This window comes from Hyaloscypha bicolor (assembly GCF_002865645.1).
Source record: "Hyaloscypha bicolor E unplaced genomic scaffold K444scaffold_183, whole genome shotgun sequence".
In the NCBI taxonomy this organism is placed as follows: domain Eukaryota; kingdom Fungi; phylum Ascomycota; class Leotiomycetes; order Helotiales; family Hyaloscyphaceae; genus Hyaloscypha; species Hyaloscypha bicolor.
The window spans coordinates 3,290,629-3,362,717 of record NW_020194685.1 but is presented as its reverse complement, the minus strand read 5'-3'; the positions used below and the strand labels follow the sequence as shown (position 1 = coordinate 3,362,717).

Here is a 72,089-nt window from a genome sequence, read left to right as displayed (position 1 = left end):
CATCAATCTCATCATCCCGACCACTCTTCTTCATAATGCCAGCCAACCTCACAGCATCAACTTGTCCTTGCTCAACATCCACTATCCAAATCAGCGGAGCAGGAACTGCAATCAACACCGCCAGAAAGAAGAACGCGGGCCGGATCGTCCCCGTCGCATCAACAATGGCACCCACAATCGCCGGTCCCACGGCCGAGCTACCCTTGTCAGTGATGGCAAACAAGGCGTAAAATGCTGCTTCACTTCCAGGCGGAATTAGACGCCCGAAGAATGAGCGTGCGTACGAGGAGATTCCGCCCATGACGAAACCGTGGATAAAGCCAAGGGGATAGATTTCCCAAGCTTGTTGTAGGCCACCCCAACCTAAGGATTGGAAGAATGGGAGGTAGCCGAGGAGGCCGTACAATGGAACAATTTCCATGAAGCAGAGACAAGCGACGAGCGTGTGATTTGTTTTCCAGCCGAAGCGGCGGGAGAGGATGGGCCAGATTGAAGCGCCTGCTATTCCTGACGCGGTGGCGGTGATGGAGAGGATAGCAATGGCGACAGTTCCCATTCGCAATTCTGTTCGGGCGAAGAGGATTGCGGTTCCAGATACGGTGGCAATGGCGTCGGAGAGGAGGAACCAAGCGATGAGGAAGATGACTGCTTGGCGGAGTTTAGCGGCCACTTTTATTGTCTTCCAGAGTGAAGACCAGGCAAAGGATGTGTATGCTAGACAGCAACTTATTCTTCCTCCTGAGATCCCGGTTTTGAGGGGTGGACCGGGGCGGTCTTTGAGCCAGAGTGAGGCAGGAATTGTGAAGACGAACCACCAGATCCCGACGAAGAGGAGAGCGATTCTGAGAGCGAGGGTTGAGGAGACAGTCAACTTCGACATAGCAAATAGGATCAGTATGCAAATAATTTGGACTGAGACGGCTGCCATGTAGCCGATACCGACTCCTTTCGAAGAGATTTGCGTCGAAAGCATGAGCGCGGGTGAGTCCCTCTTCTGAGGTCCAGACGAGTGAGTGGTGGTGTGAAAATCTCGACGCTCTGATGATTCTCGGCGCCGCAGGCCCGGAGAAAGGGGTTCTAGGGGTACGGATGATGCTTCGTTCATGTCATGGTCCCCATCCCCGTAAGTCTGCGGGTGGTTTGCCACCAGTAGTGGGATGTACGAGTTGAGGATGACAAAAGAGGAGCCAAGACACGTCACTCCAACAATGGTCAGAAGTGATCCAAGAACGAAAATCTGTGGTACAATGAAGATGAACATCATTGAGGATATGGCACCCGTGAACCCGAATGCCACGAGGAGCTTCTTCCTGTACGTTGCTGAAGCAGATGAGACTTTGCCATCATTGGAGGATTTAGTTACTCACCATGGTCTGCAATTGAACTGAAAGATACCAGTGCAAGAGCCTGAGTGAAAACGGCCAGGGAAAATGTGTACATTGCAAAGCTCGAGGTGGTAAGCTCAGCTCCCAGCACATGAACAACACATTGGTTATTATCGGTGGAAGTGGCTCTCGTGAGCAATCGCGCAGCTAGAGCAGCGGCTCCTTTCCCAGTAGTCTTTGCAATGCACGGCGTCTTCTTATCTGACCATAGCACTCCTCCTTCTCTTGCCAGCTGCTCCAAAGTCACGGGAACAAATGAACCTAGGAAGACTGTAAGCTCTCCGAACTTTCAAAACAGGAGAGAGCTTCCGTACCAATACCGCATACTGCGTAGACCTCAGCAGCCAGGCCATACGCATAAAATCCTCTCAGCTCAAGGTTCGTCGTCGGGGACAGATCTTCGCCTTCGTATCGGGGTCCGCGCCGGCCACGCTGCGAGCGCACAGCCACTCCATCTTCCATCAGTCCAGGCAGATTTCACAGATCATAAATGTACTGTACAATGTCGTTGATGTCCCCGAGCAACACGTGCATGAAACAGGAGTGAAGCCTTTTGTTTGGAACCAAATTAGTGTCATTTTCGGAATGTCGGCATTTGGCTGATATCACGTGCTGAGATCCCGTAATGAGCTGCTTACGGAAGCATGGAATCCAGCAATTGGTAACGGAGATACTCACGGTTGGATAAATCATGAAAGCGCCATTTTTGGTGGAAATTGTTGCTGAGACATGAATGTTCCAGATGAAATGAGACATTGGAGGAGCAGAAGGGCGGTCTGAGGCAGCAGAATCGCCCAAAGAGGGGAGGTGCGCTTTTACCTCTGGCTCGCATAAACTAAATCAAGCCTCATTCGAAATTCCACTTCATTCATCGACACAACTCAGCAACTTCTCCCACGACATCGAATTCCATCTCACGGATACCATCGGACGTATCTACAGACTTGCTATACTCTAGAAACCAAGGACTAGAGTCGTAGACGACAGCCTGGAAGCGCGCGACGGTGTGCGGGAAAGCCATTGCTCGATATTTAATCCTTGACGCGGGGTATTCGAAGAAGAGGGAGGAAGGAATCCAGTCCAAATGGCGGACAAGACGGCGAAGTACCGGCAGGAGATCCAACAGGTGAGGTACCTTTGATTGCCTTCAAGGCCCTGTAGAGGAGCTGTATCCGCTCACCGCGGCCACTGAGCCAGCGCTTCCCTTCCTGCCCGGTCTCCCGAAGCCACAGCTGGTGCATTATTGTCTTACAAATCTCCTTCGGACCTCAACTACAATTCTCAAGAGCTTGGAGTGTCTGGTCCCATCTCGTTCATCGAAGTGACGATAGGCCAGTCACGTGGAGTGGCACTCCTCAACTTGATCCTCGCAATTTCATATTCATCATTATTTCCCTTCAACAGGAAAATTCGAGACCGATACTAATTTAAAGTCTCTAGATGATGTACGTCTCTGGTGAGACCGCCGAAGCCTCTTCAGAAACCACGGGTATGATTGAAGAAATCGTTCGGCAACAGGTCATCGAAATGGTATGCGACTCTAACCTCGATTTGTTGATCAAATGTGGACTGCATCCGGATTCGGATTCCAACCTTTCGTGAGCTCGCTCTAATTGTCTACAGCTTCGGCAATGTACCGAGCAGGCCTCACGTCGAGGTAGCAGATCCATCTCAACCGACGACCTCATCTTCCTCATCCGCCACGATCAAGCCAAGGTCTCCCGCCTGCGTACATTCCTCTCCTGGAAGGACGTGCGGAAAAATGTCAAGGACTCCGACGACAAAGGTGGCGACGCAGATCTCGGAACTGGTGACGAACCGGTCGGAGCAGTAGCAGGAGGGCCAGTCGTCGACACCGCCAAAAAGAACAAAAAAGCCAAAGTGGGTCTTCCTTGGGAAGTCCCTTCATTCTACAACCAAGAGGTCCCCGAGCGCGAAGATGAAGAGGACGAGGACGAGGAAGAAATGAATTATGCCACATTGCAACGACTCAAGAAAGCGGATGAGCGGACAAAGGCCATGACGAAGGAGGAGTACGTCACGTGGTCTGAATACCGCCAAGCTTCGTTCACATTCCGCAAGGGCAAGAGATTCAAGGAATGGGCTGGCTTTGGCGTTGTCACGGATTCAAAACCTAACGATGATATCGTAGACATCCTCGGTTTCTTGACATTCGAGATCGTGCAGACGCTTACGGAGGAGGCACTGAAGATCAAGGAGCAGGAAGACTTGGTGAAGGATAAGTCTGGTGGTGAACAAAGGGGCAAAAAGCGGAAGATTCAAGGACTTTTTGATCCACCGTCTGAGGGCCGAACGCCAGTTGAGCCGAGACATATCCAGGAAGCATTCAGGAGGTTGCAGCAGAGGCCGAACAAGCAGCGGGCGATGTGCAACTTTACGAGAGGTCTGAACAGGACTCCGCTGAAATTGGTAAGTGGTAATTATGTGCCAAGGCAGGGTTTTTTTTGCTGACTAGCCTCAGTTCTGATCGGCCGATGGCCTCGAATTCTGATTTAGTTGGGGCGTTACATGGTTGGTTGGTTTGGCGGCACGGGAGCATCTCATGGTTGGAAATTGGGCGGTGTTGGTCATGATACCAGGGCATGAAGGCATCGCAGGAATGCCTTGTTTCCCCTCTCTTCAGAATCCGTCGAGTGAAGTTTCATGAACACTCTTCCATTTCCCTCTACCCAAAAATCGCTCCTTCATCACTGCCGAAGTCACCTGCAATGTCCACATTGCTCTACGACAGCCCACCCTGTCCCGCTCCGCACATGGCTTCTGAACGTCGCCCCTTTCTCCACCCATATCACCATATCACCATATCACCATATCACCCAATGATTTCCGATTCCTCGTAAAAGCTTTCTCCGTGCCTGGGTGCCCGCGTGGAATCACGGCCCGCAGACCAGATCAGGAGAAGGGGTGTCTGGACTCCAGCAAGCCCTCCGGGGGATGATGGGAGAACAATTTGGCGCAACGTCTGAAGCTACATCTTTAGCACCTGGATTATGTATACACCTTGCTGGTGCGTCTTCCGCAGCTACCCAATACTTTCCAGCCTCCAACCAAACTCTGCTACTGGTAGTCCGTAGCGCCGAAGGGCCACTCCACCTACTCCACTTTCATCCGAACTTCACTTACTATCCCCCTATCCCCCCCCCAGTCCAAAGCGCGATTTGCCACTGTCTGCCCACACTCTCATGCCTCACTCACGCCACACCTCACTCCATTTTCAGCCAATCAGAGCACGTAGAAGCTTCTAGCTCGCCTGCGTAGCTATACCATAAGTATGGCAGAAAACACAGCTTTTACTGGCTATTACTTTTACTTCCTTATATCCTCAATTTTCAATGGACTCTCAAGACTCACGCTTCACTACCCCCCCGCCTTATTACAGCGAGTACGGTAACCTCTATGACGCAGATACTCCGCCTTCTGCGCAGCCTCGTTCTCCTCCTCCCTCTCTCCCTGACTCTCAAAAGACTACGCAGTCATGGGACTCCCAGAATAGGCCACGTCCTCCTCAAATTAACGAATTACAGCCTATAAAGTCCTGGGATTCACGTGACCTTCTCCCAGATTCTCTCACTCAGCCTTCTCCTCTCTTCGTTCCCGACTCTCAAGCAGACTCCTCTCAAGAGCTCTCTCAAGGGACTAATTATCGCCACTATACCTGTGCCCCTGAGACTTTACGTGATTTACGGCTCCAGATTCAAACAGCCCTCCTCTTCCGTATACCTTATGCAGAAATTAAGCAAGTACTTGACGTAACAGATCACCAGATCTGGTACACTAAGAATCATCATACTATACCACAAAAAGGGGCCAGTAAGCCTCACAATATCGCGCTTTATACTCCAGAAAAGGAGAGGCTTAAGAAGTGGCTCCTTGAATCGCCTTCTCATCGTTACGTGGCTTATTACAAGATGCCCTGTTATTTACCATAGCTTTATACTAAGGAGAAGGCCTTCCGGATAGCTATTCAAGATATTAGCTACTGCCGGCGAGTCTCGCGAAAAAAGGGCTATTCAGATAATCCTAAAGTTATTCAAGAGAGGCTAGACTTGGCAGAGCAAGGGAGTACGTGGCCAAGGCCTTACGTACAAAGGATCTGCTTTACTAACGAAGTCTGGGCCTTTGGCGGAGTACATACCTCGTCATATATTACTTGTTTACAAGATGGCAGTAACCGCTTGCTCCCGGAGTGCGTATGATACAAGTACTCTAAGCTACCGTCATGGATATTCTGGGGCTGTATAGTTAACGGGAAGAAGGGGCCTTCGCTCTTCTGGGAAAAGGAGTGGGGGTCAATTAACTCTGCGCGATATGACGAGAGGATTCTCTCTCTAATAGAGTAATTCTTCCGGAATCACCTCCTTAGCCGGTACCGCTTCTGGCAAGATAATGCCTCTTCTCATCGCTCGTACAAGACAAAGACTAATCTACTTACTCGTCATATTCCCACGATTCAAGCTCCCCGTTACTCACCAGACTTGAATCTCATTGAGTATGTATGGAATTGGATAAAGAATTGGATTAAAGAGCATTACTGGCAGGCGCGATACGATCCCGCTAAGATCCACTTAGATCAGTTACGGCGGATCGTGCAAGATGCGTGAGAAGCTATACCAGACGAGTATATACAAGGCTTATATAATAGCTGGTGGAGACGGTATAAGGCTGTAAAGGAAGCAAAGGGGGGGCCAACAAAGTACTGAAGATTGTAAATAGAGAAGAAAATGAAGACAGCTTCATCCTTCTTAATTGGGAAGCGGTGAATACTCAATTGCGTGCCTTTAGTGGGGTGAGACGTGGAAGGAGATGATGGCAAATCGCGCTTTGGACTGGGGGGGGGATAGTAATATCATCAACTAACTCGACCTAAACCTTCGTTTCTTGTCGCTCGAGCGACCAATAAGTTCTATTTCCCCATCCTCATACCTTCTGTCCTCCACAACCTGTCTTTTCGTATCACAATCTCCTGATACCGCATACGCTCTATCGCTACCATTCCACCGTATCCCCAAAACCACCCGTTCCAAACACCGGTAACCAATCACAAACCACCACACGCTCTCCTCCAAGCCCTTCCCCTTAGATTCCCTCCTCGTTTGTCTGCCCTAACCAACCGCCCAGCCTCCATCATGCCCGCCCTTCGCTCTCCGTTCTCCCAAATCTGTGGGTCGTAGTCGGCGATTCAAAACGGCGTCCTCTATACGCAAGGCGGAACAGCCACGCATTGCGTGATGGACGATGGAGACGAGAGATGCCTGCACACATGCAAACCAACAAAATCAAAAGCTCCACCCGAATTCGGTTTCCAAACGTGGGACCGTCCACATAGAAGGGATGTTTGCTGACCTTATCAGATGCCCCTCTCCTCCTCCCTGCATCAGAGTGCAACACATGTACCTCCGTACTGTGTGAATTTAGACCTATCCTGCATACATGGGTGTACTGCATGGTTACACCGATACCGGAATCCCCCCTCTCATGTGCAGCCGGGAACTTACGTGGAGATGCATTGGGTGGGGGACAGGAGTCAGATTTTGGATCAGCAGACGCTCCACTAAGATATTGCCAGGAAGCAGATTTGGTGGAAATGGAGAGGACAAGACACTTGCGATGTTGGCTTGAGGCACTTTGATGAGATTCACATTTGAGGCGAAGGTTTGGGCGTTGTTCTTCACTTGAAGAAGTGTTGGATTGCTCCAGTCCACTTAAATCGAGGAACCGTTGGCTTGCCAGAAGACCTTTGAGGTCGTGCCATCGGTGACGAAGTTGACGAAGAGGTTATCTTGAAGGGCATCGAAAGCACTGAGGGGAGCTGTGCGCTTGACAATAGGTACCAAGTTCATATTGTCTGCGCAGAGAGAGTCGGGCGGGGTGGCGCCTGGATTGGTTGGAAGAGAGTTGTTTGCACCAATGTAGCTGAAGATAGCTGCCGGAGTAGGATTGTTGGAGGTTCCACAGCCGAAGGTGTTTGAGAAGGACACGTTCATCCAGTAATTGCCGATTGCTTGGCTAGCATCGATGGTCACAGTGACTCTTTGGTCCCAAATACACCGAGCCAATCGTGAATGCATTGACTGGAACAAAATCGGTTTCGATGATCGTCATTTGATGGCCGACAAGGGAAACCGAATATGTGTTCTCAACTAAAGGGTTGATTAGGCGCAAGAGATGGCGTTTCCCGGGCGTCAGCACTGAGGCTCACAGCTAGTTTGTGGATAGCAGTTAGTGGTGGCGGAGGAAGGGCGAAGTGAGTGGAAAGAAACAGACACACGAACTGCCTCTTCACGGGTAGAAGTTCCAATCCTGATTGTATCGGGAGGTAAATGGGGTGTACTCGAATGAGTGACATCTAACCTCATTGTCGTTCCCCTCGCCGCAATTGTCTCACTCTGATCTGGACTGCGCATTGTCCAATCACATGCCATTTGGACCTTATATTTGAGTTTGAGAACAATTTTGTTTCCTACCTGATTGCCAAGCGTTCATCTGGCTTGAATTATCTGTTAGAACTTGTGAGTACTTTAATTATTTAGAATAAGATATTCTCGGAAGTATATCTATGTACTCTTTGCTTTGTAGGTCGGCTTGGCATGGTCGGAGTTGGTGGCGTCCGGCGCACAGTTTACTGAGTCCTACAGCTAGCTAGCGGACAAATCCGAGAAGCGAAAAGTGATTTTCTGATTTTTTGATTTTCGTACTGGCACCCTGTATACCCCCCCTCTCCCCAAGGCAGAATTCCTAATTAGAAGATATAGTACCTATATATAACTTTTAGCTTAGATAATACAATAATAGTAAGGCTATTTAATTATCTAATTAATAAAATAAGAATCTATATTTTTATATAAAATTATATTAAAACTAGGCCGGCTAATATAATATAAAATTAAGTATTTATTATAAATTACTATAATTAGATAATTATAGGCTTAAAGCTTTTCTAGAATAATATAATTAATAGGGTTTAATAACTTTCTTAATATTTCCAAGATTAGAAATAAAAAAATTAAACTATTAAACTAATTAAAAAACTAGTTAATTACTTTTTTTTTTTAGTAATTAATTAGTAAAATTATATGGAAATATTATTACTCGAGTAATTTAGTATTTATATTATTAAAAAGTATATTATAATAATAAAATATATCTTAAATTTAATTTCTATTAAATAATTTAATAAATTTCATTAAAATAATATTATAACTTTTTATAAAATTATTATTATATTATAAAGCTATTATTAAATAAGCTTATACAAATATTAATTAAAAAGAAATTATAAAGAAATTAAAAAATATATCTAGAATTTTAATTTATATATAATTTAATAATAATTATAAAAATAAAATATTTAAATATATATTTAAATAAAAAATATATCTTTTTTTTTATATAAATTATAATTCTATATTATCTAAAAAAATATAAATAAGGAAATATTTAAGAATCTTAAGAATTATAGCTATATAGCTTTAATTATTAGAGTTATTTATATATATAAGAAACTTGGTTTTATTTATTATATAACTATAATAATATAATATATATAAAATTATATATAATTTAAAAATATATAATAAATCTCAAATATTATAAGTATTAATTAAAAAGAATTAATAGCCTTTTAATATTATAATTATATACTATTTATATTATAAGCTTTAGATTATAAATTACTAAATATATATATTATTAGAAATTCTTATTTAAAAAAGACTTTTTTAAATCTTATAAAAGATATAAAGATTAGTTTTATAATTTATTTTATTATTTTATTATTTTATTATTTATTAATAAATATTTTATAAGCTAATTTTTATATTTTTAGAGAAAATAGTTTAATAAATAATTATATTTCGAAATCTATAAAATATATAACTTTTTACTAAAACTATTTTTATAAAAAAAATTAAATTAATTAATTTTAATATAAGTTATAATAAAGGCTTATTTAATATTTTTAATAGGATTTCTTAAAAGTCTTTAAAATCTAGTAATAATAACGAAAATGATTTTAGTAATAATTAAAATATTAAAATTAATATCTAAATTACTATTATTTAAATTATAAAATAAAGCTTATATATTAAAATTAAAATACTTTAATAAAAGCAAGAATTAGTAAATATAATTAATTAATATAAAGATATTCTTTAAAATATTTTATAAAAATTCTATTTATAAATTTTTTTAATTTTCTTTTAAAGAATTTCCTAAATAAAATTAGAATTTATTTTATTTTCTAATATAATAAGTTTTAAAAGTAATCTTAATACTATTTATTAGAAGCTATTATATAATATTCTAAAAATGTATTTAAATTAAAAAAAACTTTTTAAGATTTAAATATTTAATTTATATTATAGAAAATATTTATATTTTTCTAGAAAATAGTTTTTAGAATCTAATTTTAAATTTATAATAAATATTTGTCTAAAATTAATTCTTTTATAAATACTTTTAAAAACGAATCTTATAATATTTAAAAAGCTATAATAAAATAAAGTTTATTATTAAATAAGATTTATTAGAAGTAATTTAAGGCTTATTTAATTAAAATATTTCAAGTATTTTAAATCTATTAATAAGATATCTTTAAAGAACTTTAAGATTTTTATTAAAAAAATTAAAAAATAATTATTAAATTATATATTTAAATAATTAATCTCGAAATTAATTAGAATCTATATTCTAAAAAAAAAAAATCTAATTCGGACTTTTAATACTATTTTGTTTAATTATAAGATTTATTAGATATTTATATTTTTTATTTTAAAAAGATAAGGTAATATTTATTTTTAAATAGTTTAAAAAAGCTTAAAAAGTAAAATATATTATTTATTTTAAATTAAGAAAAATAAAAATAAAGAAGTTTAATAAAAGTAATTCTATTTCTAAAAACTTTAATTTAGTAAATTCTAATTTATAAAACTATTAATAACGAAAAAAAAGGTTCGAAAATTATATAAATTTTTTTTAAATATTATTTTGGCTTTTTTTAGGCCTTACTAAAATACTAGTTTTATTTTAAATATAATTTATTAGATTTATAATTAGAAAAAATACTTTTTAGAAAATATAAATATTAGTTTACTAATAATATATAATACTATTATATAATATATATAAAATATAAATATATTAAAATTAGTAAAGTTATTATTATTTAGAAATAAAAATTATAATATTATAGTATTAATATATAATTCCTAAATCTATTAAGCCTAATAAAGTTTAATTTACTAATTATATTACTTATAAAATATAAGGTTATATAACTATATTTTATATTTTATATTTTATATCTCGTATTCCGAATCCTGTAATTATATATATAACTCTCGGGAAAATAGCTATATTAATATTAGAATCTTTTTAAAATACGCAAAAAATAGTATTTTTTTCTAATTATATATTAATTCTTTAATTTGGCCTCATACTAGATTTCCTAAATATTTTATATATTTATATTATATTTAAGGTTTTAATTATATATTAAAGGCTATAGCCTTTTATATATAACTTCTCTTTTTATAATATTTTCTTATCTTATATATTTATTTTCTATTTTATTTATATTTTATTTATTTCTCTATATCTAATTATATTATATTTATATTAATTAGATATTTAAGAATATTTATTAGCTTTAATTTTATTATAGAATTAATAGAATTCGATTTTCTCTTAATTTATTTAATTTCTATAATCTTTTATTATTTATATATTTAATAAAAATATATTATATGAATTATTAAATATTAGTTTTAAATAATTTCTAATTTAATAAAGCATTTATATAATAATTTTAAATTTATATAAACTATTAATAATAATTCTATTTCTAGTATTCTATTAATTATAGATTTAACTAAAGTACCTATATTAAAGCTATAAGCTATATTATAGAGTTTCGAAACTAGAATACTTCTAGTAACTTTCTTATATTTAATAAAAAACTAGTAAATAATATTAGTATATTTAGTTCTATTTATTAAACTAGAATATATTTAATTTAGAAAAAGAAATCTCTATTATTTATAAATAAAGTATTTATAAAAATAATTAAATATAAGAATTTCTTTCCTAGCTTTATAAATTTTAATTCTCTAATAATATTTTTAATTTATTATTAAATATATTTATTAAATGCCTTTATATTAGTTTCCGAAAATTTAATAGCTTAAATAATAATTAATAGGTTATATAAAGCTTCTAATTAATAGATTAATATAATATATATTTCTTTAATATATTAAATAATACATTAGTTTTTAATAAAAAGATTTTAATAAATAATATTCTTATTATTTATAGAAATAATTTAGAGATTTTTATATTAGTATTTCTATATAAGAATAATTCTAGTAATATTTATATAAATAATACTTTTATTAAACTTAAGATTATAATTAAAAATAAAGTATTTATATTTTTTAATTAAGAATTTAGTTTTTTAAAGCTTTAATTACTTTATTTTTATAAAATTATTAGTTCTAATAAATAGAATATTATTAATTTAAAGGCTAATAATTCCGAAAGATTATTTGCTATAAAGGAAATAAAGATTATAAGTTAACTATTTTACAAAAAACTTATTAATATAATAGAAATAATAAATCTTAAATTAGTAATTTCTAGTTTTTAGTATATTATATAATAGTTTTATAATCTTTAAAATAGAATTATTTTTTAGATTTAGCTCTTTAATAAGCTTATAAAATAAATTAATATAAAATAAATTAATATAAAATAAATTAATATAAAATAAATTAATATAAAATAAATTAATATAAAATTATAATTAAATAAAATTATTAATTAGATATAAGTTTATATAATATTATAAGTTTAAATAACTAGTTTTACTTTTTTAAGCTCTCTTTTTATATTCTTATTTTTAATTTTATTAATAAACCGAGAATTAAAAATATATATTTTCTTTAATATTTAAAATCTAGAAATAACTTTAAATATTTATTTTTTTAAAAAGCTAGTAATTTTAATTTAATAAGAGTTCTTATATAAATTATTATTCTATAAAAATACTATAATATCCGGGTTTTATAAGAATATTCTTTATTATACTTTAATAAAAAAACGGGAATAATAAAAGAAATTATATTTATATTATTTTTAGCTTTATTATAAAGTTTAAAAATTAATTCAGGTTTAAAGCTATTAATAATAACCTTAATATCTTTTATATAAAAGAGTTTTATAGAAGTTAAATAAAAAGTAATATTATTATATAATAGAACTAGTATATAATTCTTTTTATTAATAGCTATTAGCTTATATAATCTATTCTAATTATTAAATTAACTAGTATTTCTTTTATATTATATAAAAATATTCGAATTTAGAAATAATTTAGAAATATTAGTAATATAAGAACTATTTCGGGTATTTAGAATATTTATAATTTAATATCTAATTTAAAGCTTTTAAATTTCTATTATTCTTATTTTTAAATACTATTAATTATTATAATATAATTAGTAATAAGATATTATATTTAGTTATTTAAAATAAAATATTATAAATTAAAATAATTAAAATAATATTATTAGATTTTATAAAATTATTAATAGCCTTAAAAGCTATTTTAAATATAATATCCTTATTAATTCTATTAATTTTAGCTATAATAATAAAATAAATATATTAAATTAGGCTATAATAGTATTTTATAATTCTAACGGAATTATAAGCTTTTATAAAAACGATTTTAATCTTAGTTACTATAATATTTATAAGTTAAATAAACTTTTTACTAATAAAATACTTTCTAGTATTTATTATAATCTAATTAAAAAGACTTAAATAGATATTAATTTAATATTATTTTAGGGTATTTTAAGTATATAAGATATTAATATTTTAAAGCTATTAGCTAGCTTAATATCGAGGACCTTTATTAATAATATAAAATATAGATTTATTAGAAATATAGAAAATATTAATAATAATAAAGTAATTAAAGCTAATATTATTTCTTAGATTAAACTTGAATTATTCTAGTAATTATTCGAATTTCTAGTATTATTTATAATATTTTATAAGATATTTAAAAGCTTTTATATTAATATTATAGCCTGTTTATTTTAGTATATTTTAGAGTTTACTAATAAATAAATAACTAAAATAATAATATAAATATTATAATTTAATTCTTATAAGAAAACAGTAATTATAAATAAAGAATTCAGAAATAAAGCTTTATAATATAATATTCTAAAATAGAAGAAAGTATCTAAAATATTATATTATAAATATATAATATCTAATAAAAATAGTAAAATAATTAATAAAATTATTAAAATAAATCTTTAGCTTATTTATATAATTTAAACTAAATAAGAATAAAGTCTTTATAAATATAATATAGAATTATACTTATCTAATTAGTATTTTTATTATTATAAATCTAAAAAATATATAAATCTAATATTAATTTAAATATTAATTTAATTTTTAATAATTTTATTAAGTTTAATTCTATTATTAGTTTACTATAGAGCTTGAAATTAGTTAAAACTAGTAATTAAAAATCTAGAAGCCCTAATATTAATTATAATTTTATAAAAGTAATAAATATTATATTTTAATATATTATTAATTATAAATATCTGAATATTTTTTATTTATTTAATAAGTTTTAAGATATAATTTTTGCTTATTATCTAATATATAAAAAAAAGGAAAATAGAATTATTTATAAGAATACTAGTTATAGAAATAATAAAAATAGAAGTATTAGTATAGCTATTTCTTTGGGAGTTATATATATAGTTACAAAATATAGAATATAGGTAATAAAATATAGAATACAGGATATAGTTATATAACCTTATATTCTATAAGTAACTTAACTAGTAGACTAGACCCTATTAGACTTAGTAGATTTAGGGATTATATATTAATATTATAATACTATACTTCCTACTTCTAAATAATAACTTTACTAACTTTAATATAATAGTATTTCTATAACTATATAATAGTACTATATATTACTAGTAAACTAATACTAATTAGTTTATATTTAGATTAGAATAAGGTCTATTTATATATATAGATTAGAGAATAGAATCTTTTGAGCTAAAGAAGCATCCGGTAGCCTATAGTAAAATTGAACTAGTTTATATTAAAGTAGGGAATTACCTATTAACTCTATAAAAAAGCATCCGGTAGCCTAAGTAAGAAAACAGCTAGCTCTTACCAAGAACTAATAACTACTCTATTAAAGAGAGGAATTACTTATTAACTTTACGAAAAAGCATCCGGTAGCCTAAAGGAAAAAGACTCTAGTTCTTACTAATTAATAAGCAGTTAGCTATTTAATTATCTATCTATTTAACTATCTACTATTCTTTAAAACCAACTTTATTCGGCCCTAAGACTACTTTCTTGGAAACTATCTTTTCTACTTATATAATACCTGTATCTATAGAATCCTCTTTCCGGAATATATACTATATATATACCCTTAAAGCTCTTTAAAGCTTCAGACTCTCCCGGAATTGTAATATTTCACTTCCTAAATTTCTTATTATAGACGAAATATTTAAGAACGAAATATTTACTTTAATATCCTTAATACCTCTAGATATCTGAATATCTAGTATCTAAATTAGATATCTGAACTAGATATCTAATATCTAAACCAGATATTTAAACTAGATATCTGGTATTTTTACTAGATATCTAGATATCTGAATATCTTTATTACTAAATTCTTTCTATAAACTTATTATAAACTACCTTACCTTTAAACCTCTTTTACTATAAACTATATATATATTAGAAAGGGCTTGGCCCTAAAGGTTTAATATAGTAGAACTATAGAATAAATATATATAGATAAAGAAATAGAAAGGTAGTATTAATCTTATTACCTATAGTAATAAGAAAGTTCTAGACTATCTTAATACTAGACTATTCTAGTATAAGATAGAGAAGTTAACTAATAATAATCTCTAGAAATTATTCAAGAATAATTTTAGTAATTTTAATCTTAAAGTATTTAATTAACTAGATTAATATATACTATATTAATTATAAGCTACTTTATAATATAGTAGTATTTATATTAAATAAAATAATAAGAGACTTACTATTATATAGTTCTTAGCTAATACTATTTAGGAAAAAGAATAATATATCTGAACTATAGCTAATATTATTACTACTAGACTAGACCTTAATATAGGCTCTATTATTTTATTATATATATTTCTTAATAATAGTATTATAAGAAATTAATATACTAAATTAATTATTATTTATATTCTTTTACTATCTATAATTGCTTCTATTAGTACTAAACTATAGAGAGCTAGTAGTAACAGATTTCCATTATTTCTATTATCTTTAAATAGCCTTTTAACTAGCCCTTTTACTATAAAGCTAATTAGAGAAATAGTAAAGATATATATTAAGATATAGAAATATAATAGAATTAATAGTAGTTTTAATAGTAGTTTTAATTAAAAACTTGCTATTTTTCTCGATATCTACTAATATATAAAGCTTTTATAAGAAGTATTAGCAAGAGCTTTCTTTACTATATTAAAGGAACTAATATAAGATTACTTTTATAATAACTAGCTCTTTTAATATATATATAAAGAAGCCTATATAAATATTTATAGCTTCTTTAAAGGCCCTGGTTTCTAATATTAAAACTTAGATAAATAAAATATTACTATAATAGTAACTATAATAGTTTAATATCCTAAAAAGACAATATTTAAGCTTATCTAATTACTAATTAATAACTTATATAAATTATAATATAGACTAGTATCTGTCTTATAAAATACCGAATTTCTATATAATAAGATTATTACTTTCTATTAAGATATACTAGTATACTAATATATAGTCTCGAATTCTTTTTCTAATTTCGGCTAACTTATTAATAAGCTCTAATTATTTATTACTACTTATAAAAAGAAATAGTAGATTAATGTCGAGATTCTCTTTACTAATTAATAATATTATTTTCAAAATCCTTTAAACTACTATCTGTTCGGAAATTATTAATATAGATCTAGCTATAACTTCAGAACCCGTAATAACTATTTTAAGTCTTATAATTATAATAATTATATTCCGAAGTTATGTTTTATATATAAGAGATTTAAATACTATTTATAGAAATATATATTAAAGAAATAAGAGACTAAAAAGGCTTGATTTAAGAATAGAAATATTTACTAATTTAGATCCCGAAACTTATATAACTTTAATAAATACTTTAGTAGTACCTATATATAATATATTACTGAAATTAAAAGAAAAGAGAATAATAAAAATAGTAAAGATAAACTAGAAAATAATGCTTTTAAAGCTTTACTAGTAGAAACGAATAAAAGAGAGAAATATTATTTAGATTTCTATTTTACTTTTATTAAGAGCTTTCTAGCTACTTTTACTATTTCTACTTCTACTATTTCTATAACTAATACTTTTATAGATAACCTCACTTCTCTTTCTTTTATATATTAGATAATAAGCGAAAACTATACTTTAGAGTCTACTAAATAGATAGAAGATATCTAGATATTTATAATTAATAGTATATTAAAATATAATACTTATTACTTTTATAAAGTTATAATTAATATTAAAGTCTCTAGATTCTCAACTACTAGTTCTAACTAATTCCAAGCTTTATAGTAGACTAATAATAGTATTAAACTTAATAAAACTATTAAAGGTTAAGTTAATATCTAGTTTAATATTAGATCTATATTCTCTATTAAATCTATAATAGTAAAAATACTAATTAGGTAAATATAATTCTATATTATACTTATAAAGACTCTATTTCCATTTAGCTTAGCTAATATAGATAAGCTAGAAATCTACTTTAATAATCTTACTAATTATCTTATTACTTTTACTAGATACTTTATATCTATAATATAATATTTTAGATATTCTTTTCTACTTTAAAATACTATATTATAAAGCTTTATTTCCGAATTCTTTACTTATAACCCTTACTTTCTTATAGAAATCGAATTATAATACCTATATTACTATTTTAGTTATCTATCTATTAGTAAGCTCCGAAATATACTAGAATAAGCAGGCTATAATATTAATATAGAAGCTCTTAAATACCTTATAAAGTATTATAAGTAATACTAGAAATTCAGATAATTACCGGAATAATTTAAGTTTAATCTAAAAAATAATATTAGTTTTAACTACTTTATTATTATTAATATTTTCTATATTTCCGGTAAGCCTATATTCTATATTATTAATAAAGGCACTTAATATTAAGCCGGCTAATAGCTTTAAAATATTAGTATATTATATATTTAAAATACCCTAAAATAGTATTAAATTAATATCTATTTAGGCTCTTTTAATTAAATTATAATAGATACCGGAAAGCAGTTTACTAGTAAAAAGTTTACTTAACTTGCAAATACTATAGAAACTAAAGTTAAAATTATTTCTATAGAAGCTTATAATTCTATCGGAATTATAGAATACTACTATAGCTTAATTTAATATATCTACCTTATTATTATAGCCGAAATTAATAGAATTAATAGAGATATTATACTTTAAATAGCTTTTAAGGCTATTAATAATTTTATAGAACCCGATAGTATTATTTTAACTCTTTTAGTTTATAGTATTTTACCTTAAATAACTAAATATAATACTCTATTACTAATTATATTATAGTAATTAGTAGTACTTAAAAAGGTAATAGTGGAAATTCAGAAGCTTTAAGCTAGATACCAGATTATAAATATCCTAAATACCCGAAATAGTTCTAGTACTACTAATATTTATAAACTTCTCTTAAATTCAGATATTTTTATATAATATAAAGGAAATACTAGTTAATCTAGTAATTAGGATAAACTATATAAGCTAGTAGCTATTAATGAAAAGAACTATATACTAGCTCTACTATATAGTAATACTACCTTCTGTTTAATCTCTATAAAACCCTTTTATATAGGAAATATTAAGGTTATTACTAATAGCCCTAAATCTGAACCTATTTCCGAACTCTATAATAAAACTAAAAATAATACAGGTATAATTCCTTCTACTATTTCTGTTATTTCACTAAAGTATAGTAGAGAATACCCTTATAAAACCCCAGATATTACGGTATTTCTATAGAATAATAACCTATATAAGAACTCCCGTTAAGTTAAAGTTACTAGCCTTCTATAAAAGAATATATTTAAGGTTACTTCCAGATTTCAGATACTAAAAAAGATATATATCTTTAACTTCCGGTTTATTAATAAGATTAAGAATAAGGGTATAGAAGAAGAGTTTAAAAAGGCGAGACTAGTTATTTAAGCTTATAATAATAGCAAAAAATATATAATATTAATATAATTACCTACTATTTAATATATTAGCCAGAGAATTATTCTTTATATTACTACTATAATAATAAATACTATAGAGTTATATTTATATAATATCTTGCAAGCTTATATCTAATTAATAATCTTACTTAATTATAATTTTTATATTAATTTATCTTATAAGCTTACTAGAAAGCTAAATCTAAAAGACAATTCTATTCTAAAGGTTATAAAACTACTATATAATATACCGGAAGCTAGAAACTACTAGTTTAAAACTTACTATTTCTATTATATTAATAAGCTTTCTATAGAATAGTTAACTTATAACTCTTGCCTTCTCTATAATAAGTAACTTTTCGGAATTATTAGCTTTTAAACTAATAATACTCTATTTATTAGAACTAATGATTTTATAAAAATAGAATAATTAAAGCTCTAAAAGGCTAAGTTCTTAACTAAAGAGTATAAATATCTTACTATTAACTATAATCTCAAGTTTAATAGAAGTATTATTTATATAAATACTACTAGAATTACTCTTATATAGAAATACTAATATAAAAACCTCTGAACTATTTCTATAAAGAATACTATTACTATAAGTAATAGAAGTACTATTTATTAAGAACTAATATATTACCTAATATATTAAAGAAATATATATTATATTAGTCTATTAACCAGAAGCTTTATATAACCTATTAATTACTACTTAAGCTATTAAACTCTTGGAAACTAATATAAAGGCACTTAATAAGTATATTTAATAGCAAATTGAGAATATTACTAGGGAACTGAGATTTATAAAGCTAGTAAAGGAATTCTTATATTTAATTGTTTTTACGGATACTTTATTTATAAATAATAAAGATCTCTTTTTCTAAATTAGATATATTCTAGTTCTAGTAAATAGAACTAGATATACTAATATTATTTACTAGTTCTTTACTAAATATAAGAAAGTTATTAGAAGTATTCTAGCTTTAGAACTTTATAATATAGCTTATAGCTTTAATATAGGTACTTTAGTTAAATCTATAATTAATAAAGTACTAGAGATAGAACTATTACTAGTAGTTTATACAAATTCGAAATTATTATATAAATGCCTTATTAAATTAGGAACTATTTAAGAAAAATATCTAATAATTAATATAATATATTTCTATTAGATATATAAATAATAAAAGATTATAGAAGTTAAATAGATTAAGAAAGAATCGAATTCTACTAATTCTATAATAAAATCGAAGCTAATAAATATCTTTAAATATCTAATTAATACAAATATTATATAATTAGATATAGAGAAATAGGTTAAATATAAATAGGGCAGGAAATAGATATATAGGATAGAAGAATATTATAAGAGGGGAAGTTATATATAAAAGGCTATAGCCTTTAGTATATAACTAAAACCTTAGAAGTAATATAGATATATAAAGTATTTGGGAAATCTAGTATAATAGGGATATAAAATACGGAGTAATATAGAGTATAGAATGGGCTTTTACAGCGTGGGATCACAGTATACGAGTGAGACGTGAAATTAGAGAGTGAAGGTTGGTTATTTTCTAAACTAAGAAGGAAAGAGAGGTAATATATAAGCGGGTTACGGACTACAGACGTCCGGAGGTTACATGACCGCACCACGTGACCAATAGGGGTAAAATCCCTACCACATACTTCCCCCACCCACAAGTACTCATCCCCTGAGCATACCCCCAAGACAGAGCCTCAAAACCATCTCTAAAGCACTATAATAATCGTAAATATCATATGCTCTATCTGGTATATACCTCCGGTTCTAAACCCCTATATTTCCAGCTAATTCTCGTCCAAGCAAGCACTAGTAAATACTCCATTTTTCGTACGAACCGCACCCAAAATCATACAAATCGTACCCCGAGTACCCGTAAACTCTCTTTGATACTAAACGTACCCAAAGCACAAGGAAACATACATATACACTCTCTACCGCATTATATAAATCGCACTAAAGTACTAGTAGATACTCTTTAATACTAAACGTACCCGAAGCACAAGGAAATACTCTCTCTTTGATGCTAAACGTATCCAAAGTATAAGGAAATACTCTCTTTAATACTAAATTATACCCGAAGTATAAGGAAACTCTCTCTTTGATACTAAACGTATCCAAAGTATAAGGAAACACTCTCTTTAACGCTAAATCGTGCCCGAAGTATAAGGAAATATACTCTCTCTCTGCCGTATCGTATGAATCGTACCGGAGCACTAGTAAACTCTCTTTAATACTAAACGTACCCAAAGCATAAGGAAACATACTCTCTTTTTGACGCTAAACGTACCCAAAGCACAAGGAAACGCACTCTCTCTTTAACGCTAAACGTGCCTAAAGTACAAGGAAACGTACTTTCTCTTTGACGATAAACGTACCCAAAGTACAAGGAAATATACACTTTCTCTCTCGTACTATAGAAATCGTACGTAAAGCATTACTCAAAGCACCTACTAAGGCAACCAAAATCGTACGAAATATATGTACCAGTACCTCTGCTATTACCGCCGTAATGCAGGCATTACTAGTCTTAGAGGAGGTAGGGGGAGGTTCGAAAGTCGGAAAGCGGAGAGGAGGGAACCGTAAATCGGAAGAGGGGACCGTAAAGTAAAGTATGTACCAGGAACCTCTGTAACTGCTATAGTAACCACAGAAATCACTGGACTTGGAATCGAATAAGGAGAAGGTAAAGGAGTGTCGGGAACTGCCGAAATCGTACGTAAAGGGGAGCGAATCGGAAGTTAAAAGTGTAAGGGGAATTAAAGGAGAGAAGGGTTCGTAAATCGGAGAGGGAACCGTAAATCGAATAAGAGGGAGGTAAAGGAGGGTCGAAAATCGTTAAAATTATACGGAATTAACCACTTATACCTACTATATAGCCCCAGCTTTGCATATCATATATGCTACCACTTGACCTACCTATACTGGCATCTCTTCGTCTTCGTCCGCCTGGAATGGAGACTCATACTCTCGCAATTGTATAGCAGGAGAAGCTAAAGGCGAAGGCGAAGGAGGGCTCTTAATATTATACGGCCAATCAGGAGAGAGATGCGAAGGAGGGGAAATAATCGTAAAAGACACGATCCCAAGGCATATGTAATTGAGCTCTTGCCGGAGCAGTTCTTTATAGTAAGCAAGCAAGCTTTGGATATCGGAATCGGAAGGATCTCCATATCGTACGAGCTCATTAATATATTAAAAGTAAGAACGAGAGACTTGTAAAGCATCTAGCTTTATAAATAAAGGGGGAGAGCCGAAGTCAATAGAAGTAGCTATTGCATAATCGGTGGAATTAATGGAAATTAACGCAAGTGCAAAGCAGTCGTAATCCAGCCGTAAGGGGAGAGTCTTAAACTAATTAAGGACGTTATTATCGTACGAAATTAATATAATTGGGGCTAAATCGTAAAGCTAAAGCTTGGCAGAGAATAAAGAAGCAGAGAGAAGACTGCATAGCCGGTAGAATTATTGGAAATCGAAGCAAATGCAAAGCAGTTGTAAAGCAATTGAAATTCAGTCGTAAGAAGAGGGTCTTGAGCTAAGGAAGGACCTCTTAATTATACGAATCGATGGAATTGAAGCCTGAATCGTAAAGCTGAAGCTTGGCAGTGAACAGAGAAATAGAGAGAAGACTGCATAGCCGGTAGAATTAGTGGAAATCGAAGCGAATACAAAGCAGTTATAAAGCGATTGAAAGTAAGTAAAAGAGAGAGTCTTGAACCAAACAGGGACGTCGTTACTGTCGTACGAACGACGTAATTAAAGCTTGAATCGTAATACTTAAAGCTTGGCAAGAGAGCAAAGAAGTAGAGAAAAGAAGACGAGATTGCAGTGAGCCGTGGAATTGGTAGTAATCGAAGCGAATGCAAAGCAGTAATAATTCAGGCATAAGAGGAGAGTCTTGAACCAATAAAGGACGTCGTTATCGTACGAAATTGATGTAATTGGGGCTGAGTTATAAAGCTTGGCAGGAGAGAATAGAGAAGTAAAGAAGACGAGATTGCAGCGTCTGTAGAATTAGCTAAAGCTCGGTACGCTTGAAGGTAGTCGTAAAAGTAAGTAAAAGAGAGAGTCTTGAACTAAATAGGAGAGGTTGTCGTCGTCGTACGAATAATATAATTAAAGCTTGAATTGTAATTATAATCCTACGACTGCGAGGGAGATATATAATAATAGAGCTCCAGAACGTAATCTTCCCTGGGTCGCTACTATAATGGGGATATAAAACACGGAGTAATATAGAGTGTAGAATGGGCTTCCATAGCATGGGATTATAGCGTACAAGTGAGACGTGAAATTAGAGAGTGAAGATTAGTTATTTTCTAAACTAAAAAGGAAAGAGGGGTAATATATAAGCGGGTTGCGGACTACGGACGTCCGGAGGTCACATGACCGCGCCACGTGACTAATAGGGGTAAAATCCCCACTATACTAGTACTAGGCCGAATTAGGGAATTTATATATAATTAGAAAAAAGTACTATTTTTCGTATTTTTTAGAGAGTTTCTAGTATTAGTATAGCTATTTCTTTAAGAGTTATATATATAGTTACGGGATACGGGATATAAGTAATAGAATATAAAATATGAAATATAGTTATATAACCTTATATCTTATAGATAACTCGACTAGTAAATTAGACCCTATTAGGCTTAGCAGATTTAGGAATTATATATTAATACTATAATACTATACTCTCTACTTCTAAATAATAACTTTACTAACTTTAATATAATAGTATTTCTATAACTATATAATAGTACTATATATTACTAGTAAACTAATAAGAAATAATAGAAATAACTAAAAAAGCTTTTAATAAAAGTAAAATAAGAATCTAAATAATATTTCTTTTTTTATATTTCTATTAATAAAGCTTTAAAAGTAATATTTTTTAATTTATTTTTATTATTTTTATTTTTATTTTTTTAATTCTAGTAATATATTATATATAAATATTATTAAAATATTTATTAAAATTACAGGAATTTCGGAATCTAAATTAATAAATGTTTTTATTTTTAAATTAAGTCTTTTTAGTTTCTTATTTTTCTAATATATATTTATATAAGTAATATTCGAGTTTTTTATATATAAAACACGACTTTGAAATATAATTATTATAATTATAGAGCTTAGAATAATTATTATAGGTTCTGAAATTATAGCTAGATTTATATTAATAATTTCCGAATAAATAATAATTTAAAGAATTTTAAGAATAATATTATTAATTAGTAAAATAGAATTTAGTATTAATTTATTATTTCTTTTTATAAGTAATAATAAATAATTAGAGCTTATTAATAAGCTAGCCGAGTTTATTAGAAGAGTTTAAAATTATATATTAGTATACTAATAAGCTTTAATAAAAGATAATAGTTTTATTATATAGAAATTCGATATTTTATAAAATAAAAATAAAGCTATATTATAGTTTATATAGATTATTAATTAGTATTTAGATAAGCTTAAATATTTTTTTAGGATCTTTTATTATTATAATTACTAAAATAATAATATTTCATTTATTTAAATTTTAATAATAGAAACTAGGGCTTTTAAAAAAGCTATAAATATTTATATAGGCCTTTTTATATATATAACTCAAAAGCTAGTTATTATAAAAGTAGTTTTATATTAGTTTCTTTAATATAATAGAAAAAGCTTTTATTAATATCTTTTCTAAAAGCTTTATATATTAGTAAATATTAACAAAAATAATAAGTTTATAATTAAAATTACTATTAGTTTTATTATATTTCTATATTTTAGAATATATTTTTATTATTTTTCTAATAAGCTTTCTAGTAATAATAATAGATATTAACTAATAGATATTCGGGTTTAGTAATAATAATAGTAATAATAAAAACAAAAGTAATAAATAGCCTTAATTTAGAAAAAATAAATAAATAGCTTAATTTCCTAATTAAGAATATCTAGTTCTTTTATATTTAATTTTATTTAGAATAAAATAAACTAATATAATAAATCTTTAAAGAAAATCTAAAATAATTAGATTATTATTAATAATATTAATTTTGTTTTATATACTTTTTATTTCTTTTTAGGTAAAATTAATAAGGAATTATATAATAATAAGGCTCTTATAATTATATTTAATATAAATATTATTATATTAAAATTAGGCTTAAAGATTTTATAAAAATATATAATTAGTTTAACTAAATATTATAATATTAAAGTTTTTAAAATTATTCTAAAATAAATTCTATAAATTATTATTATTCTTTTTATATAAGATATATTAATATATTTTAGTAATTAAATATTTCTAAAAATTACTTTTTATTATAAATATTAGATTAATACTATTTTCTTATTTCTTAATTAGTTTCTTTTTTTTATTAGTATTTATACTAAATCGAGTTTAGATTTTTTCTAATATATATATATATATATATATATATAATTTATAATAGATTTATAAAAAGAGTTTAATAATAAAAATATTTAGATATTATAGTACGGCAGGCCGTACTCTCCAAAAATCATATTGTTTTAGCGGTTTTAAGGTTTTGGTTATATAGTAAAGGCTGCGGCCTTTTATATATAACTTGCGGAAATTATATAAAAAAGCTGGTTTTTCTGTAGTTTTAGAGAATAATTCCTCCTGAGTATTTAATTAATTAAGCTTTTATATACTATATACTATTTATACTTTACTATTTACGCTTTTGATTTTGTTATTTTGCTATTAAGTTACGTTTTGTATTCTGGTATACTTTATATAGGTTTTTGTCTTATTATAATTTCCCTCCTATAATATCTAGTTTAGATATTAGATATTTAGTAAAGATATTAAAATAAATATTTTGTTTTTAAAAATTTCATTTATAATAAGAAATTTAAAAAATGAAATATTATAATTCCGGAAGTATTTAAAGCTTAAAGGGCTCGATTTAATAGAAAAATCGAAGTTATAGTTAAAAAGCTTTAAAAATATATATAGAATATATATTTCGGAAAAATAGTTTTATAAATACAGGTATTATATAAATAGAAAAAATAGTTTCTAAAAAAGTAATTTTAAGACTAAAAGAAATTAGTTTTAAAAAATAATAGAAATTAAATAAATAAATAGTTAAATAGCTAACTGCTTATTAATTAGTAAAAGTTAAATATCTTTTTTATAAGCTATTATATACTTTTATAAAATTAATAAATAGTTTTTTTCTTTAATATAAAATAGACTAGATTTGTTTTAGATTACTAAATACTCTTAAAACTAATCTAAAATCTTTTCTAATCTATATATATAAACTAATTAATATTAGTATATTAGTAATATATAATATTATTATATAATATATATAAAATATAAATATATTAAAATTAGTAAAGTTATTATTATTTAGAAATAAGAATTATAATATTATAAGATTAATATATAATTCTTAAATTTATTAAGTCTAATAAAGTCTAGTTTATTAGTTAAATTACTTATAAAACGCGAGATTATATAATTATATCTTATATTCTATATTTTATTATTTATATTTCATATTTCGAATCCCGTAATTATATATATAATTCTTAAAAAATAGCTATATTAATAATATAATATTTTAAATATAATAAATAGATTTAATAAAAGTTTAATAAAATAAAAACTATAAAAGAATTAAAGTATTTATAAAAACAGATTTATATTATTATTATAAAAAAATACTTTAAAAAATACTTTTTTAAGAAAAAGAAAAGCCAAATTTTTAATATTAATAATTTTAGTTATAATTAAAAAGATATATTATTTTATATTATTATTTAAATAAGATTAATATATCCAGAAATAAATACTTTAAAAGTATATAATAAACTTAATAATATTAAATTAGATTATAATTTCTTTAATAATAATTAGACTTAAAACTAGAGCTTTATTATTTTAGTTATATATAATTAAAATTTTATAATATTTTATAAAAATATATTTAAGGTTTATTAAGCTTATAATTTTAAAATATTTATTTTAAATAATTATAATAAAATATATATTTTTAAATATTAGTTCTTATAGCCTTATTTTTAATATAGAATTTTAAAAAATAATTCTTATATAATATATAAATTATATTAAAAAATAATAAATATATATATTTATATAATCTAATAATATTAAAATTCTAATATTAAAAGAATTTAATAAAAGCTTAATTTATATTTTAAGCTAATATTTCAAGTTTTATTTTTAATTAAAAGTAAATATAATTATTTTAAATAATAAATTTTATATATTATAAAACCGAATTTCTAGATTTAAAAAATAAAATAAAATAGTTTTATTCTAAAGATTCTAAATTAAAGAAAGAAATTTATAAATATAGGAATTTTAATATTCTAAATATTAGCTAGTTATATATATTATTATAATTATATAGCTCTAAATTTACTAATAAAATAATAGAATATAATATTACTTTCTTTTTTTAGATTAATAATTTATTAATTATATAATTTTATATAATTTTATATAATTTTATATAATTTTATATATTCTTATATATTCTTATATATTTTTATATGTTTTATTTCTAGTATTTCTTATTTATATATTTTACTAATTTCTAATATATATTACGAGACCGGGTCTCTGGGCTTGGAAAGCAAGATAGAATAGCTCTATTCCGAGAATTCTAAACTAAGGAGGGAAGCTTATAAGTATAGGAGCTTTGGTATTCTAAATACTAGCCAGCCGTATGCGTTATTGCAATCACGTAACGCTAAATTTACTAGTAAAGCGGCAGAGCGTAACAATATACTGGTTTTTTTAAATTCGAATATAAATTAGAATTATAGCTATTATTAGAATTATTAATTATACAAATTCTGACTTTTTTATTATTCTTATTTATTATAATCTTTAGTTCTAATAAAAGTATCTTTTTTTTTATAATTAAATATTATAGTTCTTTATTTAATATTTATTATTTCTATAATATATATATTTGCTTTATTTTTATAATAGCTAATATTTTACTAGAAATATAAATTATATTTAATTATTTATATAAAAGAAAAAAAAGTTTATAGAAAAATGAATTATAATAATAGTATTAATAATTAATATATTTATAGTATTATTTTTATTTAAATAATAAAGCTTTTTTTAGAATTATAGAATTTATATATATTAAAGTATTTAGCTAGTATAGAAAAGAAACTATAATAAGACAAAAATTTATATAAAATATATTAGAGTATAAAACGTAACTTAATATTAAAAGTATAAATAGTAAAGTATAAATAGTATATAGTATATAAAAGCTCAATTAATTAAATATTAAGGAGGGATTCTTGTCTAGAACTATAGAAAAACTAGCTTTTTTATATAATTCCTATAAGTTATATATAAAAGGCCCTAGCCTTTACTATATAACTAAAATATTACAACTATTAAAATAAAGTGATTTTAATAAAGTACGGCTTATTATATTATATTAGCTATTATATTATTTTAATAAATTTAATATAAATTTAAAAGAGGTTTAATTATTATACTAGCTTATTTTTAATTATAATATTAAGTTTTTAGTAAAAAGCTATAAGTTTATTAATATTATTCTAATTATATCTTTATATTTAATAAAATATATATTTAAATTTAATAATAAATATATAAATAAATTAGTATTTTATTTAAAAAAAATATAGCTTATTTTTTACTTTTTATATATTATTCGAATTCGAGTAAATATAAAAAAATTAGTTAAAAATCGAGAAATAGAATTAGATTTAAAATTTTTTTAAAAGAACTAAAATTTTTTTTAAAAAATATAAGGTTATAAAAAAAATAAGCTTATTACTTTATTACTAAATGGCTTTAGCTTGTTTTTATATTTCTATTTAGAGTTCAATAATTATATTAGTAATCTGAGTTTATAAAAATTATTTTATAATATTATAATTTTAAAATAAAAGAAAATCTAATAAGCTTTTAATTTTTTTAATAAATAATAGTTCCGAAATTATATATATTAATAATATTATAAAACCGGGTTTCTAAACTTAGAAAATAAAATAAAATAGCTTTATTTCGAGAATTCTAAATTGAAAAAAAAAGCTTATAAATATAAAAGCTTTAGTATTCTAAATATTAGCTAGCTATATATATTATTATAATTATATAATATTAAATTTACTAATAAAATAATAGAATATAATATTATATATTTATAATAATTACTAGATTTCTATTTTATTATATAATTCTAGTAATACTAAATAGAAGTTTTTAATATAGTAAATTAATATTTTTCGGAAAAAAGCCTTAAAAGTATTTATATATCTCTAAAATAATAAATATAATTTTTTTAGAAGTTTTTAATTTTAATAAATATTTAGAACTTTTTAATTTTAATAATATTAAATACTTTATTAATATAAATAATATAGTTTTATATAAATTTTTATATAATTTATTAGAGATTTAATTAGAAATATTATATTTATATTTTATAAATATTAAATAAAGTCTAGTAAAAGCCTTATAAAAGTATTTATTTCTTTTATTTCTAAAAGGAATAAAGAATAATATTTTTGTATTAATTATTATAAGCTTAATTTAATTATAATTAAGAATTAATATTGGTTTTTTTTATTAATAAAACTTTTAATTAGCTTTAAAAAGCTAAATTCCTTATAAAATTAAATCTTAAAAATATATATTATTAAATAAGAATTTATAAAAAATATAAATAAAAAACGGCTTTTAGAATTTATTATAATTATTTTAAATACTTTATAATATTTTTTAAGCTAGCTAATATACTAATTATATTTTAAATATATATTAATATTATATTTATTATTAATATAACTATTTCTTTAAAAGTTATATATATAATTATAAAACTCGAAATATAAAATATAAATAATAAAATATAAATAATAAAATATAAGATATAATTATATAATTTTATATCCTATAAATAATTTAATTAATAAACTAGACTTTATTAGATTTAATAAATTAAAGAATTATATACTAATATTATAATATTTTTATTTTTATTTCTAAATAATAATAACATTATTAACTTAATATAAATAGTATTTTATAATTATATAATAATATTATATATTACTAGTAAACTAATATTTATAAAGCCTTTAAATTATTTTATAATTATTTATTTAAATAATATTTTTATTCATTTTGAAAATAAAAATAAATACTATAATTATATTTATTAGATATTTACTAGATTATATAAAAATAATCTATTTTATAAATTTAGTAAATATAAGTTTAATATTAAAGAAATCGAATTCTTGGGCTTTTTTATTAAAATAGAAAGTATTCGAATAAATTTTAAATAAATTTATAATATTATTAAATAGCTAAAACTAGAATTATTTTATAATATTTATATATTTCTTAAATTTATTAATTACTATTATAGATTTATTTATTATTACTTTTAGATAATTATAAGTTTAATAAATTTCTTAAAAGATATAAAAAAGAACTAGAAATCCGGTTTTTTTATATAAATAAATAAAATAGCTAAAAGCTTTAAAAAAGGTTTTAAAAAAAATTTAAAAATTTTTATTCTAATTTTTATTCTAATTTATTTTAATTTTTCTAAAACGATTTATATTAAAACTAATATATTAAAATTTATAATTACTAATACTATTTTATAATAAATTAATTCTAGTAATAGTTTAAAAAAATACTAATATTTAATAATATTCTAGTTTTAGAAATTTTTTAAAGCCAAATATAACTATAATATTTATAATAGAAAGCTATTTATAATTATTAAAGCTTTTAAATATTAGTATTATTATTTTAAAGAATTTAGATTTATAATTAAGATTATTATAAATTATAATAATTTCTAATATTTTATAAAAATAAAATATTTAAAAAGCTATTAAATATATTAGATAATATATTTTATAATATATAATTTTAATAATATTTATTATAAAAATAATTCAAATCTAATAAATAGATTTAGTAAAAGATTTAATTATAAAAAAGATTCTATTAATATAATTTAATTTATAATCTTTTAAAATAAATTAAAAAAAGCTTTTATAATTATAATTTAGAAATTCTTATAAATATTTAATGAGTTTTTTCTTTAAACTAAATATTATTTAATATTAATTATATTTATAATAATTAAAAATAAATATTTATTATAAAACAAATAAATAAATAAATTCTTTAATTATAGAATTAGTTATTAAATAAAATATAAAGAAATATCTTAAAAGCTTTATTATTATAGCTAAAATAATAAAAATATCTATAATTATATTATTTAATAAAATTAAAAACTTTTTAGTTTTTTAAGTTTTAAATTAAATATTTATAAATATCTAATTTATTATATATAAATATATATAATTACTAAAAGAGCTATAATATTAGCTTCTTTTATTAAATCCTTTTTAGATATTATTTAAATAGCTTAGAAAAATTTTTAATATTAGAATATTTTAAAATAAAAACTTAATAAAAGAAATATTAAAAAAAGAAAAATCTAAAGAAATAATTCGGGCCTATTTAAATATTATTTAAGAATTATTATATTTAATAATTCTGCTTAATATCGAGAAATTATAAAGCTTTATTATAATAATTTAATAATTAAATATTATATAATATATCTAAGTATTATAGTTTAGGCTTCTGAATTTAATAGGTTTTATTACTATTTTATATAGCCTTAACTGCTTACTAAGCTCTGCCCGTAATATATATATCTCGGTTTACTTAGTATAATAATTACTATATCTCTCCTAAAATTACTAGTTACTATCTTTAATTATCCTAACTATCCTAATTCCTTAATTCAGAAGCCAGAAACGGCTTCTTATTAGCTATAGCAGACCTTATCTGTCTCTACTATAAAGCCGCTCCCGGCTATATAAGTTCTCGTAGTTTTTGCCTATTCTCGACTTTTAGTAACTATTATACTTTTATTAAATACTTCTTTTCTATACTATTTCCTTATTACTTTTTTTCTTATAGAGAATTCAAACTTAATAAGTCTTATAGTCTTAGCTATAAACTATTATCCTATAATTAAAATAGCTAAAGAATTAAAGTAGTACTAGTAATATAGAATAGTAGAAGTCAGAATTAATTATCTATAGTATTAAATATAATTCTTATTTAATAATACTATTATATCGTTTTTACTATTACTATTCTATAACTATTATATCTATTTTTAAAAGCTTTTTTCTCTCTTATAGTCTTGCTTTTAGTAGTAGATATTCTTATACTATTAATAGCTTTTGGGTTTAATTCTCTTAATAATAATCCGCTACTTATATTTGCTCTTATAATATCCTATATAAGATTATAGCTCCTATAATTCAAGTTCTAGTAAAGTATACTCTTAAAGCCCTTTAGAATATCTTTAAAAAACATACTAATACTAACCGAATACTAAAGAAGTAAGAAAAGAAAATATTTAATAGGAAAGATTATTAATATATAGAAGCAGATCTAAATAATAAATAGTTCTTATAGCTAGTAAATACTAAAGATATTAAGGCTAGTATTTACTATATTAGATAGAAATTTACTAGATATACTTATTAAGATATTTAAGCCTTTATTATATAATTGAATTTAGTTAATAAAAAGCAGATATTATAACTAATATACGGGTCTATAATATATAGCTATTCTTAAATAGAATTATAATAAGAAGAGAATAATATTATTTCTTTACTAGATCTATAAAACTTATCTAGCTAAAAGGTAAAAGAGAAAAAAGCGGAAAATAATTAACTAGTATTAGTAAAAGTTTAAAATACTCTATTATTAAATTAATAGCTATATAATAGATACAAATAATTTATTCGAGGCTATTAAAATACTTTATTCTCTTTCTATATTCTCGTTATATATACTAATCTTATAATTCCAAATATATTAATATTATATTAAAGATTAAGTTTAGTCTTAATATAATATCTAATCCTAAACTAATAGCCGGACTAGATAACCTACTTCTTCTACTAATCTACTACTAGGCTTATAACGAATCCGTCTTTTCTATCGAGAATAACTAGCTTAATATTACTATAATAATATTATTCCAAGCCTATATAAGCAGCCGCCCAATAGAGTTTATTTATATATTAAAGGAGAAAGCTAGCTAGAATTTATTTAGTAAAATAGAAAATACTAATAAAGAGAAATACTCTTAAAAAGTAATAGAAGAAAATTATAATAATAATAATAATAATAATAATAATAATAATAATAATAATAATAATAATAATAATAATAATAATAATAATAATAATAATAATAATAATAATATAATAATAATAATAATAATAATAATAATAATAATAATAATAATAATAATAATAATAATAATAATAATAATAATAATAATAATAATAATAATAATAATAATAATACTATTACTACTATTCTCGAAAAAGATATTAATAAGAATACTAGTTATAATAGTAATTATAGTACTAAAGAGAAAGATATTACTATAACTAATAATATAAATAATTACTTTCTTACTGAGATTAATAAACTCGGAGAGCTATTAGGGCAGGCCTATAATACTACTAAGCTAGATAAGTTTAGAGAAGTAATATAATAATATAAAATACTTTACTATAAGAATATCTGCTTTTAGATAATATAAAATCCGAAAAAAGATATTCTTATAATAGGGGTCTTTTTATAATACTATAAAAAAGTTAATAATAAGCTTAAATTATATATTACTTTCTTCTAGATTCTAAGCCCTAGCTAATTTCCTCTTTCTAGTATAATATTTCTATTTTAAAAGAACTCTCTTTCTATTCTTTATCTAATCTCTTATATCTTAGCTTATATAATCCGTAATAATATAGTTCTTATTAATAGCTATATATCTGCTAAGCTTTTCTTTATTACTAATCTAGAAAATATAAAAGTAAAGGTAATAAAAGTATACTAGAAGCCCAAATAGCTTAAGTAGCTAGTTTTCTATAGGCTAATCTAAACCGGAGATAGCTAGATGAAATTACTATTTCAAGTAATATTCTATTTAATATATATCTTCTATATTAGCTATTTTAAAAGAAACTCTAGCTTAGAAAATAGGCTAATTAGCTATTACTTCTACTAAAATATAGTAAATATAGTTAATAGTATATATCTTATCTAATTCTATTTTATTATTCTAAGTTAATAGCTATTTCTAAATACTATTTCTAATTTCATATATAATTAGGTTCTAAAATATAGCTCTAATACCGGAATTTTTAGTATAGCCTATTAAGACGAGTTTATTAGATTTAATATATAAGATATCTATCTCGAGAAAAATATCTCTAATAATAGGCTAATTCGAGCCTTTATATATATAAGTATTTGGTATAACTCTAGTATTTCTAAAGAGGTTTCTAATAAGGTTATAAAGCCGCTTTTTATAGTAGATCTAGATATTATTAATCTTAAGTAGTAGATATAAAAACTACTTACTAAGATTAAATAAGAATATAAGTTTATTAAGCAGGCCCTAAAAAAGGTTATAAAGAAATATAAGAATCTCTATAAATAGCTTAAAAATATAAAAAAGAGCCTAAAAAATAAAATTAAAAAAGTATATAGAAAAGATTACCTCTTCTAAATCTATAATAAAATAATAAAGAGGTAGCTAAACAGGTAATAGAATTCGATAGCTATAGAAAAGAAAAAAAATATTAATAAATCTATTATTAAATATAAACTTATAGAATAAATATAATTATAATAGATTCTTTATAATTTTTCTCGAGACTTGAATTCTTAGGGTATTATTTCTCGGAAGATCTCTACTATTAATCTTCTTATTATACTCGCTTTCTAATAAAAGCTTCTAATTTGTATTTATAAACTATATTCGGTTCTAGCCTCTCAAAATCTAATTAAGAAGAAATCTCTTACTTCTAAGCCCTTTTAACTAGTAGACAAATTCCCTATTATTTATAAAAAGACCTAATATATTATTTATATCGGAAATAAGCGGCTTTTATATAAGTAATAAATATATACTTTTAACCGGATTTCATATATATAGAACTATATTAAGGATATTTACTTATATTATATATCTATAAATATAAGAATTATTTACTATTATTCTATTTATAAGGCTTAGAAACTAGTTCTTAATAATATTAAGCGGTTTAAAAATTATATAGTAAGAGTTTATTAGGTTATTCTTTAGTACCTAAAAGTTTTCTATTCTTAATCTTTTTTATCTTATAATTTCCTTTAGATATATAGTATTAGAAGTTATTAAGATTTGAATCTAGCTAAAGTTATATTTATAGTATATAATTTGACTAGAAATTATAATTATATAAATATATAATAATTAATATTTAATTCGGATTAAATCTCTACTAATAAAAATTCTAATTTCTATATATTATTCTTAGATAGAATCTATAAGTAAAGCCCTGTCTAGTAAGACTAGCTCAGATATAAGATCTATTAAATAACTTCTAGTAATATTTCCAGAATTATATATATTAGAGTAATATATAGAGAATTGCCTCTATTAGAGTCCAACTAGGCTTCCCTATATTATTTAGAGGCTATACTCTAATCTTTTAAACCGATAGTTCGGGATATTACTATATAAAAACGAAGTATACTATATACTAGTTATAGTATAATATTATAAATTATTTATAAAATAAAATTATAATTCTTTCTATTAATTTTCTTTAACCTTTATACTTTATATCTAGTTATACTATATCTTTATATTCAGATTGCCTATTCTTTACTTATAATAAAGTCAATATTATATTTAAAGCTCGGTATTAATATTATATAAAAGCAGATTAGTTAGAAGCAAATATATTTATTACTTTAGTAGAATTAACTTTAATTCTTTTAGTCTTATTTAGAGTTCTACTTACTATTTCTTTTATTAATAGTAGCTAAATTTTTTTGAATAATAAGTAGTATATTATTTATTATAATAAATATATAATATAATATATATATCGGGAAACTTTCTATACTTATATACTTTTATAATTATAGTTTATTTCTTTTTTCAAATAGCCTTGCTTTAATTTCTTTAGCTTTTATTATATATAATTATATAAAGTAACTTAAGCTTTCTAAGAAAGATTAAGGAAGATTAATATAATTTATAAAAGAAATATACTTCTAATATATTATTAGAATTATAATAGCTTATTAGAGTAATTATAAATAAATAAAGAAGCTATTTCCCTCTTATTTTTAAGAGTAATTATCTCGGTATTTCTATTCTATATCTCTTATATAAGAGCGAGTATACTTTAGATAATATATAATTATCTAGATAGTAAAAGCCTTTCGGTAGTCTATATATTCAGATAATAAGAGCTTTCTAAAATATAAAGTAACTAGTTATTATATTAACTATTTATTTATACTAATTACTTTCTAGCTACTAGATTTATAGTACTAATAAATTATTTATACTAACTATTTTATAGTACTAGTAGTTTTTTGGTAGTAATAAAATTCTTATACTAATATTTTAATAGTACTAATAGCCCTATAGTATTAATAGTTTCTTTATACTAGTAAATTATTTATACTATTAATTTAATAGTACTAATAGTTCCTTTATACTAATAGTTTTATGATACTACCTGTACTTTAATAGTATTTTATTACATTTCGTCTAGCTATATATTTCGTCTAGCCACACTCGTTATCTAGCCACAAATTTTGTCCAGCCAAACATTTCGTCCAGCCACACCTATCGTCCAGCCACACCCGTTGTCCAGCCACACCCGTCATCCAGCCACTCCTGTCGTCCCGTAACTACCGTCACGTGTCCTGCTTCCCAGGCATGCTGGCGCTAGTTTAAGGGGTTATATAAGACCTCCGTCTATACGTACGATTAGCCTTCCCAATACATCAACCTTCGGAGCCCCTTATTTTTGACCATTCGTATTATTTCATTACTGGTACTGAGAGTTCTAATATTATTACTTCTACTTATTTAGCTTCCTACCCTCTTTACCTCTACCCACGCATCCAACGCCTATATATGGTCCGATATTCATATAATAATCAAATCCCCATTATATTACTAAGTAAAGAATTCTTTTAATAAGCTCGAACTTATAATAAAGATTTAGGCTATTACTAGTCTATCTAGATAAAAGATCTATATTATAACCCAAATTAATTTAAGGCTATATAATAAAATATATTATAAGAAAAGAGATTAGCTTTTATTTCTTATAATAGCTTTATATTAGAATTTACTATAATTTTAATCTCTTTATAACTTACTCTCAGGACTTTATATATTTCTATAACCTATAATAGTTCTAGAAAACTTGCTTCCGGAACTATAAGGCTTTCTGGAAATAGTAATCCTATAATATCTTACTATTTCGGAATTCTTACTAGTTCTAGAAGCCAGTAAGTTAAGTATTAATTACTAATACCCGACTTCTTAAAAATCTTTCTTTACTTCCTTATTTTTCTAAGCTAAATTTTTCTCTACTTTTTTAAAAAGGCACTTCTCAATATTTTCTGGTATTATATTCTTTAGAAGAGAATAGATAATTTACTAAATATAAAGTATTAGTACTTATATATTTAAGTAAATTATTACTTTACTTACTATCTCTACTATAAATAGTAGCTATAATAAATAGACCTTGGATTTATATATAATATATTAACTATATTTATAAATAATTAAAGCTATATTAATACTATTAAATTTCTCTAATTCGTAAGCTTTTATAATTAAAGTCTCTATTCTTCTATTTATTTCCTTATTCTTTCTCTTTTTTCTTTTCTTCTTATTATTTTATTTAATCTTTAAAGTATTTATTAATATTAAAAGGTAATTTATTTAGAGTAGTTTTAATATACTTCAAGTATTAAACCTAAGATATTTGAGAGTTATCTATTATTTAGATCCTTTATTCAAATAGCTATTTTTAAAGACTTTTATATAATAGCTAATAGAAATATAGGAACCGATTTTGAGTCTATAGTTATATAATAAGAGGCTTAAATCGATTTCCTCTAAATTAAAGTAGTAGAGAGCCATATTTAAATCCTTAATTCTCTAAAACCTTAGCTAAAGGAAAGGCTTAATTAAGTAATAAAGGGCCTAAATTAGCTTTCTTAAATTCAAGTAATATAGATATAGATATAGATATAAATATTATTTATTCTAATTTATTCTTTCTTGAGATATATAGACTATATACTAGTTATTACTAAATCTAATATATAGTTTATTATTTTGAGATTATATAAAGGTGAGTTTTCTTTTACCCGAAATTAGTATTATCTAGTTCTCTATCTCTATTCCTAAATCTTCCAGATTACTTTATAAAGTCTAAAACAGTATTAAATTCTTTAGCTATAATCTTGTTTTCCCTTTATATTCTACTGTCTAGTATTATTATAAGGTTATTAAAGCGGTTTCCGATTATTTTATATAGTTACTATCTGGGTTCTTATAGATTTGAGTAATTAATAAAAATATAGACTAGTATTTCTATTATTCCGTATTTATATTTATTATTATTCGAGTACTTTATATATTTACTAAAACTTTTTAGCTAGTTATAATTAATTCTAAGTTAAGTAAAAATGCCTACTTATTATTATAGGAAGTAATTATATAGCTTTTATATATATAGTTCCGGAATTACTATATTAATTCTCTATAGGTATTAGCCTTTAATTAATTTATTTTACTCTATATTCCAGTCCTATAATATGTCTGCTTTTATTATCTTTTACTAGAGTAAAGCTAGTCTAGAGAAATAGTAATTAGAAATCTGCCCTATTAAGTTTTTAGTAAGCTAGTTAGCTTCTTTATTTCCTTTAATTCTACTATAGCTCGGGATTTACCTGAGGTTTAGATATATATAGTATCTGTCTTTAGTAAAGTATATAATATTATTAATCTCTTAAATTCAAGTAATAAAAAGCCAGATTCGAATTTCTTTAGATCTAAAAATAGGCTAAGCTCTATAAGCCTCTTTATAATACTATTTTATCTTTATTATATATAATTCTAATTAGTTCTTATTCTTTTTATAAGACTAGACAGGGGTTTTATAATTCCTGGAATTATAAAACTTCTACTAGCTCTTAATTAATATTTAGCTTTATATTTCTAGAGAATAATTACTATTAACTAGATTTGAAAACTTATTATTTATAAGAATAACTCTAGTTCTATTCTTTTAATTATATTAGTTTATTATCTATAGTCTTATATATTAATTTAATTATAGAAATAGCTAGCTAAAAAGTATTTATATTACTAATTTATAAAAGATAAGGTCTATAAGGTTCTTTTATATAATTCTAAAAAGAAAAATTCTAGATTTATTATTACTAATAAATGTTATATAGTAAAAGTACTGCTTTAATAGACTATTTAGCCTGAAATAGAGGCTTAACTCTACTAACTATTTAGTAGCCCTTCTTATACTAAGTCCCGATTTCCCTAGTTTTATAGTAGCCTTTTTTAATAAATTTACTATATTTTTTATAATCTAAGCTTTAATTATTATAAGACTTTTATAATATACTAGTAATAGATTTATTTCAGTTATATAATTATATTTCCCCCCGTTAGTAAAGCGCCTTCTATAGAGAATAGAAATAAGGCTATTTAAAATTCTAATATAATAATTAGAGAAAATAGCCTGCTTTAATAAAGGCTTCGAGACTATTCTAAGAAGAAGTTATCTATTAGTAATAGTATAAATAAGTTATATACTAAGGCTATAATTATATTAGCTAGAGAAATAATAGAGCTACTATAAATAAAGATTAATAGAACTAGCCTATATAACCTTTTTCCTTAATTAATAGCCCGGTAACTCGAATTGCCTCTATATTTTAATAACTGTATTAGAATAAGACTTATTTATTATATAGTTCTAACTAATTAATATTACTAATTAACTATTAAAGTAGCTAGTATTAAAACGGTAATTAATACTTATATAGTATTTGAACTATTCTTCTTTCTATTTAATTAGAGATAAACTTAAGAGATTAATCTATTAAATAACCTTGGAAATTATATGTATTATATTCTAAGGCCTTATAGGAGCCTAAATAAGCTTCCTATTTCTGGACTTATAACCGGAGCAAAAGTCGAAATAAAGTATATAATATAAGGAGAGATTATAATAGAAGCTACTATAATAAGAAAAGAGACTTTACTAGCTAGAGAGATACTAACCTCTTTTAGAAATAATAGAAAGTATAGTAATAAGAAATATATATTTAATAAATTAGTAAGTATTAATATATTTATTATAGAAGATAAATTAATAAATAATACTAAACTTTTCAAAGATACTATCTATTATTAGAGCTTAGATAACGGACTTTTCTAGAGTAAGAAGTAAAAAATTAATAAGAGAATAAAGAGGAAGGATCTATATATTACTTATAAAAAAAATACTCGATATATTATTAGTCTTTATTAGTAAAACAGGCCTAATTAAATTAGTATAATAATATAATATATAACCTTAATTCTGCCTTTTTTCTTGCCTCAAATAATATTTCTAAATACTATACTTTCCTCTATAAGCTCTCGAAGTAGTACTAGTCTTATAGATATTATATTCTCCTTTATAAACTCTCTAAATAATACTGGTTTTTTTTAAAAGCATTTCGAGGTATTAAATTCTTCTTAGTATACTTTTCTAAGCGAAAATCTCTACTAGAAAAGTATATTAAGGAGATCTCTTTATAAATTATAGACTACCTAAAATAATTTTTCAAGAAATAATAGGCTATTAGGAGATCTTTTAAGAAAGATATAAGCTTCTATAAGTATTTCAGAAGGAGAAAATATTATTTATAAGACTATAATATCCGGGAAACTTCTATAAAAGTATTTAATATAGTTTCTATAGCTCCTATAAGAATATTACTTCTAAAATAAGTATCTTAGGACATTATAGCTTATAAGACCCTATAGATCTTAAAAGAATAATCTTAGAACTATAAATATTATAAGAAAGCTTTCTTAAGATAATTCTTCTAAAAGAATTCTTCTATAACTTCAGGAATCTTAGGAGAATACTTTTAAGGCTATGGATATTATAGGAGAATTCTTATAGAAATATTAGAAGTTTAGAAGAAATTACTTAGGAAATTTCTCTAAGGATTTTTCTTTTATAATTAAATATATAATCTATTCTTTAGTAGACGTTATATAATACTTTACTATTTATATAATCTATATTATAAGTATATTATATTTAGTATACTTAGTTAATATTATTTCCGTTTTATATTTCTAATTTTTTTAGTTAGATTATTAATAGCTAAAAATATCCTTAATAAAATAGAACTAATAATAATCCGACCTTTTTAGTCAGATTATTAAAAGCTAAAAATATCTTTAATAGAATAGAACTAATAATATTCTGACCTTTTTACTCAGATTATTACTATTAAAAATATTTCGGCCTAAGGCTAATACTTCCGTTTCGCTAGTGCTTTCCAGTATCCAGAGAGTATATATACTAATATTAGGGCACCGAATTTTGCTCTATTCGCCGGCGTTCCTCAAGTACTAGCATAATAGATACGCCAGTGCGAGAGAGCCAATTTCTGCTTCCTTTTCAAAGCTGGCGTTCCTCAAGCCCCAGTGTAATAGATACGCCAGTGTTAGGAAGCCGATTTCTGCTCCCTTTTTGACGCCGGCGTTCCTCAAGCACTGGCGAAACGGATACGCCAGCACGCCAGGGAGCCGAGTTCTGCCTTATCCCCCAACGCCGCAGGCTGTCACGAGACCGGGTCTCTGGGCTTGGAAAGCAAGGTAGAGTGGCTCTATTCCGAGGATTCTAAACTAAGGAGGGAAGCTCGTAAGTGCGGGAGCTTGGTGTTCTAAATACTAGCCCCAGCCGCATGCGTTATCGCGATCACGTGACGCTAAATTTACCAGTGAAGCGGCAGAGCGTAACACTGCGGCTTAGCGAGCAAGTCCTCGAGAAAGAGTACTCTTAGACTCTCGGGATTATAAGTAACCTCGCCGGTCTCCTAAAGAGCTAGGGCAAGTGCTATACTAGCTGAAGCTATGTACTGTACTAGTAGACGTAAAGTTAAATAAGATAAAGCAAGCGACTATATAGAAACTAAAGAGAAGTGCTTTTAACTAGTAATAGAAGTATAGGCTTTATATTACCTTATAATATTGTAAGGAGATACTAATAGATTTGCTATAAGGGTTAATAGTATAGGCCTCTAATAGATAAACCGAGTTAACTCTATCTTAGATATATATATATATCCTATTCTAAATATTCTACTTCTACGTAATATCGAAACTCAAATCCGACAACGCTTTATAAAGAAGCCTCAACTGGATTTGTTAAAAGTAGAGAGCAAAAAGAGGGATTTGAGTAGAAATGGAAATACTACACGAGTAGAGAACAGTTCTGGAGAACATACTTACAATTTGTCTAGAATTCAACGGTAAAGCGCAGGTGGCTTGTAGTAACCCGATCCTGATTCGTTTGAGAAGCCTTGGAAAGGCCACTCCTGATACTCAGCGACTAATACCGCAGACGGGCTCCGAGAAAGTTCGCGAGGCATGGTGGTGGCTCTCATCGACCACCCGGGGCTGCCCGTCGTCAATCTCAGGTATGGCGGTCAACAGCACCGCAAGGGGGCCAGGCTGTCTAAGCCGGAGCTCTGTCGTGTGCGTGCGACAGGTGGTTAGACGATCAGGTTACAGTCGTTCATTCTAGGAAACATTAATTGGTCTCTAACGCGGATACTCAGCCTCATGGCGACTTACTCGTCCCGCCCAGAAGTCTGTAAATAGATTCCTTATACAGTAGTTGGCCTCCTTGCGCTCCGTGCCCCACTCGTCTATTTACAGACTTCTGGGCGACACGAGTAGGTCGTCCTTATCAAGTTCGAAGACGGTTCTGGGGGAGAAAGCCGTGGTAGGTGCCGGGCACATGATTGGCAAAACGGAACACTCCGCTGCTCAACTTGAACCTGCAGTACGCCATGTGGAACAAACCCACGATATTGCTTTTGCTTGAACATACAGTAGCAGCGACGAGAGTGAGGATAGGGCCGAGCGTTGCGCCGTGGCGTTGAGCATGCAACAAATATTGAATTCCCTCGGGAGGTCGAGGCTGGCTCACTCTGTGGGAAAGCCCACCCGCCTTCGGGATCAAGCGGATTCTAGAACCATGCCTGACCTTGGCGGAGTGAATCCAATATGCCATCACGAAGCTGGGGCTGGCTTCTCTGGGAGTCCAAGTAAAACTTCTCTGTATTGCACAACGGCTAGGTCGGTGACGAACTGGAGCTGCTAGTGCCTGAAGGGACAAGCCTTTGACAGCACCGCGACTCTGTTATAGAAATCTTCTCGGACACAGGCACCAAAACATTACGTACTCGTGCCTCCCAGAAGTCTGTAAATAGTCCCGCTCCCGCACCCCTAGCTGGCCAATCACTTAAACCGGATCTCAGACGATCTACACAGTTTTGGTCAATGATTGGTCAGCCGGGGGTGCGAGAGCGGGACTATTTACAGACTTCTGGGCAGCACGAGTACTGTCCTTTGCAATGCTTGGGGGGGTGGGTGGGAAGACGCGCCGTCTTCTTTGATATCACACTGGAGTGTAACCAAACAAGAGTCGGTAGTAGGTCACCGCGATGATTCCTTTTGCTGTACTGTACCTATCCGCCCTTAGGGTTCTGTGCCGTTCACTCAGCTGCCACGATCTATTGGGCTCTGGGCCGTGATTTCTGCAACTATCGAACCCTTTGCCTTGCGGGTGAACGTAGGGGATTGGCCAGAATGAGCGGGGTTTGCCGTCCGCAGCCTTGCGAGAACCCAGCCCCTTACCCAGAAGTGTGTACATGGACGAGTGGGGCACGGAGCGCAAGGAGGCCAACTACAAGGAATCTATTTACAGACTTCTGCGCGGCACGAGTAACATCGAGGCTGAGCGGGTGAGGCCGGTCAATATGCAGGTAATACAGCGGGGAAATATTGGTGAGCTGAGGTGCAGAGCTACGGGAGGGCTCCACTCCGCAGCCAAACGAATAGAGATGAGCACAACGGTACCGTGCTCCCTCCACAAGGCTTGGCATCATAAAGCCACTAAAGCCACAGAGCACTAAGTTAGGCCGGATCTGGTGTCAAGATCTTTCCTCATGGGACCTTCTTAACAACCTTGAGGCTCTGCATTGCTCCCGGGCCGTCCCTTTGCCAGCTTTGGGTAGACTTCCCGTAGAGACCACCTCGTGGTGCTTAACTCCGACTCTCGCACAATCTTATAAGGACTACCGCCGCTCCTGTAAACTTATATGTGCATCGCATTCCAACTTATCTTTTGCTCCGTGATCATTTTTCACACCTAAAACATTCAACTTTGCTCCCTACCTCCCACAGTCGTGGAGCCCTCCTAACCGTAGTACATGAGTAGTTGAACGCTGCCCAGCATGCGTTTCACTCGTTCTCTGGTGCTGCATAGCGCCTGGATGCTCTATACTGCCACTACGGCGTTAGCCTCCTGCAATGCCGACAATTGCCTCCGCGGTACGCATCTATCTTGCTCTAACTTTCAATGAAAGACTAACAAGTTTGCCTCTAGCCATCCGAGCTTCAGCCTTCCCTACTCGGCTTGGTACCGCTGATTGCTCCTCGTACTTCCTGGCAACAGTGTCGTAAATAACCCCGCCGGCAGTTCCCATCTTTCAGATCGGTGCTCCCCTCAATGCCTTTGCTGACTTTGACATCATTAGTACCACCACCGTTACAGACAAGCCGACAGTTATCACTATCACCCCTACCGCCATCCCTGCCTACGCGTCCGGCTGCCAGGGCAGCGCACGATACTCCAGCGGCTGCTCGTGCATCAGCGTCACGCATTCGACGACGACGATCAGCGCCTCCCACACACCCATCAACACCGCCAATCCATACGCCATTGTGTCTCCCAACTCGTGCCATCCGGCCGTGGCGCCCACGGGAAGCCCGATCGGAGAGAGCAACAGCAGCTTTTCGGATGCAAATGGGGGTCTGTCCTACCGCCAATTCCCGGGCTCGCAATTCATCCTCTCCAAGGGCAGTGACGAATTGTCCGTGGACTTGTCCGACCTACACGCTGCCGTCATCTCAGACTCGAGCGGCGACACGCTGATCATGTACGACAACGGCACTTTTGTTGCCTTCTTGGCCAAATGCGCACTCGAGGTCGTGGGCAAGTGGCCGCTCCCCTCCGCGCCGGGCAGTAGTGCAAGGAGAGATCTCGGCGAGCTGTTGGCGCGGGATGCCTCGAGCTTAGTTTGCAATGCCGCGCAGTTCTTCTGCAACGACTGGCGCGGAGTGGGCATCGCCGCCCTCGCAACCAGCGTCAGCTGCCACCTAATCGGGGCCGCGATCGGCGAAGCCGTTGGGGGTGGCATCGGCTTTCTTGGAAACGCGCTGGGACCTGAAGTGGGCATTCCAGCGACGATAGCGGGCCTCATCCTCGGCAAGAAGTACGGAGAATACGCGTGCAACGTCGGGGTAGCCATTCTCTTGTTCGAGTTATGCCAGGCCTGTCCGTCTAATAAGTGCCCTCCTGGAAAGATCAGCTGCGTTGCAGGTGGGCCGTGCCAGGACGCACTCAGCGATCCCAACAACTGTGAGAGATGTGGCAATGTGGTAAGCGCCTCTCTCCCTTCTTCTCTCCCAAAGTCTTTATCAAGCCCCCTTCAAGCGCAATACTAACACACCCTTCTTTCTTTGCAAAGTGTCCTTCCGGAGTGTGCATCAATGCCCAATGCTCTGCTCCGGTCTGCGCAGGATCGACCTGCAACAGCCTCAACAGCTGCGGCGGGAGCTGCTTCTGCTTCGAGACTGCAGACGGCACGGGCTTCTGCGGGCCCAGCGAGTCCTGCACTCCTCTACCCGACTGTACTTCGACCAAGGACTGCCAACAGGGCTGGGTCTGCGCCACGGGCACATGCTGTGGGAGGAACGTCTGCCTGCAGGCTTGCGGTGCCCCTCTAGGGCGCCGAGAATTGTTGGGCATCCGCGGTAATGCGACTGAGCTGTACACAAATGGCTGGGTCAATCTTGGTGTTTGAAAACGATGGAAAGAGGTAGTCAAGCTGGCATTCTCACCTGCAGAAGATAAATTGGCTTCTGGTCCAGCTGGGCTGGCCTACACGCCCTGGATCTTGGATTTGTTAAGGGCCTTCAACGGTCCCTGCCTTCTTGCATTCCCTATCGCAGTATGGTTAACATTTTGGTAGTTATGTACATGGCTTCATGGATAGACAAGCTATGGCTGGCAGATATTTTGAACCTGTTCTCGTGAAGCTTGTTGAAACGGGCAAATTGAAGGCAGTTTAATTAGTTGTTATTGTTACAGTCTGTGTTGTCGTCTGGGACCCGAATTTGTACGTAAAACCGCACGTGAAATCACGTAAGCTGCGTTCGGAGCTAAGTCATAAAGCCCGAACGCACCTGATAATAAACCTTACCTCCTTTTTACTCTTTCGAATCACATTATCGCTTAGCGCCGTCACGTACAAAATCAGCCTCTCAACAAAGCTAGTTTTGCGCGTCGAGATACCGCGGGGAATTAACTAATAGTCGGTGGCCCTTCTACGGCACAGTTACTTATAGTTAATATAAGTAAGTATTCTATTTAAGTAAGTATTATAGTAGGGTTTATTAGGCTATTAGATTTTTAGTATTTTTAGTATTTTTTCTAATTAGCTAGCTGGTTATATAATCGAGGCTATATACTTGTTATATGGCACCAGTTATATAGTACCACTATATGTGACTTAGTATATAGCCAGTGCTTTTAGCCTGGCAGGCAGCCTTTAGCTCAATTTAAGCTCTTTACCACTACTGCAATATCACCTTATCGTAATAATACTTAAGTAACGTGACTTCTTAAGATATATAAAAAGGGGTCTTTTACAGAACATTATATAATTCTAGTATTATAGTATAATAATTCTCTAGAAATAATTCACTAAAATTGGGTTAGGACGAAATGTGCGGCCGGACAAGAGAGAAAAAACCCTACTACAGTAATACTATAAGAGATTAGCTATTACTATATTAAAGATATTATAGAGAGCCCGGAAATTAGTTATAAGATATTACTTAATCTAAATAGTAAGCTAGTTGAGATTATTATTATTATTTCCTGATATCTTATATTTAAATAAAGTTAATAAGAAAAGTAATTTACTACTAATAAGAATAATACCGAGACCTAGAGTATTAATAAAGATTATTTAGTAAATAATATATTAAAGATCTTTCTTAAAAGCTATCTTAATATTATATATATTTAAGATAGATAAGCTAAAGCTAGTAATATAGATATATATTAAGTAAGTATAATAGAGTTAATAATTAGAGATATCTAAAGAATAGTAGTTATTCTTTTCTAGATATTTCTGGAAATTATAGAGATTTTTAATTAGTAATAGTATCTATTATAACTAGTATAGTTCTGTTTCTACTTTTAGTCTCTAGAGCTTATAGTTATTACGAAACCGGGCTCTGGGCTTAGAAAGCAGGTAGAGTGGCTCTTAATCCGAGGATTCTAAACTAAGGAGGGAAGCTTATAAGTACAGGAGCTTTGGTATTCTAAATACTAGCCAGCCGTATGCGTCATCGCGGTCACGTGACGCTAAATTTACTAGTAAAGCGGCAGAGCGTAATAATAGTAATAGTATACTCGCTATAGTTACTTATTATTACTAAAAGGATTACCTTAAAGTTCTTATACCTTTAGGCTAGTAGTAAGTCGTTCCTAATAATTATTAATGAGCTAGATAAGAGCGGCTCTAGTATTTGTAATAAATTTCTTAAACTTCTCTTATATCTATATTCTCTTAACTAGTTATAGAGTTCTTTCTTCTTTAGTTAAGTCTACTAAGAGAGATCCAGGCCCTATATTACTAGTAGGAGGGATATTGAAATAGAAGGAGATTAAAGTATAATAAATACTAGTATAGAGGCAGGCGAAATCCTCTAATAGTAATATAAATAGGCTAGTAATAGTAGAAAGGAAAGCTTTTAATAAATCTGGACCCTGTTTAGTATATAGCTTATTAGTTATATTAGTAACTTGGTATTATAAAGCCTCTATAGCTTTACTTAGCAGATTCCTATAAGCCGTTCTGCTAAGGCAGTTATACTTCTCTTTCGGGCTTAATGGCCTTATTACAGGTACTAAGGCATCCAAAGATTCGGTATCTATATCTAGCAAGTCGGGAAAGAGTTTATGGACTATATTATTATATATTCCGTATAATGTATTGTTATAGAATATTAAAGTATTATCTATAGGTAGTGGCTCTGCATTTATTACGTATTATTGGATAAGAAAGGGTGGGAATTGTCGAGACAAGGCATTCTGGCGCCTTCCTTCAACGGGCAGATTAGTCAGCTTTGGGAGACGTCTCCCACTTAAGCGAGGCCCTGGTTCACCGAGCTCGCCATCAATCATTTCCTAGTTTACACACTACTACGTCTTTCTAGCACGACAGCTACTAGTGGGCGTCCCCTTCGGGGCAGCAATACCGGTTCAGCCTTGCAGGATCTTGCCCACAGAACGCGCGCAAATGCGAAATCAATAGCATTCAGAAGAGCTGCATATGGTGTCTTCTGTTGCAGAGTCTACGTCTTGTGATGTTTATGCCTGCGGTGCTGATCTGGTACCCACCCTCTTCGGCAGCGGAGTCGTGTGAGAACGTCGTTGCTGGAGGAGTGCAGCCTTGGTTGCATTGCTTGAGAGCTCAGTGAGTCGTTAGTGCGGGGTTCCTCCCGTTTCAAAAGCCACTTAATTTTAAAAGGCTCTTGATTTCAATAGCTATTTGATTTTAAAAGGCTCTTGATTTTAAAAGGCTCTTGATTTTAAAAGGCTCTTGATTTTAAAAGGCTCTTGATTTTAAAAGGCTCTTGATTTCAAAAGCCACCCTCTCGGAGTCCCTCCGTTACGATAGAGTCGGCACTATTCGCGGAGTACCGGGAATGGCCCTTTCGAGGCTTCCTAAAACGCACCAAGATTGGGAACAAAACGATATACAATCTCGAGTTCCAGCTGCCGCATGTCCCAGAGCACCTCTATTCCGAAGCGTCGGGCATGCGTTCTGACAAGGAGACGTCTGCAGAGGCTGCAACCCCTCACGACACCAGCGCACCTTCCAAGATGTATCCCGCCGCGGTTCGTCCTCGGATAAAGCGTGTTCCGTGGACGCCTAAAGAGGATGCGACGGTGCTCAAGATGAGGGACGAGGACGGCTGCACCTGGGAAGAGATCCATGACGTCCTCCCCCACCGGACCCCAGGGGCGATCCAGGCGCAGTACTGTGCGATCCGAGCGGGTATTGGTAAAGCCGACGTATCGGGTGGCCAGCAGCAGAAGAGACGGCGAGGCCGGCCCCGGAAGCAAACGTGAGGCTGGCTGTGAAGTTGTAGGAAGGGCATGAGGTTTTCAGAGGTGTTTATGGGAAGTGATGGTTTGTCGATGGACATTACGGATTGATGGTCCGTAGTTGGAGACTGTCATGTTGGGTGTTGGCAATGTGGTTTCATTTGAGCTTGCACGAAAAAGACATTGATATCGGAAGGAGATATGAGGTGGAACGTCTTTACCAGAAACAATTGATGTATTATAAATTTAAAAGTATAAATATTTAACCCGTAATTAATTATTAATAAATATTATAATAAATTAATAAAAGAATATATTAATAATATATATAATTATTAATCGATATTTCTTATAGCTAGTTGTCCATCACGTGATTAATTAAAAAAATAACCCGAATATAAAATAGTATTAAAGACGAAACTTTAATCGGGTGGGCAGTGAATTACGATCCGCTATCGCTCGATCCGGTAATACTACCTCGACTTCTACCTCTGCACTAACACCACATATACTACAGTCGGTCCGATCCAAAAGCGACAAAAAAAAAAAAAAACCACCACAATACTAATTGATATAAATCGTATTAATTAAAACTATACTATATACTATAGGAATTAATTCCATGTTCTCAAAATTATAATATCTTTATTATTAAGGAAGTTATAATGCACGTGATTAAGCGAGCAAATATATTGGCGTTTTGTATGGTCGTTTTTTTACTTTGGTTGTCACGTGACTGCCCCCCTAAGTTGACCGCTCTTCCATAATTATATTAATACCTCAACAACCACAAACCCAATCAAGTGCCGCTTTTGCATACTTCCAATGGCTACCTCTGTGAGGCTTCAGAAACGCAAGCGAGCTGATTCGACTCTTGATTCAATTACAGTTCTCACCATAGCTAAAGAAGCTGCAATCCAAGCATCTATTAACGAACGGTATGGGAAACCCTCTAATATAGAGGATGATTCTGATGAATCAGATATTGAACAAAGCAACGAAGTAGAGCTTGAAGATTCGACTCTCTTTTGGGCTCAGCAAAAGCTTATTATTAGTGGTAATAAGACGATTATTTTGGAGAAGCCTATATTCGCACAGCGAGAGCAAAGACTTACAGAACAGACTAGTAAGTTTCTTATTTTATATTATAATATAAGTATACTAATATTATTTCTAGCTTCCAGAGGCTCCTATATCTCCAAAATGATAAAGGAATTAGCAAAGCCATTGAGAACTCAATAAAGACATATATATGATCAGAGGGCAAAAGATACTCAAGTTACAGAGTAATCTAGTAGGCTTAAGACCCCTATAATTGTACCACCTCTTAAATAAAAGAAGCTATAATTCGGTATTGTCAGGAGGCCAATTAATATCCCTAGGGATATGCAATTAAGGGAAGAGCAAAGGCTTGAAGATAAAGACGATAAAACCAACGAGCTACTTTTGGATGCCCTTATTGGAAACGCTTGCGGAGATAACGAAGCTCTAGACGTACGAATGACTTACCAAGAAGTCCTTGACGATATGGATATTAAGCTAGCTCAAACCAAAGAGCTATATACTTCACGTATAATCGCTGACTTATACTTACTCCGGCAATATAGCTAACAGCTTCTAAAGCTAGGGCAATATCGACTTAGAAGGGTTAATGCATCACTCTTAGTAGCTTCCAGTAATTATTGCTTTAATAATGGAAAGACACTAGCTCGGCAAATTAAGGGGCTATTTAATTACTATCGACAGTAGCATGGCATTCTACAGGAAACTAGGGGTGGTAAAAGAGCTAGTGCCTCCTATCTGGACAACGAGGATACCCCTTTAGCTTGCCGTACTTAGTTGATTAATCAAGAGCTTGGAACGATATCTAAAAAGGTAATGGACGAATGGGATAATATGCAAAAGTAAGGGAAAGAAGGTAGCTAAGTAATAAGTAAGGTTTATGGATTTAGTTCGGCCAAAAGTTAGCTTGAAACCCATATAATTAGGGCCCTACCATATATATAATATATATAATACCAGAAAAAGCTATATTTAGTATTTAGGAAGGTTTACTTAAGCTTATAGGGCTTAATTATTATTATTATATTAATAATAAGGCTGGTGAGATGCCGCGATCTCCCCCTGAAGTCAGGGATCACGTGACCTTAGCGAGCAAATATATTGGCGTTTTGTATGAGGAAAAATCAAAAAAGTAAAAAGGGTCCGTGCACTTTGAACCTCGATTATTAATGAACCACAAATTATATTAAAAATCTGATTAATAGGTACTTTTCGCCTGGTTCTACTCTATAATCGCATCACTTAGTATTAATTAATTGGGGTTGTGGTTAAAAAGTTATTATGGGCGTAAAAGAGCGACCGTTTTGTCGCTTTTGGATCGGACCGACTGTATACGTCTTTAGATCAACTGATATTATACGTATTATCATCGCTGCACAGCCTCGATTTTTCCATGTCCCCTGATCTCGTATTCCGGGAAAGAGGTTCCTCGGACCACCCGTTAAGCCTAAGCACCAGCTCGCGCCTCCAAAGTCGTAGGGACTACGGCCCGGCCACCCCTCAAACCCCCGGCGAGGTATTCGAGGCCGCCGAGCTTAGCCGGCCGCTGTGCGACTGTAATATATAAGAGAAGAGAAGCATTCGTGGAATAACCGAGCCTATCAGCTCACAGCTCCCACGATAGTGGCTGGCTGCACCTCTCCGACTTCAGCTCCTTATCAACGCTCACAGCAGATTTCCAAAATTGAGCGATTCGGTCACGATGTCGATAGAGAATCCACTAGCGGCTATTCCGACAGATCAGTTGGTGCACCAACTCGTGCAAGAGCTTGCCAGACGTGTAGAGAAACTGGAGAAGAAGAACGAGGCTAAGAAAGAACAGAACCCTGCAGAAAGAGAGTCTCAAGCTGGCTGCTCTACAGATAATGGCATCAAAATCACGAGCGATCAGCCAAACACCGTAAGGTATTCGTCCCAAGGAAGTCGAGCTGAGGATGAGGATGACCGCTCTTGTTGCCCGACTTGCACGCGTGTGCTAGGAAGCTCCTGTCGTTGTGTTGAGGTTCCTTACGGATACCTGCTCGACGATGAGGCGCCTTCCGAAGGCATGGAGAGCATAGAACGTAGGGCAAATGCACTAAATCTCACCGACGAGCGACTATTTCGCCTATTAAAGAAATCAGGCACCGCAGGCGTACCGGCGGATGGCCGCCTCAACTTCAAAAACTTTTGGTCATCGGGTGGCTCTTACAATCTGGAAGTGGCTATTGAAGCTGTTCGTGAGCTTGATAGGCATCAAGGCTATCTCAGTGTCAGAGATTTTGACCCTGACGGCCATTTCATTACCTACAGGATTGGAAATCCCATTTTTGGATGCGTAGGAACGACCCTAGAAGATGAAACCTCTGGAAACATTTGTGCCCCTCCCATCAGATTCGACTCCCAAATCGGTGTTTTAGCACCTTATAATAGACTTATGTAAGTAATATTATGATCAAGGAAGATATGATGAAATTCCTAACACAACAATAGCGTTCTTGCAGGGCTCAGTACAATAATGACAAAGTCAACAGACAACAACCCTTTCTTCGAATCTAGCTATTTCGACAGGTTAGATGTCCAGGAGCACCTCCGTCCCGAAAAATCTGAATATGGGTCTACAAAACACCTCGATAATCCCCGCACCATAAACACACATTTTTTTCATTTCACTTGGTACGAAGTGAGCACTAGACAACAGTTTTCCAGCTCGTGGAAGATGGGGAGCCTTCATAAGAAAGTGTCGCTTTCACTTTGCGAGGTTGCAAACACGGTATACATTTCTTGTGCGCTTGATTTTGAACTCTAGCTCACTTATAGTACATGGATAGTTCCAAGCGATTTCTTACGATCGTAGCAAATTCTGGACAATCTTGGTTCTGCTCCCACCTGATGGATTCAAATCCCAGATTGATGAGTGGGAGTTTAAAGCCATAGCCTCCAAAAACTTTCCTCTCCTAGTATTAATGGCGAGGCTTTGTATCCTTGCTCTAAGATCGGCATGGGTTGGATGGTACACCTTAGTTCAATACATTGATGGGCTTCTTGGCACGGGTAGCGAGATATTTGATCTGGAAGCTCATGATAACTTGATTTTTGAAGATGATCTCTACACCCGATCAAAGAGGTATTTCTGGGTTATCAATTGCCTTAACGAATCGGAAAAGGTAATTACCCGCAATACACAGGTTTGGGTTGGATACCGAGACAATGTCCTATTTCCGTTTGGCCAAACGCTGCTGAAAGAAGGCGATGCAGAAATGAGCAAAGAACTTGATGGTGCTATTCAAGAGTGTAATGAGAGACAAGTTGATCTTGAAAACATCAAAAAAGAGTTTAACGAGCAACGAACAAAAGCTATTGCACTTCGGGATGGAGTAAGTCTTCTTTCCACTACCCCCTTCCATTCTCTTCCATTCGTGGCACCAAAGACCTCTAACACCTTTCAGTTATTTTCCGCAAGCGCAGTCATGGAATCTCGAGCCTCGACACGACTGGGAGAGAATGTAAAGCTCCTGACCTATGTCAGCATCTTCTACTTACCCTTGGCATTTTGCACAGTATGAGCCCCCACTGGCCCGCTCCCTTCCTCGCTCCTCTTTCCCCCTTCTCCTCTTCCCACTTTCCCCTCCACTGACATGCTCGCCAGTCCATCTGGAGCACAACCGATACCTTCGGCTACCACAATCTCGCCTACACAATGGTTGCTGTAGGCCTCCTCACCTACCTGATCGTCTTCAACCTGAACCTCCTCGTCTCCTTCTCTAAATCTTCATACTCATCCTTCAAAAAGTGTATTTTGTCCTCAATGCAAGCCGATTCCCGCAAGTCATGGAAAAAGAAAGGAGTGCTGTTTCATGAGTATAGACCTAGGGAGAGTGCCGAACGGTCGAAGCCAAGTGAGTGGTGGATTTTGGTCTATTTATTGCAGAGGTGTTTGGATGTTGTGTTGTTTAGGAAGAGGGAGAAGAGGGAGGATGCTAACGCTGAGAATGAGGTGGCATAAGGGACGAGAAATTGTTTGCTAGATTGTTGAGGTCACGAAGAAAACGCCATCTGCAGCGCCAGGTAGCAGCGCAGATGCTGCTTAAGCATTGATTAGTCTTACGGGGTGGAGCATCTCCGTCGATTCCATCATTTTAGGGACACTTCAGTTTTTCTTTCTGCATTGAATATATCATAATTCCCATTTCGACGTTGGCGGCCATATATAGGCAGATCAACAAACGAGGTTTGATGACGGGATGTAACAGAGCCGCAGATTACTGAGGCCCACAGCTAGCTAGTCGACAAAACCGAGAAGCGAGATTTGATTTTCTGATTTTCGATTTCTGATTTTCTGATTTCTGACAACCGTACGTACCTGCCCCTCTATTTTTAGGGTATGCCTTCCTATTACTCTAGTAATTTAGTACTTATATTACTAAAAGCGCTTCGTAATAGTAATATATGGCCTAAACTTATAATATATTAATACTATTAATACCTTATTTAATTATATTAAAATACTATAATATTCTATAAATCTTTTATTATATTATAATACTATTATTAAATAGGCTTATATAAACATTTCCTATAAAATAATTATAATAAGATTAAAAGATTTATAGAAAATCGATATTAATACCTATATAATTAAATACTAACTATAAGAATAAAATATCTAAATATATACTTAAATAGCAGATATATCTTTTTTTTTTATATAGATTATAATTATAACGGCAGGAACAAAGCAATGGAATAATATGCAAAGATCTATAATTCCAATATTCTACAGAATCTAAAGCTAAGGAGAGAAGGAGTGAGGTGTGGCAGTGGATAAGTAGGTATGGCCAAGACTACTAAAACGCCGAGCTTTGGAAGCGAGCTTGGTTTGAACTATAGCTTGGAACCTTAGCTGAAACCAACCCCTTGGCTGAAACCACGTCCGTATTAACTATGTAATACTAGCCGTCATATCACCCCCCCCTTCCAAAAAGCTCGACCCGAGCGCCAGTATAGTAAAAACAAAGGGAAAGCTAAAGCGAGTGTAATAAAAATGACAGAACAAAGGAAAAGGACCCTATTTCCAATCGCCAGCCGCAAAATCAGTCCTCTATACCCGGTTAAAAGCCGGATCCAAGGTTGGCCCTTTTCCAGAATCGCCAGAATCGCTACCAGAATTAGAGTAATGGTTAATTGCGGCAGTTGTAACCCATTTGCAAGAACCAGTAGAAGCAGTGCTTGCAGGAGCCAAGCTATAGTTCTTGATAAAGTAACCCTGGGAGCCATATCTGATATATCTGCCGGTTTGACGATATAGCTGGCGGAGCTCCTTTGAGGTGGAACGAGCTGGTATAGCCGGTAAGATTGGCTCAGAGGACTTTAGAGTACTAATTGCCGGTGTAATGACGTTAATTGTTAGTTCGCTGATGTCTATAGGGTCGCTGGTAATTCTGGGAGTAGTAATGTATAGTGGAGCAGCTGTTTTTGATGAGAGTTGCTGAACCGTATATAGGAAATTAGCGTAAACCCGGGGTAGGATAAGCTGTTGGGCCAAACGAGAGCGAATTGCGGAGTTGAGGCTATTGCGAAAGCTGTGGCAGAACTATTGATAGAGAGCTTGGCTTTAATTGAAGGGAGCCAGGTATCGAATCTGTATGTGCTTCTAGCGAACTTCTCAGGGTCAGGGAGCTTTGGACAGGGCCGGGAAGCTTGGGTTTTCGCAAGAGCTACTCGCAGAGTGGCGATTTCAGAGTGTAGGCTATCGAACTCGTATTGGACTTGCGTTTGGAAGGTGTCTATTCTCAAGGGAATATCGGTAAAGTTGGTAAAGAGGTAAAAAAAATCCAATAAGGAGTGAGCTAGGGGCTTTAATAAATAATAAGGTGGATTGAGCTGGCCAAAATCGAGCTTTTTAATGCCTTGCGGGTAAAAGACTATAGGCAGCGCCATGTAATAATAATAATAATAATAAGGGGGCTCCGTATAAAAGCGGGCTAGTAGACAGAAGTCCCAATAAGTGAGTATATAGCTCTAATAAATAATAACTACCGTCCGAAAGATAGAAGCTTTAGATTATATAATAGCAGGAATAAAGTAATAGAATAATATATAAAGATCTATAATTCCAATATCCTATAGAATCTAAAGCTAAGGAGAGAAGGAGTGAGGTGTGGCAGTAGATAAGTAGATATGGCCAAGACTACTAAAATGCCGAGCTTTAAAAGCGAGCTTGGTTTAAACTATAGCTTGAAATCTTAGCTAAAACTAACCCTTTAGCTAAACCATATCTATATTAACTATATAATACTAGTTATTATAATAATTCTATATTATTTAGAAAATATAAATAAGAAAATACTTAAGGATCTTAAGAATTATAGCTATATAGTTTTAATTACTAGAGTTATTTATATATATAAGAAGCTTAGTCTTATTTACTATATAATTATAATAAATAAGCAAGTAGTAAATAAATAACTATTTATAATACTATAGAATAAATTAAATAATAAGCGGGTTATAGATTATAAAAAGTAGTATTTATATATATATTTCCGTTAATAAGATTTACTAGTAATCTAGTTAGCCTTTTTATATTTTATAGTTTTATTTTAGCTTAGAAAGTTAAAGCCTTATTTACTAATATATTTTATTATTTATAGAAAGAGCTTATATATAATATTATAACTTCTTAATCTCGAGGTAATTATATTATAAATATAACAGATATAGTTTAAGAAGAAAAAATATATTATATCTGAACTAGACTAAATTTAATTAATTAATAGATATAGTAAGCTATTACTATTTGGAATTAAGATATATACTTATATTAATATTTATTTATATAATATTATCTAAATATATATTAGAATCTTTAATCGGATTATCTATTTAGTTATATAGTAGTATCTTTAGATTTGTATTTAAATAGGCTATTGCCCTTACTTTTTTAGGGATAATTAAGGCTCTAAATTTCTTCTTATTACTAAAATATATTTTATATTCTTATAAATAGCTAATCTATTAGTTATATATATAGAGAACTATTTTATTTCTAGAAAAAATACTAAGAATTAGTAGATTGAATTCTGGTAGTAAGAGCTTTAGAAAAGCTAGCTATACTAGTAATATATAAGTAATTCCGTTTCCTTATATCTATCTTTTATTTTTTTTATTATTAGAAAAAAGTATTAGGTACTAATAATTATATTGCTTTTTATTAAGGCTATTAGGTCTAGTATTATAATACCGGATTATATAACTAATTCTGATTAGTATATATAGAATTATTTTTAGAAACTGGCCTATACCGGAAATTATAATTACTAATATTTATAAAACCGGATTACTTTACTAGTACTTTATATATAATAGATCTAAAATAAGATATATAGGTTTATAGATTTATAAAATATCTATAGAATTAGAAAAGATAAATCTAGGCCTAATATAGTAGCCGGTAAGCTATTTAGACTTTATATAAGGCCTCTAGATAGAATATAATACTAGGGTTGTTCTATAAATATAAAGCTTTATAATATAATCCTTAATAATTATTTAGTTTAAAATAAGTAATCTAACTTTATATAGTTCTATATAAATAGTTTATTTATATATTAATATAGATATTAATAAGTTTCTACTAAAAGAAATACTAGAATAGTATTATTAGAAGCTTATATTTTATAGTATAAATATAGCTAATATTTATATAGAAAATACTAATAGAAATAGTAATTAATTATATATTTAAGCTTATTACTAGTTCTAATATATAGTTCGGATATATATAGCCTTAGGATAGCTGCCGATATTAGAAGAATTCGAGAAGCTAACTAGTAAATATAATACTATTATTATATAGAATAGAATTCTTAAATAAGTTATTCTAGTAAATATAAAATATATAAATAATATATAAGCCGGAAAAATACCTATATAGTTTCTAATAGTTTAGAACTTTATTTAGAAATGGCCCTTTATTAGTAATATTTCTAATAATATAAGGTAGTTAAATAAGCCAATTATAGAATAACTAGATATATTAAGATAAATATTATTTATTATTAAATATATTATTTTTAAAATCCTCTTCTTATTTTTAAAAACAGTACTAATAGAATTATTAAGTTCTTCTATTATATAAATATTTTATATTTTTAAATTCTTATTTTTTAAAATAGTATTATTATTTCTTAAAACCTATTCTAATAATATATATTTTATAATTAAATACTAGTATAGTAATATCTAATATTATAAGTTCTATTAATTTACTAATCCCGAATATAATATAGAAGCTACTACTTTATTTACCTAAAGTAATAATATTAGTAGACTTAAATTTTATAACTCTGGAATTCCGTCTATATCTATTTTCTTTTTTATATCTGAAATATTTTAGATTTTTAGCTCTTTTTAATATTCTTATTCTATATTTTTTCTTCTAGAAATATCTACTATACCTGTTTCTCTAATTACTATTATTATATAGCTACTAGATACTATTTCTATTTTATTCCAGGCTTTTCTTATTCTAATAGCCCTATAACTATTTCTTTCTATATTTCCTTTTATTATAAGCTATATTACTTGACCTAATTACTTTTCTAGTAATATTTATATTACTATATAAGCTTAATAGGCTATAAATATAAGAGTTACTCAGGCTACTATTTAGACTATAGCTTTTTATACCGGTAATAAGCTATCTAAAGCCCTTTAAGATTTTATAAATCAAAATATAGCCGGATCTAGTCTTATAGAATTATAGACTATAGTTTTATAGCTAGTTCTTTATAAGTAGATATTTAATAATATAAAGAATTAGAAAGCTAAATAAAGAACTATCTAACTTTCTAAAGAAGTTAATAGTAAGTTTTTTTCTATTTCTTTTATTAGATTTTTTAATAAATAGCTTTTAATTTGAAATAAATAATTAAGTTTTTTCTATCTTTTCTAATATAGTTTCTTAATAATTATTTCTTTATTTCTCTTTCTATATTAGTAGACCTATCTACTATTATTAATTTATTAATAATATAAATAAACTAGTATTCTATACTAGTTCTAATAATAAAAGAGTCCAGGAACTTACGGTTTTACCAGATTCTATTTAAACTGTTTTTAACCTTTCTTATTATAATATATATCTGGATTCTAAGAATATTTGAATAATTTTCTTTATTTTATACTAGAATAAAACTCTATATAAAGATTTTTATCTTAAAGTTATTTATAAAGAGCTAGAAAATACTTAAAAAGATATAATAACTTAAAGAGATTAAATAATAGACTAAGGAGGCCTAGAAAGCCTAGGAAAGTATTACTTATTAGTATAAATATAAGACTTTGAAAATAAGAAGAAATCTTATAAACCGGTAAATAAATAAAGATATATATTATAATATAGCAGGTTATACTCTTTAAAAATCATATTGTTTTAGCGGTTTTAAGATTTAGGTTATATAATAAAGGCTATAGTCTTTTATATATAACTTATAGAAATCATATAAGAAAGCTAGTTTTTCTATAGACTTAGAGAATAATCCTTTATAAGTATTTAATTAATTGAGCTTTTATATACTATATACTATTTATACTTTATTATTTATACTTTTAATTTATTATTTTATTATTAAGTTATATTTTATACTCTAGTATACTTTATATAGGTTTTTGTCTTATTATAGTTTCTCTTCTATATATTTTATAGTAAGTAATATAGAAAGGATAGAAAATTTATAGTTAAGATAATACTTTTATAAAGTTCTAAAAGATATCTATAAGGCGGATTATTAGTTTAGTAAGTTAGGAAAGAAAAGGGCTATTATAATACCTTAAGCCTAAGGCCGAAATATTAAGGATATATAAGTATTAATCTTAGTATTTTATATTAATTTCCGATATATCTAGTAATTTAGATATAGGTTAGTTATAAGATATAGTTACTAGTATAGTATATAGGGGTAATAGAAATAGAAGCTAACTATAGAAGGAAAAGAAGTAAAAGAAATAAAATAAGAAATATTATACTAAGATAGTATAAGTCAGATTTTAGTTAGAATTAGACTTTAGTATTTAGAAATAAAATTATATTATTAATTTATATATTATTTTTAGTTATAGTAAAAGCCAGAATTAAAATAGCTTTAATTTTAGTAATAAAACTTATTCCTAAATCCGAAAAAGATATTTAAAAGAGGAAATATCCTTAAATTCAAATAGAATAGTAAACTAGAATCGGAAATAAGAATTAAAAAGAAATCGGAAATAAGAAATTATATAGATAAACTAGAGAAGCTTCTAGAAAAAGGAATAGATACTAAATAAAGAAAGAAAAGAGAATTCAGAAAAGTCAAAAAAATTAGTAAAATTATATTTATTATTTTTATTATTACTTTTAATAGTATTAATAAATATATCTAGTTTAGTAAAATTAAGGAAAAATATTATAGGTATTAAGCTAAAGAAATAGGAAAGAGAATATAAATAATAGAAATAAGACTAGAAAAGCTATTATTTTATTACTACTAATACTAAAACTCGAATCTTAACTATATTTATTATTATTAACCGGTTTCTTTCTAATTCCGGTTCCTAAACCAAAAAATATATTTAAACGGGAAATTAGTTCTTTAGAAACTTTATTAGTAAAAGTTTCAGATATAGAAACTCTATAATTAATTATAGGAGAAATTATTAAGATTAATATAGCTAAGAATAAATATATACTAGTACCGGATTTAAACCTGCTATTTATAGGAGCTCTTGAAATATTATAGTTTTAGGAAAGTAATATTTCTATATTCTTAAAATAGTATATAGATATATATAAGAACTATTATATTTCCGATAATACTAAAAGAGAAAGAATTATTTATTATATCTTTCCTATTTATAAGAATTAGATTAAGGCTATACCGGAATATTATACTAATAATCCAGGAAATTACTAGGAAATTAAGTTTTTTAAGGCCTTATTAAAGGAATTCTAAGAATATAACTAGGAAATACTCAAAATTAGCTATAATTTTCTTAATTAAATTATTATATAAGCCCAGAATAAAGGAATCTCATTTAAGTCTTATATTAATATATTTAATAAAGTATTAAAGGAATTATAAAAGAGAAAAGAGATAAATGAAATTACTTAGTATTAAGAATTTATAAAGGAATTATCTATTTTAGTAAGAAATTATATTCTTAAGAATATAAACTTTAAATTTATAGATATTTCTATTTATAAATATAGTAAAATATATAAGAAGGTAGTAATATTCTATTAGTATAAAGAAAAGAAATATTATTTTAATATTACTAATAACTCAGATATATCCAGACTTAGATAAGAATATTTAGATATAATAATCTATAATATAGTTCTCAAACCAGAAAACAATTATTTCTTACTAATTCCTTCTATTATATTTCCTAAAGCTATTATAGGTATAAATAAGAGGAGAATCTAGCCTATAGCTAATTATATAAAACCTATTAAAAGTAATAAACTTAAAAAAAAAAATTTAACTAGCTAGTAAAAAGTCTAGAAAAACTATCTATTATTACTATAACTTAAAAGAACCTATAGAAATAACTTAATATAGCTACTATTATAATTCGAGAGAATATCTATAGCCTGCTTATATAACCTAGCCAACTATAGTAAATATAATAGTATTAATAGCCTAGTAAATATAATTCGAGTTTTTGGAAAGGATATACTAGAAGTTATAATAGAAGTTATAGAAAATAATATAATAGCTATAGTAATTAAACTAGAATAGGTAAAGGGTCTAAATAATTATATTCTAGAGGAAATTAGTTTTAAGTATAGTTAGAAAATACTATTTAAATTAATATAGCCTATAGTATAGACCTAGAACTAAAAGAATAAATTTGCTATAGGTATTATAATAGAAATAAAAATAATAATATTAATCCAGAATATATCTATATCTTTTGGTTCTATTATTTATTAATAGAAGAACTTATAAACTATAAATATATTTACTAATTTAATAAAAGATAGTATAAAGGGCTATTTAAACCTAGATAAGAAAGTATTTCCTTTTTCCTTATTAGTAAATACTAGTAGTTTAACCAAATTATTTCCCAAATCTAAAAAGAAAAATTCGACTATAACTTAAATACTTAATCCAAAAATATCTAGAAATTAATAGGAGATATCTAGTTTACTAGATAAGAAAAAGAAAAGAGAACTAGCTAACCGGAATTTATATATAAAAGTAAATAAGTTATATCTAGGGAATCTAAATAGCTACTTTACTTTAGAGAAAATTATATTAGAATTACTAATATTTCAGGTTCTGGAATTAATAGATAGTACTAAGATTTGGCTATAAATAGTATTTCTATTAATATTATAATAGGTTTTTTATTAAAGAGAAAGGAAAAAGAAATAGAAATAGCTAAAAAGATTTTCTAAAAACAAGCCAGAATAGAAAAGAAGCTATCCTATATAAGAAGCCAGAAGAATACTATTTTAAGAAATAATAAATAAAAGAATAGCCTAACTAAAAATATAGATATTAATATTTCCGGAGATAAATAGGATAAATTAGAGACCTAATATACTCTTAACTATAATAAATATAGAATTCCTGAAGTTAATAATATTCTAATAAAACTACCGAAAAAAGTAACTATTTTATTTCCAAAAACTTAAAAAGAAATAAGAATATTTATTAATACTTTAAAAATACTAGATCTAGCTATTATATTTCAGAACTAATAAATTAAGAATAATACTTTCTATTTTACTATCTTATAAATAGGAAATACTATTATATTAAATATAATTAGATATATTAGAAAATCTATAGAACTAGTAGTTGCGGTTTATATAATAAATAGAATATTTAAGGAATTAGAAATACTAGTTTAAATATCTAATACTAATAGAATTATTCGATTTAAAAGTAATAGTATTAATATTCGAATATTACTGGCTTATAAATATATAATATAAGCTTTATATTTCTGATTTATATTTCAAGAACCTTAAAGGAATATTAAATATAAAGAAATAATTAATACTAGAACTAAAGTTAATATTCTTTTCGAAAAGATTTCTAGAAATATTAGTAAAATAGTATATAATACTATAGATTATTAAATATCTATTATTACTAGAATAGAATTTGGATTTATAGGAATAATAAAGCTTAGAACTAAGGTTATAAATAAAGTAAAATATAAAGATATATTCTTTCTAGTTAAAAGAACTCTAAAAATCCTATTTAGTTAACTATTTTTAGTAAAGATAAAAATAAATATTATATATAGGAGTAATAATTTATAGAATAAAAGGTTTACTAACCCTAAAAATAACTAGAATACCTATATTATTATAATTATTCTATTTTTAAAAAATACCAGAAAGTAGAAGAAAGTAATAGTTTAAAAATACTAAGCTTTTAGAGTCGAGGAATTAAATAATACAGAATAGGAAACTGAAAGTAAAGAGGAAAAATAAAGCCTGATATTATAACCGGTAGTAATATTAGAAGAAATAGAAAGATACTAGAATTTCCTATAGATTCTTTTATTTTGGGTTTAGAAGTTTAGGAAATTAATAATATTTTTAAAGAAACTAAAATAAAAAAGGCTCTAATTAGAATATTATTAAAAATAGTTCCGGAATTAATAGAAAAAGAAATAAAAAGAATATTAAATAAAGATATTTCTAAAGAAGAAATAGAATAATATCTTTTAATAATAAAGAAATATATTCCTGAAACTAAGAAATATTAAACTTAAGACTAGAAAGAATTCTGGAATATATAGGAACTTAAGGAAAATATATTAAAATACCGGATAAAAAAGTATTTTTTATATCTAACTAGGAAAAAGCTAAATAAAAAGATTATAAATTCCGGAGATTAGATAAAAAGAATACTAGAGAAAATAGCTATAGCTTTTAAAGAAAAGAATAGTAACTATAGTCTATTTCTAATTATAAGAGTATATAAAATAAAAAATAAGAAGGTTTAACTAGTAGATACTAATAATAGAATTAGAAAAGGCCCTAATAAATATCCGGACTAGTTTAAGAGATCTAAAGCTAAAAAATACCTATAGAAATATACTAGGAAATATAAGAACTACCTTTTATTAAGAATATTAGCTATTCTAAAAGATTTATAATTTATTCTAGAATATCTTAAATAATTAGATATTAGTAACTAGCTCTAGAAAGAAAAACTAGTTATATTCCAAGAATTAATAATTAATTAAGAAAGTATAATTATATTTAATTAGAAAGAAATAGGAAAAGTCTATAAGAATATTAGCCTATTTATTCTAATTAAGACTATTAAATATAAAGCCTAATAAAAGAAGAATTTCCTATATCCCAAAGCTCTAGTACTAGTAGTAGTAAAAATACTATTAGAATATCTAGATTATAGAATTCTTAAGAAATATAATAGATCTTACCGAAATCTATAGTTCTTGGTTATAAAGAAAGTTATTAGAACTTATAGACTAATTAATATTACTATAAAGATAAATTTAGTAATTTTATAAAATACTAACCTATTCCTGTTTACTAATAAGATCTTAGAGGAATTTACTAAATATATTTATACTTTTCTAATTAATTTCTTTTCCGGATATAATTAACTTATACTAGATATTTATAATAGAGATTTAACTATATTTATAATACTTCTGGGGCTATTAAGAATAACTATACTATTTTAGGGAACTACTAATTCCGTTATATAGTTTATATAGGTTATTATAACTATTCTAGAAAATCTATTTCCTAAAATTACTATATTATTTATTAATAATATTAGAGTTAAAAAACCTTATATAGACTATAATAGGTAGCTTATTTTACCTGAAATTCGGTATTTTATATTTAAATACCTTTAAAACCTAGATATAACCTTAGATAGAATTAAATAAACCAGAGCTAATATTAAAGAAAAATCGCAGTTCTATTATAATAATATAGTTATTATTGGTTTTATCTATAGAATACTTAAAAGAAGCCCTTTAAATTCAAGAATTACCAAAATCTTAAAATGGGAATATTATAATAATATAATTAAAAGTAAGGTATTTATTAGAATTATTATTTACTACTATATTTGAATTAAAGGTTTTATAATTATTACTGAATTCATTTATTATTTAATAAGAAAGGATATAATATAGAACTAGAATAATAAATAAAAGTAAACTATATAAATCCTTTAGGAAAAGCTTATTACTATTCTAATACTCTATAAGTTATATTATAATCTATTAGAAAATTAGGAAATAATTATATTAGTAGTAAATACTAGCCTAAATAGATAGAATAGAACTCTTAGTTAATATAATAATAAAGGGAAAAAGAAAGTTATATAATATAAGTCTGGAATCTGAAATAATACCAAATAAAGATATAATACTACTAAAAGAAAATACTAAAGGCTAGTAAAATATCTATAGAAAGTACGATTCTGGCTATACGAAATTTACTTTATTCTTAAACTAGATATTAATATACTTATTATATAACTAAATAAAACAACTATAGATTTTCCTAAAACTCTAGTTATTTACTAGTTAGTATAGATTTAGTTATTTGACTTTAAAGTTAAGTATATTAAGGGAACCAAGTATACTATTACTAACGGATTATTAAGATATCTATAATAAGAAAATAATACCGAAGATAATAAGAATATTAATAAATAGTTAGTAATAGAGCTTAATACTATTAGAATAGTATCTATTAAATAGAAAATTCGGATAAAGAAAGTAATTCCGGTTCAGTTATATAATATTATTTTAAGGAATCCGATTTCTAAAACCTTTACTAAATATTTAAATAATAGTATCCAGTTACTAGAGATTAATAATTAAAGCCTTACTATATCTGGAAGCAAATCGGTAATATTAAAAAATAATAAAATCCGGAAGTTATATAATAAAGGCTATAGTCTTTTATATATAACTTCCGGTAAAATAGTAAATAATAATACTAATTTCTATACTTTATTTAATAATTCGACTATTTTACTAGACCTTTTAGATAATAGCTATTCCGAATAATACTAGAATATTATATAATATCTTATAATATTTTTTAGACTAAAAGAAATATCTAGAACCGAGTTTCGAAAGTTAAGTAAAAAAGCTTTAAATTATAATATAAGAGATTAATTACTATAGAAAGTTATATTCAAAATATACTTATCTTAATTTATTATTAATAATTAAGGATAAAGGGAAATTATTATTAAAAAGCTATATAATAAGATTAGATATACTAGAAGAGAAAGTATCTTTTACTTAGTAGCTAGCTATTATTACTAGGAAGGTTATTATAACTATATATAGAAGTATATTAATACCTATAAGGTCTATTAATATAAGAATAAAAGAAGATAAAAAGAAGCTCTATATCTAATAAAAGCTATATTTCTTTTCTATTACCTTAGGATTAATATAGTTAAACTACTAGATTATAAAGGATATAATTTATTAGTTATTACTAGAGATAACTTCTTAGAATAAATTAAAGCTAAATCTTTAAAAAACCTAATTAGTAAAAAGGTTATTAAGTTTATTTAAAAAGAAATCAGTTATAGGTATGATTTATTTAGGTAGTTTAAGATAGATAGTAGATCGGAATTCAAAGAAATAGTAATTCAGGAACTTAATAAGCTGAGAATTAATAGAATTATTATTTTGGCTTATAATTTCAAGGGAAATAGTATAATTAAAAGAGGATATTAACTAATTATTTAAGTATTTATTATACTTATAATAGATAAAAAGAAGCCTTAGATAGATTTACTACTATATATTCTATTTACTAACCGAATTACTATATATAAACTAACTGGATTTACTTTTTTTTATATAGTCTATAGTAGGAAAGTAGTATTACCTATAGAAATATACTTTTCTAATCTAGAGAATACTTAAATAGGATAAAGTCTATAATAGAAAAGTACTTCTAGAAATATAGATAAAGCAAATATAGATAAGAGATAAAAATATTAAAGAAGTTAGAATAAAGAAGAATAGATAATACTGAAAGAAAAAGAAATAATTTAATACTATTTACTAGATTTATTTAAAGCCTATTTCCGAAAAGAATCTAGTTCTTATATATAATATTAAATTAATAGATTAAGACAAGTTAAGGAATATAAAGCTATTATATTACTAGTTTGGCCCGTATAAAGTAAGATATATAAATTAACTAAAAGGATACTATATACTAGAAGAACTTAATAGTACTATATTTGAAAGATATATACCGGGAATTAATTTAAATAGTTTATTAAAAGAGATAGATTCTAGTATTTCCCTAAAAATAAAGTTAATAATAAGTATATATCTATAAATAAATGTTTCAAAATAGATATAGAACTAGAAAGAGAAGTAATTATAAAATACTATAAGTAAAATAGTACTCAGAAAATTAAGAAAGCTACCGGTATTATTATATATATTTCAGAATTACCGGAATTAGAAAAAGTAAAATATATTTTCTTTATAGAAGATTAAGAAGAAATATCTAATAATAAGAGCTTTTCTTAATCTGGAATAAAGCTTATTACCTTTAATTCTTTATATATCTTTTGTTTTTTTCTTTTAACTAATATTTATAACTTTTGGAGAATATTATTATTAGACTATTATTCTAGAAATTAGATAAGCTTTACTATTACTTATTTCTTACTATTATCTAATTATTACTACTAGATAGTATTCTTAATATATGAAATTTTATTACTAGATCTTGGAAATCGAATATAAAGGATCTCTTTTAGTATAAAAATAAATAGGGGATTAAGAGGTTATTTTACGGATTCTTAATTCCGAACTATAGTAATAAATAGTAATTATATTTGGAATTGGGAAAAAAAGAGAAAAAGAAAAAGGGTTTTTTATATATATTTTACTAAACTAGAAATCTTTTAAAGGCTTTATTTGTCTTTTTAACTAGCTATTCTTATAGCTTATACTAGTCTAAAGCTCGATTATAATATCTATAGATTTCGATTTTAACTTGAACTACTATTATAAGTTTCCTTATAATATTCAAATAAACTTCCTAATTAGGAGTTATATATAGATGAAATAGCTAAACTAGAAGCCTTATAAAAGAAAAAAGAAACTTTATTAAATCTAATAGTTATTTCCGAAAGTATTTAATAATATATAATTCTAGGAATTTATTAGATATTAGATAAACTGGATCTGCTTATTTAAAGCCTATCTTATATTAGAAAACCTATTTCTTTTTTAATATAACTATAGCTATTCTTAAAACTTATACTAAGGCTTAATTAGTATATTATATATTTCTATTTCTATATAAAGAGAACTTCTTCTATATAGAACCCATTTCCTAATTAAGATACTATTTTATTACTAGAAACTGATTACTTTTTTAAAAAGCTAGTATAATTTACTAATTCTTATTATTAATTTATTTCTTATTATTAAATATTATCTAAATAATTCCTATATTCTTAATACTAATTCGGAATACCTAATCTTTCTATATTCTATATTAACTTTAATATTAATTATTCCAAACTCAATAATAATACTATAAACCCTATTTATATTATCTTATAGTTCTCTTTTCTATATATTCTAATACCTTTAGTATTACCTTTATTAATATAGATATTATTTTAAAATCCCAAATAACTAAATAGTTTTATATTATTTAAAATCGATTTTAATAAATATTAAATAAATATAATTAGCTTTTAGAAAAGATATAAATTAGTTTCGGAAAAAATAATATCTTATTCTGAGTTATTTCTTAATTCTATTATTCTAATTCCTTTTCTATTAATATTTATTTTATATTTTCTCTAATATTTTTAGTATATTTATATATCTTATCTTTTATATATTTCCTATATTATTTTCCTTTTTTTATACTATTTTTTAAATTAATAGAAATATTTCCAAATAAATAAAAGATTGAAATATACCTATATTATAAAATTTTTATTATTTCCTTTTATATTTTAATACTTTAGATATTACTATTATATTTATATTTCTATTATATTACCTTTTTATTTCTCTATTATTACTATTTAGTTTAATCTGCCTTAATTATTTCTTTAATTATATTCCCTTGGATATATATATTTATATTCTTTTCTATAATAGAAGCCTAATTCTATATTTTATCTTCTATAATTATTTCTAATTTATAATTATATTACCTTAAATATATCTAATTATTATATTTATTTTCTCTATTATATATACTACTATTTTAGCTTTGTTTTCTTATTAGAAAAAAAGAAAAACTTGAATATATATAATATATTTATATAATCCAAAACTGTTTTAATTTATTTTTTGTTTTGAAATATATTTAAAAGAAATTCTTATAATCTTAAAAACCCTTAATTCTATAACTTATAACTATTATACTAATAATACTTTTATTACCTATTAAGAATAATAAAATGGCTAAAGAATAGATTCCTCAAGTTAATAAAATATAATAGCTAGTTCTTATAAGCTATAGTATTATTAAAAGCCTATAGATTAATAGTATTAAAATTCAGAGTATTAAAAGAGCTTGAGTAGTTATAAAAGGCCTACTAATACCAGAAAAGATAGCTATAATTACCGAATTCAATACAAATATCCTAGATAAGCTAAGTAGTATATATAATAAGCTCTTAAAATAGAAAACCTTTATTAGAAACGGAACTAGACTAGAATTAACTAAAAAGGAGCTAAAGAACTACTAAACCAATAATAGGGAATTCGAGAATATTATTAAAGGCATTTCTAAAAGCAGATAAAAAAAGCTTAATAAGATTAAGACTATAGTAAACGGTTTTAATACTAAGGATTAGAATAGAATTATACTATATAGTAAAGCTTTTGGCTAATATATTAATAATATTTATAATAATCTTAGTAAAAATATTTATAAAAAGTTATATTTTCTTTTTAAAATAAAAGCTTTAATATATAAAGCTATTTAGTTAATTAATAAAGCTATTTTGGAATATATTAAAAATAAGAAATATTAGAATACTAATATATTTAATAAATCAGATATTACTAAAATACTCAAGTATACTAAAGCTATTTCGGAATATAGAGAATTGGAGTTTAAGCTATTATTAGCTAATAATCTTAAAGCTAGATAGTATATCTTTAATATTTCCGGAATCCTAATTAAGGGAGTTTATAGTAATAAGCCTTTTCCTACTTCTTAAGATAAGCCTAAAGAATAGGCCCCTATTATAATTTCAGCTTTAATTTAATTGGATCTAGCTGAGAAAAATAGAGCTAATTTAATAAAGCTTAGTAAGGAAACTACTAGAAAGAAAACTATTAGTAAGGCTAACGGAACTAATATAACTAGATAAGAAGAACCTGGTAAGAATAGAAAATAAGCTAAGCCTAAGACTCCTAATAAATAGTAGAGATCTAAGTATTAGACTAAATGTAAGATTAGTAAACTAGAAGAAAATAAGGAGGAATCCTCTATTTTAAAGAGAAAGATACTGTCTAAAAAGGCTCTTATAACTATATCCAGAACCAAGAAGCAGAAAACTAAGGGTATTAAGTCCGGAGAACTTAATAAAAGTATCTAGTATACCTATAAGATACTAGCTAAATAGAAGTTAATATTTATTTAATAGAATAAGTATATTTTTAAGGAGGTATATAGTAGTATTATAAAACCTATCTATAAATAAGAATACTATAGGATTAATAATGGATTCTTTAAAGCTCTTTATATAATATATATTTAGTAATTTACTAATACTCTTTCTATTAATATATAAGAGATTAAGGATACTCTAAAGCTAGTTACTAAGATCTATAAAGTTACTAAAGGCAAGAAGTATATTTCCGTTATTTAAATAAATAAGGAAATATAAGATTTCTTTTTTAAGAACCAGGAAATTAAAAAGTATAAATATAAGTATTATATTTCTAATTAATTTTACTTTAATCTATAGCTTTAATTTAATACTATAGTTTCTATTCCTGAATCTAGTACTACTAATCTGGGTACTAATAGCTATATTTATAAAAAGAATTACCTAAAATAGATTAAGAAGTTTAATATTTGAGAGCTTTTAATAGAAGAAATAGAGATATTATAGTTCTATTTCCGAAAAGATAATATATTAATATATAGAAATCTTAATAATAGCTATTTTATCTTAGCCTCTTAACTTTTAATAGTAGATCTATTAATATAGCTCGGATTTTACAAAATATTAAGTAAGTATCCTGTCTATCTAGTTATTTACCTTTAGCTAATCTGATATTTTACTTCTGGAAATATTAATTATAATTAATATAAAGGCAATACTAAAGATCTAACTATTACTAAAGCTTTAAATAGTGAATTCTACTTTAGTAAAAAGTATTAAAATATTAGCTATATTTTCCTTATAGACTATAAGAAGGCTATTACCTTTAGTAAGAAGTTTTTTAAAAATATTAATTACTTTTCTATTTCTAATAAATTTAAGCCGGAAGTAGCTAAGGAATTAGGCAAGTATTTACTAAAGGTAGTAGGAAAAAAGACTCTAAATATAGTCTATTTAATTAGATAAATAAATACCTTTAGCTAGGTAATCTATAAGTCTGGAATTATAGGAAAGTATTAATTCTCGGATAATATATAAGTTAAAAGACAGTTTAATAACAATTTGCTATTTAATAGGCCTTTTATTATAGTTCCTATAAATCTAGTTACTATTAAGAATAGAATATATGAAAATGAAGTCTCCTATAAGATTATTAAAGCCTCTT

At 28.3% G+C, this 72,089-nt stretch overlaps 8 protein-coding genes across 8 annotated transcripts in view; 5 read left to right on the top strand and 3 right to left on the bottom strand.

Annotated features, from left to right (window-relative positions):
* The window catches only part of K444DRAFT_657624 (uncharacterized protein), a 2,290-nt gene extending 185 nt beyond the window's left edge, over window positions 1-2,105 (bottom strand). Inside the window, exons 1-4 of the mRNA XM_024886175.1 lie at window positions 2,064-2,105; window positions 1,700-1,935; window positions 1,368-1,646; window positions 1-1,320 (exon numbers count right to left, since the gene is read on the bottom strand). The exon at window positions 1-1,320 is cut by the window's left edge and continues 185 nt beyond it. Of these exons, the coding sequence (XP_024727765.1) occupies window positions 1-1,320; window positions 1,368-1,646; window positions 1,700-1,847 (1,747 nt within the window). The 5' untranslated portion in view covers window positions 1,848-1,935; window positions 2,064-2,105. The remainder of the gene's footprint in view (window positions 1,321-1,367; window positions 1,647-1,699; window positions 1,936-2,063) is intronic.
* A 621-nt stretch (window positions 2,106-2,726) lies between these two features.
* On the top strand, window positions 2,727-3,961 carry K444DRAFT_277789 (TFIID-18kDa-domain-containing protein). The gene is made up of 3 exons (XM_024871539.1): window positions 2,727-2,915; window positions 3,009-3,815; window positions 3,868-3,961. The coding sequence occupies exons 1-3, from the start codon at window positions 2,826-2,828 to the stop codon at window positions 3,871-3,873; spliced, it is 903 nt and encodes a 300-aa protein (XP_024727764.1). The 5' UTR covers window positions 2,727-2,825; the 3' UTR covers window positions 3,874-3,961.
* Window positions 3,962-6,893: 2,932 nt separating this feature from the next.
* K444DRAFT_670459 (uncharacterized protein) lies at window positions 6,894-7,474 on the bottom strand (the record flags this gene model as incomplete). Its single annotated transcript, XM_024887628.1, has 1 exon — window positions 6,894-7,474. One exon carries the CDS (start codon window positions 7,472-7,474, stop codon window positions 7,109-7,111), a length of 366 nt encoding a protein of 121 aa, XP_024727763.1. The 3' UTR covers window positions 6,894-7,108.
* Window positions 7,475-33,622: 26,148 nt separating this feature from the next.
* Window positions 33,623-33,775, top strand: K444DRAFT_546631 (uncharacterized protein; the record flags this gene model as incomplete). Its single annotated transcript, XM_024876243.1, has 1 exon — window positions 33,623-33,775. A coding segment is annotated over one exon (153 nt), but the record flags the coding sequence as incomplete, so codon positions are not given.
* An 8,856-nt stretch (window positions 33,776-42,631) lies between these two features.
* K444DRAFT_277729 (uncharacterized protein) lies at window positions 42,632-43,127 on the bottom strand. The gene has a single exon (XM_024871538.1). It carries the CDS (start codon window positions 43,071-43,073, stop codon window positions 42,747-42,749), a length of 327 nt encoding a protein of 108 aa, XP_024727761.1. The 5' UTR covers window positions 43,074-43,127; the 3' UTR covers window positions 42,632-42,746.
* A 1,171-nt stretch (window positions 43,128-44,298) lies between these two features.
* On the top strand, window positions 44,299-45,930 carry K444DRAFT_648576 (uncharacterized protein; the record flags this gene model as incomplete). The annotated part of the gene is made up of 4 exons (XM_024885476.1): window positions 44,299-44,395; window positions 44,451-44,523; window positions 44,602-45,505; window positions 45,595-45,930. 4 exons carry the CDS (start codon window positions 44,299-44,301, stop codon window positions 45,928-45,930), a joined length of 1,410 nt encoding a protein of 469 aa, XP_024727760.1.
* A 2,823-nt stretch (window positions 45,931-48,753) lies between these two features.
* K444DRAFT_622193 (uncharacterized protein) lies at window positions 48,754-49,474 on the top strand. Its single transcript, XM_024882050.1, has one exon. The coding sequence runs from the start codon at window positions 48,960-48,962 to the stop codon at window positions 49,272-49,274; it is 315 nt and encodes a 104-aa protein (XP_024727759.1). The 5' UTR covers window positions 48,754-48,959; the 3' UTR covers window positions 49,275-49,474.
* Window positions 49,475-51,990: 2,516 nt separating this feature from the next.
* K444DRAFT_576582 (uncharacterized protein) lies at window positions 51,991-54,598 on the top strand. The gene is made up of 5 exons (XM_024877540.1): window positions 51,991-52,730; window positions 52,785-53,064; window positions 53,123-53,668; window positions 53,741-53,851; window positions 53,941-54,598. Exons 1-5 carry the CDS (start codon window positions 52,015-52,017, stop codon window positions 54,295-54,297), a joined length of 2,010 nt encoding a protein of 669 aa, XP_024727758.1. The 5' UTR covers window positions 51,991-52,014; the 3' UTR covers window positions 54,298-54,598.
* Window positions 54,599-72,089: the final 17,491 nt, after the last annotated feature.

Bases quoted from the DNA above. Each gene is read 5' to 3' on its own strand.
- K444DRAFT_277729 (XM_024871538.1), bottom strand. From the start codon at position 43,073: ATGGCATATTGGATTCACTCCGCCAAGGTCAGGCATGGTTCTAGAATC.
- K444DRAFT_576582 (XM_024877540.1), top strand. From the start codon at position 52,015: ATGTCGATAGAGAATCCACTAGCGGCTATTCCGACAGATCAGTTGGTG. The intron at 53,669-53,740 runs GTAAGTCTTCTT...AACACCTTTCAG, and splicing joins CTATTGCACTTCGGGATGGA to TTATTTTCCGCAAGCGCAGT. The intron at 53,852-53,940 runs GTATGAGCCCCC...CATGCTCGCCAG, and splicing joins TACCCTTGGCATTTTGCACA to TCCATCTGGAGCACAACCGA.
- K444DRAFT_622193 (XM_024882050.1), top strand. From the start codon at position 48,960: ATGCGTTCTGACAAGGAGACGTCTGCAGAGGCTGCAACCCCTCACGAC.
- K444DRAFT_277789 (XM_024871539.1), top strand. From the start codon at position 2,826: ATGATGTACGTCTCTGGTGAGACCGCCGAAGCCTCTTCAGAAACCACG. The intron at 2,916-3,008 runs GTATGCGACTCT...AATTGTCTACAG, and splicing joins GGCAACAGGTCATCGAAATG to CTTCGGCAATGTACCGAGCA.